Below are 72089 nucleotides of genomic sequence, written 5' to 3' on the forward strand. Positions count from 1 at the left end.
ATCTTCGGTTCCTCTGGCGTTCCAACATTTATTTCTTTTGTTGGTTCTACTACGATAAAATTCGCTTTAGGTTCTCCTAATGGTGTTGGCTATTTTATTTCATGCATTGGTTCGCCTTCTTTTTCTGGAATTTCGCTTGGTATCCCTCTTCCTTCTTGTGCTCTTATCATGTATATTCGTAACTCTTCTTCCTCTTTAATTCTCTTGCTCTTCTTCAGCGATCCTTTCGCTTCTTTGCGCGACCTTCATAATTTTTTACATCTATCTGGCTGCAGATCTTCGCACTTTCAATGTCTCCTTTGATTTCTCCTACTCCACTTGGTATTGGAAACCGGATGCATTTGTGAAGAGTTGATGCTACGGCTTTTATCGCATGTATCCATGGTCGTCCCAAGAGCATATTGTACGGTGATTCCACATCAACCACACACAATGTCACTTGTGTTTCTATTTCTCCCAACATTATTCGCACTGTTATTTCTCCTTTTGGCTTTGTTGTTGCTTTATTAAAACCATGAATATTGTAACTTGAGTGGTACATATATGTATCTTTATATCCCATTCCTTTGAACGTGTGATAGAATAAGATGTCCACCGAACTCCCTGCATCTACTAACGTTCTATCTATCGCCCATTCATCTTGTATTTTCGCTCTTGTACTCTTTTCTTTGCGCTCTACAGCCATTGTAACCACCAAAGGATCTGTTCGTTTTAAATTTTCTTTTGGTATTTCTTCCGCCATGAATGTTATACTCTGTTTTTCCCATTCTTTCAATGGAGAGATTTTTTCTACCGTCATAATTTTCTTTCCTTCAAAATCACACTTGTGTATTTTTCCTGTAATTCCTACATGGAAGTCATCAATAGTAGTTTTGGTTAAGTTGCATTGTAATTTGCTGCTTCCTTCTTTTGCTTCAATGATTCTTATCATTCTTGTTTTCTTGTTTCAATTAAAAGAAGAATTTCTCTGTAAAGAACTAAAAATTTGAAAAATGAAGATGAAATTTCTGATACTATTCTTCTGAACTTTTAGGTTTAAACTTCTAAACTTTCACCACCACGGTATATTACTCCAAGTTGTTTCTAGCGCCAAAATGTAGTTGCAGGAAATCCTACAACCACACCCTCAATGAAATCTCAATAACAATTCAAGTGATCATCACAAAATTCATGTATTCATTCATAAAATCTTCAATATGGTTACAAAACTTATGAGAAACTTTAAACTTGGAGAACAAATAATCTTTTTCTCTCCTAATTTCCAAGTCTAAGCTCTCTAAAAGATCCCCCTCTTACATGGTCGCTCGGTCCCTTATATAGGGATTTTACATAGTGGGTGACAGCTAATAAAGCCCTTATTTTCGGATCTGGCGTGCGTCATTAACGTACGCTTACTTTGACTCTTCTCGCACGTACTCTACAATATCGCACAATCATCACACTTTACTCGTGATTCTTCTGACGTCATCTGATGCGTCATCTTAAATATACTGTACGCGATAACCTTCCTTTGTTCATCGAATCATTACTTTGCACACATAATAGGCGTGTGGTATTTAGTATCTACAATAATCTTGTACGCACTCTGCTAGCTTCCATTATTAATGTTTGGCAGATCTTTTAAATTGAGAAAAATAGCGTTTTGTGAAACACTTTGACAATTGATTGAAAGTTGAGGTCCTCTTATTAATACAGATTTCTAATAAAAACTGCCAGCAATTGTTGTTTCATTATATATTGCGCTTGCCTTTTTTGTTGATTTTGATATTCATGGAATCACCAGCACGGGAGGTTGTGCACTCGTTGTGGTCTTTTGGTATTTATGTTTTGAACTGCATTGTAATTATTTTTTGTACTTAATGCGTAGGTTCTAGAATTTCTTTTGGGGTTCCAATAGAGAGTTTCTTTCACTTGAACACATATAAAGTCCTTTAAATCGAGTAGGCTATTTAAAGGCATACCTGCCCTGCGCTGTTGCGGCGTATAGGAAGGAGTGGAGGACTGTTTGAAACTGAGTAATGAAATGAAGAGGCTTGATAGCCAATGGCCTCGTATAAGACATCATTACAGCGCATTTATAATGTATCGATATTTCACCGTTATAGGAGTTTATTTATCCATATCCATCTTCCATAACGGTATATATCATTAGTATCTACGAGTCTAGCCTATGTACCAATCATTCACATCTTACTGCTGATTTCCATTTGCCTTGCTAATTGCTCACATGCAAGAGTTACACTTTACACAGAGAAGCTGGGATGTCCCTCTATAGACTAAAAAAAGTGGTCATTTTTTATTTTAATTAGTTTACAGACCAAACTATATATTTTTAGAGATGTTTCATACTTTTCATCTTGTGGAAACTCTTTTCCCTTGCGAGCTATGATAAAAGCAAACAAGAATTTTGTCTCTTCATGCATGTTGGCGAAGATAAAAACAACATAACCTGCGCGTAACTTTCTTTTGAGTTTTAAGTTGAGATTACGCCGATCCCTTGATTTGTGAATCCTAGTGTTCTGTCTCTTTTTTGATCTATTTTTCCGTTTCTTGATTCTTTTATATCATGCCGATTAATTCCTTCATGTTTTGATTATATTTTCTACTTCGCTTAATGTTTGTCTTTGAAAGGGCCGGTAATTCTAAGTTTCCGTCAACATGTCTGCAGTCGTAGTCATTTAGTAATTTCTGTCATTAGGATGTAGTTCTTTTCTTGACCTGATCTTTGACACTCACCTAAAAACGTGAAAACCTTCCAAATTTAGGTTATTCAGTCAGACAGATACAGGCATCATATCTTAGTACAACTGCATGCCCACTTTAGTGTAATTTCATTTCCCTGTGAGCTATTATCAAATATTAACAGGTCTTTGATCCGCTCCACTAAATGACTCCACTGTTCTTGACCACTCACTCCTCAACAAGAAAGAAACAAAAGAAAAATAAAGATTAGCAGGTGCCACTATGTACTTGTGTTGGCTACCAAAATATTGATGAGAAGGATGGTTTTGTATTCTCTAGTCTCCATCTGATGGGATGGAAGGGCGGACAAAATTGAGCATGTGAAAGCGTTAGTGAGTGAGGGAACATATGGGATTTTTGAGGTAGAATCTATATTTGATATCCTCCAATATGACTCCTCGAAGAACTAATCTACATTGTGGAGATTAGACCCTACCTGAAAATGATCTCTTTACAGCCAACAAAGTTGGTTTGAAATTAGGAGTGATAATGATATCAAGATCTGTGATATAATTGGTTATTGGTTGAATTATTGAATCATTCTCATGAAGTTTAACTTCACTTGCGAGTGTAACTGTGCAAGCTGGGTCAACAGAAAGTGTCTTCAAGTGATGGGTCATAGAGAATAAGATTATGGTCCGACGAGATCTTGGTGGGACCACCAGAAACTGTTGGCTCAAGAGAAATTTATGTGAAATGCGTGTTGGTTAAACTTCAACATAGAAGTCACTAACAAGCTGGTTAGGACAAGATTAGAAAATTGATGTAATCCTAAGGGAATTAGAAGTCATCTAGTTCTAAGAAAAGGAAAGACATGTAATAAGGTAATAGGACTAGGAAAAGGAATTCATAGTTCTATATATATATGCTCACCAAAGTTGTGGTTGATCATATAAGCAAGATTAGAGCTTGTGTTTAGTTATGAGAGATTTTCTAAACATCAATAAAGAGAGTTGTCTTTATATAAGCTAAGTTTCATCTTGTAGTTGTCATTAATTGGTATCAGAGCGTGTTTCTAAGCCATGGAAAACGAAACCACCATTGTGGGTGCAAAACAGTTCACGCCACCATCAATACAAGTTCCAATCCTCAACGCCACAAACTACACAGTATGGGCCATGAGAATGAAGGTACTGATGAAAATCTACAAAGTTTGGGAAACAATTGATCCTGGTACATTGGACCCAGACAAAAACAATGTTGCCATTGGATTACTCTTTCAAGCAATACCAGAATGTCTTGTTCTACAAGTTGGTGAACAGGAAACTTAAGAAAATTTGGGATGCAATAAAGGCACGTAATATCGGAGCTGATCGAGTTAAAGAAGCCCGTCTGCAAACCTTAATGTCTGAATTTGAAAGAGTGAAGATGAAAGACACTGATACTATTGATAGCTTTGCAGGAAAGCTATCAGAGATAGCCTCAAAAGCTGCGTCACTTGGACAATCCATTGATGAAGATAAACTGGTAAAGAAGTTTCTCAATAGTTTACCAAGATCCAAGTATATTCATATCATAGCTTCTCTCGAACAAGTCTTAGATTTAAAGAAAACTAACTATGAAGATATAATTGGAAGATTGAAAGCATATGAAGAAAGAATCCTTGATGAAGAAAACAATGGAGAAACTCAAGGAAAACTCTTGTACACAAACTCTTACCAACAAAACTCTGCGACAAGAGGAAGAGGTCGTCGAAGAGGTGGTAGAGGAAACAGAGGCCGAGGAAGGGGAGGAAGGTTTAACTCACAAGATAGAACAACAAGTCAGAATGATCAAAATCAAGGGAAAGAAAATAAGGATAGATCAAACATTATTTGTTGCAGATGTGATAAACCAGGACACTTCTCCTCTGTATGCCCTGAAAGAATACAAAAGATGGAAGAAGCAAACAAGAATGAAACAAGGGAAGCAGATACAGCCCTTTTCATGCACAAAGTTGTATTCTTAAACGAAGGGAAACTAATACCAAAGAACTACGAATCAAAGGATGGAGAAGAAGGAATCTGGTATTTAGATAATGGAGCCAGCAATCACATGACTGGTAAGAGACACTACTTTTCTGAACTCAATGAGAAAATCAAAGGACAAGTGAAGTTTGGGGATGGATCTTTTGTAGAAATTGAAGGGAAAGGATCAATTCTATTTCAGAGCAAGACCGGAGAACATAAGCTTGTCACAAACATCTACTTCATCCCAAACTTACAAAGCAACATTCTAAGTTTAGGACAAGCTACAGAAGTTGGATGTGATGTTAGAATGCGACAAGATTATCTAACAGTTCATGACCCAAGTGGAAGACTTTTAGTTAGAGTCTCACGCTCACAGAATAGACTCTACAAGATAAGTCTCATGATTGGAAGGCCATTGTGTCTGAATATGAGACTGGAAGATCAGACATGGAAGTGGCACGCAAGGTTAGGACACATAAGTTTCAGAACCTTAAAGGCAATGTCTCAGAACAAGATGGTTCGAGGACTACCACAGATAAATGATGAAGCAAAAATCTGTGAATCATGTTTAGTTGGGAAACAAACTCGTTAAGGTTTCCCAAAAGCAACAACATTCAGAGCCTCAAAGCCATTAGAGCTTCTTCATGCTGATTTATGTGGTCCTATTACACCACAAACCCTTGCAAATAACAAATACATATTTGTTATTATAGATGACTTCTCAAGATATATGTGGTCTATTCTTATGAAAGAAAAGAGTGAAGCATTTGACAGATTCAAAGCTTTCAGAAATCTGATAGAAAAAGAGTTAAAAGAGGAGGTCAAAATGCTTAGAACTGATAGAGGAGGAGAGTTCACTTCCTTAGAGTTCAACAAGTTCTGTGAGTCAAATGGAATCAAAAGGAAACTCACAGCACCATATACACCACAACAAAACGGAGTGGTGGAGAGGAGAAACAGGACTCTAATGGAGATGACAAGAAGTTCTTTAAAGGCTATGCAGGTACCTAATTATCTATGGGGAGAAGTTGTACGACACTCCACATACCTAATAAACAGGATACCTACGAAAGCTCTGAAAGACATGACTCCATATGAAAGTTTGCGAAAGAGAAAACCAAACATAGATCATTTAAGAGTGTTTGGTTGCAAAGCATACGCAAAAGTTGATTCTGCAACTCTTAAGAAACTGGATGATCGATCTCAGACTCTTGTGCATCTAGGAATTGATCCTGGATCCAAAGCTTACAGATTATTCAATCCAACAACGAAAAGAGTAATAGTGAGTCGAGATGTGGTATTCGATGAAAAAGCAAACTGGAACTGGAAAGAAACTAATGATGGACCAAGTAGGGATCCAGGAATGTTTCACATGAGATGGGGTCAAGTAATTGATGAAGGCGAAGGACCCATAATCATCAATACCAATGGAAACAATGATGTTAATCAAGAAGAAGAAGAGAATAATGAAAACACTGAGAATAACGAAGAAGAAGAAGAAGAAGAAGAGGAAGAAGAAGAGGAGATCGATGAAATAACTCAACCCATTCCACTGCGAAAATCAACAAGACAGATACAAAAGCCACAGTATCTGGAGGATTATGTTCTTCAAGCTGCAGAAGAATGTGAGATTATGCTACTTTCTGTTAATGATGAACCAAGGAATTTTCAGGAAGCAAAGGTCTCTACTAAATGGACACAAGCATGTAGAGAAGAAATTATTCCAATCAACAGAAACAAGACTTGGTTTCTAGTTGATAAGCCAGGTGGGGTAAAAGTGATTGGTCTTAAGTGGATCTTCAAAATAAAACGGAATGCTGATGGTACTGTCAACAAATATAAGGCAAGACTTGTAGCTAAGGGATACGTTCAAGAATCAGGCATAGACTTTGATGAAGTTTTCGCACCAGTTGCTAGAATAGAGACAATTCGTCTCTTAATAGCAGAAGCTGCATCAAACTCATGGTAAATTCACCACTTAGACGTTAAGACAACATTCTTACATGGTGAATTGCGAGAAGATGTGCATGTTGAAAAACCAGAAGGTTTTGAAGTAAAAGGACAAGAGCATAAGGTTTATAAGTTATCAAAAGCTCTATATGGTCTAAGACAAGCTCCTCGAGCCTGGAATACAAAGTTAGATCAAATCTTAAGAGAAATCAGTTTTGTTAAGTGCTCTAAAGAAACATCAATATACAGAAGAGAAGAAAGGGGAACGCTTCTTGTGATTGCAGTTTATGTAGATGATCTATTTTTGCAGTCTATACAGAAGAGAGAAATGTCATCAAAGTTTGAGATGTCAGACCTCGGAAAACTCACTTATTACCTTGGCATAGAAGTCCATCAAGGAGTAGATGGGATTCAGATTAAACAAGAAGCTTATGCAAGGAGAATTCTGAAAGAAGCAGGACTTGAAACTTGTAATCCAACTAAGATACCAATGGAGTTTGGACTTAAAGTTTCAAAGGCACAAGAAGAAGCTGAGATTGATCCAACGAGTTATAGAAGAAATGTTGGATGCCTTAGATACTTGTTACACACAATACTAGACTTGGCTTTCTTTGTGGGAGTATCAAGTCGTTATATGCAGAGTCCACGCAAGTCTCATGGTGATGTAATAAAGCAGATATTGAGATATCTAAGAGGAACAATCATCTGTGGATTGAAGTATGGTCGAGGAGGATCAAAAGGAATTGTTGGGTATAGTGGCAGCAGTCATAATATTGACCAAGATGATGGAAAAGGTACAACTGGTCATATATTTTATCTAGGTGAAGCACCTATTACATGGTATTCACAGAAGCAAGACACTGTAGCCCTCTCATCCTGTGAAGCTGAGTTTATGGCCGCAACAGAAGCAGCTAAACGATCAATATGGCTTTAAGAACTGTTGGGTGAAATCAAAGGTAGAGAACCTGGAAAAGTTCATAATAAGTATGCAATTGCACTCACTAAAAATCCAGTGTTTCATGGGAAGAAGAAACACATTCACAAAAGGTATCATTTCATACGAGAATGTATCGAGAAGGAGATCATCAACGTTGAACACATACCAGGAACTGAGCAGAAAGAAGATATATTGACAAAGGCATTATCTCGGATCAAGTTTGAAGAAATGAGACAATTGATTGGAGTACAAGATATGTCACGGGTAAGGTTGAAGCTTAACGGGGAGAATGTTGGTTAAACTTCAACATAAAAGTCACTAACAAGCTGGTTAGGAAAAGATTAGAAAATTGATATAATCCTAAGGGAATTAGAAGTCATCTAGTTCTAAGAAAAGTAAAGACATGTAGTAAGGTAATAGGACTAGGAAAAGGAATTCATAGTTCTATATATATATGCTCACCAAAGTTGTGGTTGATCATATAAGCAAGATTAGAGCTTGTGTTTAGTTTTGAGAGATTTTCTAAACATCAATAAAGAGAGTTATCTTTATATAAGCTAAGTTTCATCTTGCAGTTGTCATTAATACGAACTCCCACACTCCAAATATGGAAGGCACGTAAGTGCCATATACTGAATTTTAAAAACAATCTACTTGCACCGTTTTTTCCAAACACTCAATCTATACTTGCACCGTTTTTTCCACAGTGGCTAATATACTCCTTCACCTCTCCTCTACTCCATCTAAAAAAGCCATAGCCGTTGCTCTTATCCTAAGTTACCATCATTTAGCACTAGTACTGTTAAGATCGTTTAGAGCGTCCACAATGGACGACTAAACCCAAATATAGTGTCCAGTGGATAGGCGCAGTGGGACGGACCATCGATCAAAATTTGATCAAAGACTAAAATCCAGACCAAATTTGTTCGGGGACCAAGACCAAATCCAAATATAATCGGGCGTTTATATAATGTCAGCCTACCCAACGAGCGTAGGTATAATGTCCGCTAGTAGCCGCGCGTTCGTAAAGTTAACGCCTGATGCAGGGCGTTGGTATACCTTACGCCTGGATGGAACGTTGGTATAATGTCCGCCTGGATGGCGCGTACATAAAGTTAACGCCCCTTAGTTGGGCGTTGATATTCTTTGATCCTCTACCAGGCGTTGATATACTTTGGACCAAAATGATCTAATTTGAGATACATCACATGGGGCGGGCTTTATACCGCCGCCCCATTTTTTTTTCTTTTCTTTTTTTTTTTTTTTTTTGTTTGAATTCCCCCGAGCGTAATCTTTATTAACGCCTGATTTCAGGCGTAATCTTTACAAACGCCCCATTTCAGGCGTTATCTTTACCAACGCCTGATTCCAGGCGTAAACTTTACCAACGCTCGATGTCCAGGCGAACTTTATATCAACGCGCGACCAAATTTACTCTTCTCCCTCTACGCCACACGACGGACTAAACCCAAATTTGATCTTTTTTTTTAGTCTTTGGTCTTTGGTTTTGGTCGCACCACTACAGTTGCTCTTAGTGACTTGTGTTGTACATCTAGTTGTAGTCGACTTGGTAGATAATGACGCGAGTCTTAAGATTCACTTAAAGTTTCTTGTATTATTCAAAGTAAGAAAGAAAAAATAAATAACTTCGCTCATCATTGTTCTTGTGTAATACTCCTATAACATACTAGGGCCCCAACATCTCTAAAATCCGATACTTGAATGTTCTTCTTGGTAAAACGATACACTTACTAGGGCCGTTGTATGATTAAGTGGTTTGCTTCTGTTATTTTCTTTCTCAAATTAAAATGTGGTTATCTGTCTAGTTGGTAGGTCTTGTTATGTCATAACTTTGTTTTAGTATTTTGTCTGAACTGTTTCACCAAACTTCTTTTAAGGGTTTAATTCGCTTTCACCAATTTTTTCCTCAAACTTAGTCGGCTAACATGGTTCCAGTAGTTGCAACCTTAGAGACTTAGACGGTTTGTTTAACACGGCATAGTTTAACAGTTACGAACATGGGATATTTGAACGCTGAGACACACTCATATGTTGGTGATTGGTATATGCTCTCCTCTTGTCCCTCCAGTCCAGCGGCCTAAGTTGATATTTCAGAACTTACTTGTGTTGTTTCTGGGACGTGTCCGGTGTGAAGAAGCAAGATAGCAATTATGACCTAATTACTGGGAAAGAAACATGTATTGGTCAAATGTCGCAGGTAGTTTGACATCTGAAGAAACGAAAAGTTGGACATGTAAGTCTAGGATGATGGTCTGGAACTACAATATCTAGCGACTAGGGTAGTTCAAGGTCAAAAACGAGGTTCACTGTACGTCGATCAAATAGTTCATGTCCTGTTTAAAATGGGGGAAGACGAACACAAAAAATATCTCCTGCAATAATGCAATAATATTATTAATTAGGATTCAAGAAGCCCACTTCTTATGTTTGGTTTTGGAGTTATATGCATAGGTCCCTCCAAAAAAACAAACGTGGTATGATTAAGAAACACATCTAATCAAGAAAAAGAAGAAACCCTTCAAGTGATCACTCACTCTTGTCGTCGTTGGAAACTTTCAAGTGTCTGTATCATTATTTCCAAATCTAGTAATAAATCTCTTGTTTCTTTTTTACTATTTATGTTAAGCTTAATGATTCCTTACACAATTCTGTCTGAGGTAAAAGATGAAGTAACTAAAGAGGGGGATAAGGACAAATATGTACAGACAAGTTGGACCGTTGGAGTCATTGCTGCCTGTTGCTTCTTGCCTCTCCGGTCTTTCCATACTTCACAACTCGTAAGACTGAGAGAAAGAGCCAGTAAAGGTCACTTCTTGATCAGATGGCAGTTTGTACCATAAAAACCCTACTAACTTTAAAAATAATTAAAGAACTTCCTAAAAGATTTACTAGATTCGAATCCTGATTCATGTCGGTGTCATAAACTCCTACTTTTTAACTAACCACCAATTCAATAGGTTATAGCTAGGAAATTAAACCCATTGCATTCATGGAATGGTACATTAAATTTTGAAGTCAGTTTGCGGTCACCCTGAAAAGATAGGTGCAAATATAGGTCTTTATGTGATACCCATCTAAACCCTAATAGGGTGTTTGGATGCACAATTAGAAGTTGCTTTTCGATTTCTGAAAGTCGAAAAATCAGAAGTCAGTTTAGCAATAATTTTTCAGAATGATTTCCTTCCAGAAACAGAAAAATCAGCTTTTTGTGAAGCAACGAGTCATGGACTTACAATATCTATATTATGCAATTGCCTCAACTTTTTCTTCTGCTCATCAAAATTATTGTGGAGATAATCAATATTTTGTTTTCACTTATCAAGGTTACAAACATCTTCAAGATATCTACATTATTTTAGGCACAACAAATTATGAGAATCTTGTCATTTGAGACCCTAATCACTAATAGTAAAGCAAGTGTAACTTGAATTTCTGATTATTTAATATTATGTAGGACAAATATAATCTTTATTTATAATTAATATTATGTTAGTAAAAATGTAATTCTATTTCTAAATAATGAAAACCATTGGGCATTGAAATCAGAATGTCGAATAAATTACAGTTCATCAGAACTACTAAATTTTCGAGTTCAAGGGTGGACGTGGTGAAGTAGACCATTTAACATATCAGGGCTTAAAAAAAATCTCTAATATTTCAAGGATGTGAAAAAAACTTTGTATTCGAAAATCTTGCATTCTCTTTTATGAAATCTTCTCTAATTCATCGTTGCATAACAAAATAAGTTTAAATATCAAAATAAATTCAATATTTGAATTCAAATTTTGAGTTGTTCACCACATCAGCCTTCGTTTCACCACTCTTTATGAAAAGGAAAGGGTATCTAATACACCACCAACTTTTTCATTTATTAACCTATAAGACAATCCTTGGATAATCTTTATTCAAGAGTGTAATCAACAAGGATGACTACATGTTAGAGCACTGCTCGGTCAAACTCGCATGCGTTGCTATCTCAAGCATGTTTGTCAATGTTAGTGATCAAAACTATAAGTCTTGATTTCTAGTCTCTTATAGCTAAGTCTCGGACTAGGATAGTAAGTGTAGTTCAGCTCAAGGACTTCATGGCGATTCATCATACAAGTAGAAGATCTACTCAAGGAACCGGTGGAACTTCTCGACAAAAAGGTATGTGGAGACTTGAACTTATCTGTCACTCAAAAGTCTATGTATTTTATCTCCTACTCTTTGAGACAAAAGTCGTATGCTATATATATATAGACTAGATCATACACATTTGGTATTTCGAGCCGAGTATACCTCGCCTATCTATATCTCGAAATATGTGTTGGTAAGCTTTTCGCTTCGACCAAGTTTATCTGTACCTAGTGACGAAAGTCATGAATGTTTCAATCACTTTGAAAATTGCTTTGACGAGCACTAGTACAAATCTTCACATTGGCCACACTTAATCACCGTGTCCATAGGCTTTTGGTCATGGATTTTTTTCACTCCAAAAATGTGGCATCAGGTGCCGAGACAAAAAGGTATCCCTATGGCTATATAAACTTTGAGTGGATATAAAATATGATTTACCATGGCCATAACTCTAAAACCGTGTCTATATGGTACTCAATATTTTTTTTGTAGTTAAGCATTTTCACTATCACCATGGCCATAGGATCCTTATAGACACACAGTTTAATTATATGTGGCTAAAGTTTACCTTAAAGTCACGTGAATTTTATTATAGCCGTGGCCTTTGTCATCAATTGGACACGCAAAATTCATTTTATCATTGCCAATTCATGAGTTGCAGTCACATTAATTTTTCTCATCCATGGCCATCTCTATCATTTGGACACACAGAAAATAATTTAACATGGCTAATACATGATTTGTAGTCACGCTTAATCTACGGTACCATGTCCATCTATATTTTTGGACACATGATAAACATGTTACACGGCCAATTAATAAGTTATGGCTACTAAACATTTGTACCACCGTGGCTAAATTTTTTCGAAAGACACATCAAGTGTTTTGAATGTAGCTATTGTTCACCTTTTGGACACATCAAGTGTTTTCAATGTAGCTATTGTTCACCTTTTGGACACATCAAGTGTTTTCAATGTGCTATTTTTCACCTTTTGGACACATAGGATACCACAAACCATGGCGATAACCTTTATAAAATGACACAAAACGTATTTAACGTGGCAAATATTAGCTTTTAGTCACTCGAAAAAATTGCAATTTTTATCGCTTAATTTATCTTCAGGGACCTATTGGCCCCCTCTTTTATCATTTGTAGCAAAATTCACCTAAATAACCATCCATAAAAAATTAATCAAGACTACAATTAGAATTGAACCAGTTATCGAATCTTAAGATTTTATATAAACAAGAGTAAACTCTGATAGTAACACCATTATTGGTTCTGCTACATCTATTACAATTGCTTTTAAAAATTCGGTAAACTGCTATACAAAGACCCAAGTTTGTTTATTATCTAAGTTAAGTCTCAACATACATAATTTGCGGCATACCTTTACGCTTTTTCAGCCTCTTTCTCACTCTTTCCAGCTCTCATACGCTTTATTATCTGTAGGAAGTTCATGTCTACAAACTGGGCATGTGTTATGTTTTTCCTGTTGCCATTACATAAAAGTAGATTTTAGATTCTGGTAAACCACCTAAGTAAAAAATTTACAAAAAGTAATAATTCCCTAAAAGTATCAAGTACCTCTCACCTTCCCTGGATATTCGACACCCTGAATCCTCTGATGCAATCGTCTGGAGAGAAATTACAATTTACAAGATGATGTATGTGAATATAGAATAGCAGGCTTATTTTTTATATAGAGGAGGACGTGTTTTAGTTAATTCTCAAGGTCAAACTATTGTTTTAGTTAATCCTCAAGGTCAAATTATACATAAGTATTGTGAGTTTGCATTTCTTATACCAATTAAGAACGAGGAAAAGAATTCTTACTCTTGATTCCAGATTCGTCAGGACTCAGATCAGGTTGCCTCCTTTGCTCTATCCATCTCGGCCTCTTGCACTGCCATTAAAGAATAAATTTTCAGACACCAGTTCCAGATAACAACACATCTAACCCAAGAAGCAAGACTATTCAAAAACATGAACAGCACGCAGACCTTTCCCAGGTGTGGCAACCTCAATAAATTCTCTTGGTAACAATTCAACAGGTTCAGGAACATAGTCAGATTCCTAATATGAAATGAAAAAGAAATAAAAATCAGCACCCGAGGTCATAAGCATAATGATAACTTTTGTGAATCGCGCATACAAGTCAAAATATGACAAGTGGCTCAGAGATTTAGACAAAGATGTAATGGCCGAAGTATGTGTTCAACTGAACACAAAATACAGTAACATACACAATATGTAGGACATTTATACATGGTGAACACCGAATAATAGTTGAAGACGTTACCCTAACACCCAGTTTCGTAAGCCCAGAAAATGCGATACTAAATATAAAATAAAAAAAGCAGCATCAACAGAAAGACATTCTCATTGGGATCACAAACAGGCAAGAGCTCTAACAGCAATTCATCTCATTTTTCAGATACACACAAGCAAGTTGGATTAAGTTATACCTTTTTTACTTAGTGAAATGAACTTCCATGATCACATTCTTGAGCACCAGCAACATCATATATGTGAGTTTAATATGGTGACACTCTATTCAGAACATATTTCCAAGAAAATATATGTTGCAAGCGATTGAACAAAATCAACTCCACTAGGAGTAACAAGTCAGAAACAATGTTCTGATAGTACACCACCTCCTTACAGACCTAGAATAGTCATCTTTCTTCCTACGGGATTTCTAGCAGTGTTAGTGTGAGCAGAAACGACAGACCTTGATGAGTTTTACTTGAAATCATCTGTGAAGCTTTGATTTTTTTTAAGGAAGTGAAGCTTCGATGAACAACCTTACATGGTGATCCACAACCCTATAAGCCATGTCAACATCATCTCTCTAGCGTTTACAGAATACGGTCGACCTCACAAAAAAAAGCATGATCAGAAAATACAATAAATATCGAACATTGACTTAATGTTCACCATAAGACTGGTCTAATTTTGTGACATCATATCGAATAATTGGACACTATAAATCTGCTAGTCAGGTCAACCCTGGAGATAAGGCAGTGCTAGGCTCCAAATCCTTTAGCATGTACTAGAAATATATAGATGGACATCACAAATCTATTAGTCATGGTAACCCTGGAAATAAGGCAGTGCGAGGCTCCAAATTATCTGGTATGTACTAGTCAAGCTGTCAAACATTGAAACAGGACATACACATAAAAAGAATCTGGACATTATGTAGCGAGGGAGACACAAGCAAGATTTCATCCTTACTAAGAATTATAAAATACTGAAGGAGATATAAGTTGAGCCCTATTAAGAGAAAAACAAACCTGCAGGCTGTCCCAATGGTACACTCTCTTGTTGGTACAAGCTGTAGAATTACAAGTTCATCCCTATATTCCCACTTCTCCGTCTAATCAACAGATTTCTCGGCAATAGAAAAACTCATCCCATGGGAAAGTTCTGACCGCAGGTTACGCAGATAATACCATTGTGCTCATCCCCACCTTCCTCGAGACCCTCTTTGTCTCCATTGAAGGCTTTGGCTTGAATTACTTGACCAGAGAATGGAAGGCTAACTCACTGCCGTAGATGCCAAAAGAGAAAAATTGGTGAGTGATAAAAAAAAGGACAAATTATAAGCTTCTTAAGAAACTGCTTACACATACTAAAATAGGGTAGACACTATTCAAAGTACAGCCGAATCAACCTTCCACTGTATGGGAGGTGTGAAGAAGTCCAGCAAAAAGCAAGTTGTAAAATTGACTCACGAAATGCCCAGTCTAGTCTTCATTTAGAAGCGGCTTATACCAAATGTAACTAGAGAAAATAATGCAGCAACATGGTAAAAAGGGGTTCGGCTAGTGATCTGCATAGAGGCATCTAATTTCCATGTTTCTGCATATATTTAACTATTTTCATTGTTCAAAATAAACTTCATGGAACAATGGGCAGAAAGGCAGTAGTTTAGGTTCTAAGCTATTCAGGCATAGATTTCAGCAGTTGACAGGGAATCCTCTAGGTTGGCACAACCATAATATAACATACAATAATCTATTAAGACAACTAACAAAATCTGGCCTCAAAACTCTATCCGAATTTTGAATCCAAGAAACGACTGTTAATTCAAGTAATCAACCCTCCGAGCTTTACTAATGATTATTCTTAAGAAATATCTTATGTGAATTTACAATAATATAAAAAGGAAAAAACAAGAGTGACCAGAAACACAACATGTAGATATAATGAATGTGACATCAGGGACTGACTCAATGTTACCAGACAAGGCTGATGTCAATTAGGGATATATGCAGCAAAAGATATTGAGTGATTACAACAGAGAGAGGAACAAAAAAACCCTAGGAATCAAAAGGAATCCCCAAACATCAATGTCTTCAACAGCGACCAAATTCAAATCAGTGACACAAAATCTCATGTAATAAGAATTCAAACAAACCCCGTTTCTTGATTCTTCCATCAGCAGCAACAGCCTGTTTCATAGCCACCAATTTCATCTCTGAATTTCTGCATCTCCTCACCGGTTTCCCAAATCGGTAATGAAGCCGCCATTAGTTTCAGATGAAGAAAATTAAACATAAATAATGATGAGAGAAATAAATCTCTCTGAATTTTAGGTCTTATGTGGAATCCAAATTTTTAGGTCTTGTGAAAGATCCATTTACTACTTCAGCAAAATTTTTTACAGAGAGAGTGAGAAAGAAGGGGATTCAGAGGTGGTAGTCAGAGAATGAATTAGTGAACGAATGAAGCCGGAGGAACATTTGAGAGTTAGGTTTTCTTTTGTGTGTTAAGAAGGGGGTAAGAGAGAGACATGAAGCTTTAATTTTGTCTAAAAGGTTTTGAACGGTGATAAGTTTGGGTCAAGGTTTGATCATAGGGTTTTCTGTGTTAGAGAGGAAGATAAGAGATGGAAAATGAGCAAAGGGAAATGAGAAAAAAAAACAAAAAAAATTATTTGAAAGAATTTGGATGGTGTAGATTCTCTTTAGGATGTTCATACGGATTGCAGAAATTAAGGGACGGTATAGATTCATTTTAGGATGCTCATACGGATTGAGAAGCTTGTGTGTTTCTGTTTGTGCTAGTTCAAACTCGTGCATTCGATTTTATTATCAATTTTCCATGTGAAAAAAATCCAAAAAATATATCAATAAATTTAAGATATTATTATCGACCTTCAATTATAAAAAAAAAATTCCAAACATATATGGGAAGGAAGCAGAAAAAATAAGAAAGTTTTGTGCTTTTGTGCTTTTTCTTTATGCTTCCGATTTGAATTTCGACTAGTCACATAGGTCTTGAGGAAATTTTGACTAGTCATACAGGTCATGAACTTCAAATGTGGTATAATGATGTATAAAATATAAACCAAGAAGCTTTAGGTGGGTTCTGACTTCAAACTTAGAAGGATACTTCATCCAAGTCGATATGTATGAAGCTCAGTGTCGATTCGAACTTTAAATATGGTTTAACGGCATATAAACTATGAACCAAGAACCTCCGAGAGGGTTCTGACTTCAAACATAGCATGATACACCATCGAAATCGATAAATATGAAGCTCAGTGTCGATTCGAACTCCAAATATGGTATAACGGCATAACAAACTATGAACTTAGAAGCTCCGGGAGGGTTTTGACTTCAAACTTAGTAGGATACATCATCGAAATCGGTAAATATGAAGCTCAGTGCCGATTTGAACTTCAAATATGGTATAGCGACATACAAACTATGAACTAAGAAGCTCCGGGAGGGTTTTGACTTCAAACTTAGCAGATACATCATCGAAATTAAAATGATGAAGCTCAGTGCGATTTGAACTTCAAATATGGTATAACCGGCATACAAACTATGAACCAAGAAGCTTGGGAGGGTTCTGACTTCAAACTTAGCATGATACATCATCAAATCAATAAATATGAAGCTCAGTGTCGATTCGAACTTCAAATTCGATATAACGACACACAAACTATGAACCAAGAAGCTCCAGGAGGGTTCTGACTTCAAACTTAGCAGGATACATCATCGAAATCGGTAAATATGAAGCTCAGTGTCGATTTGAACTTCAAATATGGTATAACGATATACAAACTATGAACCAAGAAGCTCCGGGAGGGTTCTGACTTCAAACTTAACATGATACATCATCGAAATAAATAAATATGAAGCTCAATGTTGATTCGAACTTCATATATGGTATAACGACATACACACTATGAACCAAGAAGCTCTGAGAGGGTTCTGACTTCAAACTTGGCATGATACATTATTGAAATCGATAAATATGAAGCTCAGTGTCGATTCGAACTTCAAATATGGTATACCAGCATACAAACTATGAACCAAGAAGCTCTGGGAGGGTTCTGACTTTAAACCTAGCATGATACATCATCGAAATAAATAAATATGAATCTCAGTCACTTGTAATTCCCAAAACACCCGGCTGCACCCGCTGTATTGTAATTCCCTTGGATGCCACAATCACTTGTAATATGTCCTTCTATATACCAGAGCTTGAGATTTATGTATTGCAGTGAACAAGCATAAACATTATCCCAAGAAAAAACTCAGTAACAACCATGGATAGCTAGTACTTTAAAAGTTAAAACTCAATCTCATATGTCTAATGGATCCAATGCTATGGTCACAATTTGTTTTTCGTATAGCCATATCATAATCCTCCGAAAAAAAAAAGGTGTAACCATATGTCAATCTTTTATCATGTTTGATAAAATGTGTCAATTCGTTAGTACATGCGTGTCTAATAAACGATATATTATGGACACATAAACAAACCAATGTGGCTAAATAAATCCTCTTTCCGCCACGGATTAATAGGTGTGGCCATTGCCATCCTACACTTTCGACACATACATAATTATTTAATGTGGCCATATAGGCATCTATGGCTACATCTGATAGGATTAGACTGAAAACTATGACCAAATGATACCCTATGGCTACAGTTGATGGGTTTAGGATTAAACCCATGAACAAATGGTGAACTATGGCTACATGGTAACACAAAACGTGGCTATAGTTATACTGATGACCAGTAGCCACACAAATAACCCGAAACGTGGCTGGGTTGTAAGCCAAAAAACGTGGCCTATGTGAAGGTTTGTACTAGTGGAGAAATAGTGTAACAACTATATAACGTCCTCTAAGAATGTTTCAATGATTGGAATGAGAGTTTAGATTACATAGCCAATGGATTCCTTGAACCGAAGTTTTCGAACTTTGTTGATCAAGAGAACCGGAAGTATGACAAGTGCCAAGTCCGCGAACTGCCGAAGTTCTCAAACCCGAGAATTTCTGCTGGAGTTGACAAACTACTTGCGTGAGCCAAGTCGGCGAACCCACTCCGCGAACCCAGTCCGCGAACCGGCGTAGTTCTCGAACCCGAGAATTTCTGCTGGAGTTTGTAAACTCTATCTGGTGTCTTAAGTCCGCAAACTTAGTCTACGAACTTGAGAAGGTTATATATCTAAAGATGATTTCTGAACTTAATCTTAAAAGACTAAGGAATGCATTTGCAAACCGTTAAAGTTCATGAACCGATTCGAGTGAATCAAATCATCTTTGCTTCAATTGTGTCTTGTGTAGTTACATAAGATTTCCTTGCAATTGAACAACTCTCTTAACTAGTTCATTTGAGTCAATTGAACTAGTTATGGTGAAGAAGAACATGGTTGGTATGAAACGCTCATATGGTTAACCTCTTTGGGTAGACTATTGTTGAACAAACAATGTACACGTTTGGGTGCGGTTAACAAACCTAGATTCGTACAGTCATATGTGTAACAAGCTAAGTTTTCGATCTAACGGTTGAGAAATATTATCTTGAATCTAAATCAGGTTTCATCTAACGGTGAATATTGATTGCTTTGTAACTAAGTCAAAATCCTGATTTAAAAGGATATACAAATGAGACATCTAGTATTGTGCAAAACTAATTCCCACACGTTACGAGTGATACTAGTTTGCGTGTTAGAGTCGTTTCTCCTTTAACCTTTGGTTTTCTTCTTTTAAAACCAGGTTAACGACTTAAAGACTTCATTGGGATTGTGAAGCCGTACCGATACTACTTTTATCGTAGTTGTGTGATCTGATCTTGCATCTTCTATCGTAACAGTACAATCATATTGATTGGCTTGAGATCGTGAGAGTTCTCCTATAGGAAAGATATAAAAAATAATCACAAACACCTTCGTCTCATCGTTTGTGATTCCACGACATCTTGTTTCGCTACCATACGATTAAGATTGTTGTGAGGTGATTGATTAATCTAGACTGTTCTTCGGGAATATAAGACCGGATTATCAATTGGTTCCTGTTCACCTTGATTATTATCAAAAGACGGAACAAAAACTTTTAGGGTTTTTCTGTGGGAGACAGATTGATCCTTTGATAGACTTGTCTGTGTGAGACATATTTATTTATTGTTAAAGCCTGCGATTTTGGATCGTAGCAACTCTTAGTTGTGGATGAGATCATCTAAGGGAATCAAGTGCGCAGTATCCTGCTGGGATCAGAGGCGTAGGGAGTACAACTGCACCTTGGATCAGTGGGAGACTGATTGGGGTTCAACTATAGTCCAGTCCGAAGTTAGCTTGGAGTAGGCTAGTGTCTGTAGCGGCTTAATACAGTGTGTATTCAATCTGGACTAGGTCCCGGGGTTTTTCTGCATTTGCGGTTTCCTCGTTAACAAAATTTTGGTGTCTGTGTTATTTGTACTTCTGCATTATATTTGTTTATATAATTGAAATAATACAGGTTGTGTGTTTGAATCAATCAATTGGAAATCCGACCTTTGTTTGTTGATTGATATTGATTGATCCTTGGACATTGGTCTTTGGTACCGTCCGAGTTATTCCTTGTGTTTGATTATAGACTCGTTGATTTCTATTAGATTGAGTGAATCAAAACAAGAGAGAGATATTAACTCCTTGAGATACTTTTATCTAGATTGAGTCTGACTGTCTAGTTGATTCTCTAGTAAGTGTTTCGGAGTTAGTCCATACAGATTGCTAATCGAAATATTGGGTGGTGTTGTTAGACCCCCGCTTTTTCACTACATACTTATTTGTTTTCACTTTAATTTTAAAATAAATTATAACACGGAAATAAAGATAAAGCAAACACACCAAGGTTTTGTTAACGAGGAAATTAAAATTATGTAGAAAAATCTCGGGACCTAGTCCAAACTGAACGCACATTGATCTAAGTTGTTAACCTTTTTCCAACTATCATTCTTCGTATCAGATGTAATAGACACATTGTATACCCTCAAAGTTGTGATGCTTCAGTAGTATTTGGGCACTTGTGAGATATATAGATGAATCTCAATTCTCTTTGGAAGTTGTCCTTGTAAATATTCTAGCATAGCGCCAATTATATTTGGAAGATGCTTCAAAGCTCTTCGTGAAGAATAGTGCTACCATGCCTCTAACATGACACATATTTGATTTACTTTAGATATGTTTTAATCAAGGTAATGGAAATTTATTTGCTTTGAGTGATCTTCAAGTGAAAAAGATATCAATCATATCTCAAACAATTAAAGATTAATCCCTCCAAAAATTATATAGATGCCTAATTATAACTACTTCACAAGTTATATCTAAAACAATTTTTGATCGTAATCTTGTGGAACTACAAGGTCGGAGACGAAGAACTCCGTGTAGTTTCTATAAATATTATTCCTCGATCAATAGTTATTATATGGTTGTATAACTGAAGAGACGTAACTTTAGAATAAACAAGAACAACGGTGATTAAGATAAGATTTCGGGTAACAATGATCTATCAGGTAAAAGATAGTATGACTAGGATTTACGTATCCGAAGTGAAGTCTTCAAAGTTGTAACCTAATTAGGCTTCTTAAGGAAACATGGTCTATGGAGGAAGATTCTTACAATAACAAAATGCACAACGTGCCGGGATTGAGAATCTTAGTTGCAGAGGTTCTGCAACCTAACGAATGGAAACCATGTAACATGTGAGAAGTTTGCCTTGTTATACAAAGAATAATGTGCACACAACATTTATCAATAAGAATATTTCACAAGGTCAATCACGTGAAAAGGAGAGGGCACAAAGTACACCATCAACTTTTTCGTTCGACACTATATGGACAAAACCTAATAAAATTTCAAGTAGACCAACTTAATAATCCTTCACATTATGTATGGAGAGTTTATATCTCTATCTCTTCTGAATCAGAAAGTATAGACTATGGAGCCCGTGAACCTGATTGTTAAGAAGAGTACTTGGACGATCTCAAAAACCAATATCAATCTAGTCGTATCCAAATAATTCAATCGGAATTCTGCAGTTAAAAAACTTGTGATCTATCTTTCAAGATACGAATTCTACAAGGAACAAGTATCGTAATAAATCACAATTATACAGATGTATCTACTAAGATTGAATACGCACTACTTGTGTAAATCCAGTTATAAAGATAAACAATATAATGCGGAAAAGGAAAAACACAGGACACCATAAGTTTTTTTAACGAGGAAACCGCAATAGCAGAAAAACCCCGGGACCTCATCCAGATTTGAACACCAAACAATATTAAGCCACTACAGACACTACTATCCTACTATCATACATCGGACTAAAATCTAATTGAGACTGGATCCACCCTCCAAGTGATTCAGTTACAGTCACGCTCCTTACGTCTCTTGAACCTCACAAGGGTTTACGCAAATGATTCCCTCACTTGACATCCTTTACATCCTAAGAGTTGCTTCAACCTAAGTGAAGACTTCTAATATCAATCTACCTATAACAGATAAGCCTATTTGATTCCCTTTAGATCAAAGATCAAGGCTTGAAAATTTGTTTGAAATAGTCAAAGCTAGCAATCCTTACAAATCCGGAACACTTACACTCAGTTAGATGAGAAGCCTGAGTTCTTTATAACCTCTCAAGAACAATCTTCAACTTATAAATTAAGAATAGTTTTCATATATTTATCTTGAGGAACCAAAAATTCTGAGACGAAGAGAACTTTGTGATTACTATCTATCTTGCCTGAAAGAGATTACGAGGACCTCGATAACAGAAAATCAAGATCAGGATACACAAACTATCAAGGAAAATTTGATGTTCACTTAAACACTTAAGAATTTAATCATGATACGTACACACAAGTGTTTTAGTGATCAATGTTGTCTTGGAGGTGTTTCTTAGAGTCATAGCAATATTAAACATATTTAAAAAGTAAGTCTTTAAGCATCTGCTAAACTTTATTGGGACCGTTGGTGAAACGGTTCGTGAACCATATATGCAGTTCATGGGTCAGGGTGCAACGGTTCGTGAACCGAGTTCGCCAACCCTACTCGGCTCGTGAACTCAGATGGACATGGTTCGTGAACTGCTTAGCCTTTTACACCAACATTAAAAGTTCATATCACCATGGTTCGTGAATAGTCCCCTTACAAACTTAAGGTTTGCGAACATGTTTCCCAACCTTCCTGTATTTCAAATACTCAGATATTTATGGTTTGTGAACTGGTTTGCCAACCTACCTTGAGTTGAAATATCAGAAGTTTTGAATCTCTCTCTTTTGACGTTTGAAAGTTTCCCAAATGATAAAATCATTTCTTGGGTTATTTTCAATTTGATCCACAAATTAATTCTTGAACAATAAATTGTTTCTAACTAATATTGTGAAAGATCTTTAAACATCTAATGCTTGGGTCATATTTCTAACGTTTAACAAGACAAGCTTGACTCAAAATTTCTTCTTTGCATTAAATCTACTAGAAGTCATACGATTCATAATATAGAATGGTAAGAGTAAAATAGAATGGTTTAGTCTTCGCATACTTGTTGATGAAGTTTTCCAAATGTATTTAATGTTCTTAAGTCTTCGAGGGTAATGTCTGATACTCAACTACCAAATTCTAACCTAGTCCAAGACTTGACTTAGAAGAATAGAAATAAAGATATAATTTTGTTCAACTGACATTGACTGCAATCTTGAGATTGAAAAACTTGTGGGTTCTACCGAGCATTGATATAACATCACGTATTAACCATATGGTTCGGGTACCATCAAGCAAACATTGGACATCAGTAACACCCAAAGTTCGTGTAGTTCACGAGCCGAAAAAATAAGTTCGCGAACTTTAGATGTTGAAGTTATACATGAACATACACAAAAGTGCACAGTTGGTGAACTAGAAAAATCGCGAACTTTATGCACTTTGTTGTTCAACAACATTAAGTTTTTTGCACAGTTCGTAAACTACCAGATTCAGTTCGCGAACTCTAATGCAACTTAATTTTTTAGGATCTTCTTCACAAATATAGTTTATTGGACAATAAAATTGTTCTCAACCTCAAATTCGATAAATCATATGATCATCCAATGCTTAAGTTTGTGTTTACATATTAATCAAGTTGCTAGAAGCTTGAACTCCAAACTTCTTCTTTAATAACTCATCATATACTAAAGCCATACGCAATTGTCTCAGAAGATAGAATGGTATATATAATGAGTAAATAAGATAGCCAGTATTCACATACCTTTGTTGATAAAGTTCTCGTTGATGTCTTCGTGTTCTTCAGTCTTCAATAGGGCTGCACAAGACCCGCCCACGATACACAAACCCACCCGTACCCGCTAAGTCCGTGGGTTTTTAATTCATACCCTCCCGTTGTGGGTGCAGGGTTGGTTATGAAAAAAAAAAAAAAACGATGTCTGTGGGTGCGAGGTTGGTTTAAGCTAATACCCGCCCATACCCGCCCAAAAAACCCGCAGATTATATACCATTAGATAAAACTAATGCTAGTCGTCCATTATGAAACCCTAATACTAGTAGATAGGATAACTGATAACCCTCATTCACTTTCTACACTCTTCTCTCTGTTCGGCCTCTCCTCTTCTTCCTCCTCAGTTCTTCTTCTTCACCTACGAACGACAATTACCAGAAATCTTCACCAGAAATCGACAACAACAACTTCGAATCTTCACCAGAAATCGACAACAATCGAAAAATCAACAGATTCAACACTTAATCTTCATCTGTGAACTTCCTAGATATGAATATTTTGGGGGTTTTGGTTTTTTTTCTCACTTAATCAAGGAGAATAGAAGTTACTCTAAATACTTGAATATAAAGCGGGTTTAAACCCGTTTAAACCCATACCCGCCCAATCCGTAGCGGGCGGGTAACAAAACCCGCCCGCTGTTTGTGGGTGCGGGGTTGGTTATGAAAAAAAAAAACCCCGCAATATGTGGGTGCGAGGTTGATTTTAGCTTATACCCGCCCATGTGCAGCCCTAGTCTTCAATGGTATTTGGTGATTTCTGATACTCAATTATTTAGTCCTAGTTCAAGACTGATTTTAGTAGACATTAAATCAAGAAATAGTTTTGGTCATCTAACATTGAAAACAAGCTTGATATACCAACACTTGCGGGTTCAACCGAGCATGGTATAACACTTTCTGCATCGATAACCTTCACAGATTAAAGCAACATTAAAGGTCAGTTCTACGCTTATTTGGGTATAACGTTTATTCAAACTCCAAGAAGCAAAATTATTGGTGTTTTCGTTATCTGCACAAAAAATTTCATCAATGTTCATCCAAAAATTCAATGGACACCCTGCAGTGCATTTAATGATGCAAAATTTTATGAATGAAAGCGTCTTCTTCTCCCTTATACTTTAGGGGGCGAACTTTTGGTCTAAATGATCGAGCTTAAGATGGTGAAACCATATTTCAGGATAAGATTGTTAAAATAAGAGGAGAGAGTAGCAGAGACTTATTTGAGATGGGAGATGTAAAGAAGGTGTGAGTTGAATTGTGGGTGAGAGTGGATATATATAGGAATTATATCGCGAGGCAATGAAACTACCACGAGATACATCCTATGTTGAGTAGTTGTCCATATCATAGTTGTGGAAAATTGACAGATATCTCGTACGATTTTCCCTTACATCAAGAAACTTATAAAAATATTTTTTTTATTTTGTTTGCTTTTCTATCACACTTCTAACTATTTTGATATTATTTAAAAAGCGTACACCAAGGTCATAAAATGCATACACAGAAGTCATTCGTAAGATTTTGGGTTACAGAGGTATACAATATGAATTTTGGATCATAACATATACTAAGTCACGATTCAAATTTCAACTAGTAAATTTTTGTCACTCACATAGTAGATTCCCAGACACATTAACAAATTTCTAATCACAATGAATAGTTTGCGTCGCAAGACACAACTTGGATCACACGCCAATTTTAGGCCTTAGGAAAAATTTTGTTGTTAATAACATATTTTGAGTCATATATATAATTAGTAGCGTTAAGCCGAATCTTTTAACTCCACAATACCCTAACCCTCCCTTTTTTTCGATTATGGTTCATAATAATATTTACGTGGTTGAATTATCATCGTTGGGATTAAGCCGTTTAGATTACAATATAGTGAACGATTGATAGGTTTAATTAGTAAATGAATTTAGGAATTTAGATCTGCCAAACCCTTCTGCATTAGCCCAATAGGTAATTTTATTGTCTCCTCTAATCACATGGTATATTTTTGGTTGTTTGGGTGAGTTTAAGACCATGGTGCATCATATTCGTCACCGGGAGTTGAGGCGAGTTTTGGAATACAAACGAAGATATTAGCTAACAGTGTGGATTTTAAATCATGGTCAGCTTTCAGGTTGAAGTATGGATTTTGAGTCAGAAGGTAATTTTTCTTTCTAACGAGATAGATTTTGGGCCATTAATCGAATTTGGATCATATGGAAAATTTTGTGTCAAGATTTTGGATTTTGGACAGTGGAAAGTACCAAGTCATTATAAAATGTATATCACCAGAACAATTTTGTTCTCATTGCAAATTTATTAGGTCATGAGTTCTGATCTCACTGATTAAGCGTTATTTTTTTTATTACGGCAAAGATGAGTTTGGGATGCGGGGAAAAATATGAGTTATCCATGCAATGATTTGGGATTCCTTGCAAATATTGTCTCACTTAATAAAGGTCATGTGGCAAATTTTAGGTAAGAGGCAAGTTTTGGATTTGGTTAGCAAGTGCACTACAAAGGTAGATCTAAGCTATGATAGATGCTGAGTTAGGCTGCTAATTTAGTGACAAGCACTAGTTAACATTGGTAAATTTGTGGTCGCTCTGGATATAATGTGTTCTGGTTCATATTTTAGGTTATGGATCAAATTTTGGAATATGATGTAGATTTTTAGTTAGTATATTGAATTTGAGTAAAGTCCTAAAATATTATTTTCAACGTTAATTTTTAAAGTGGTAGATCGTGAAGTTAAATATTTGAAAACACTAGTTTTAGTAAGAATATAGTACCAAAAAATTAGCTTCAAATTTATTATTGTTTGGATTTTATAAGTAAACTTCACCGATAATGAAAATTCTCAAATATGTGAGGATAACTATGTCGATGGATCTACTCCTTTACAATTTCTATTTTTTATGCTACAAATTTTCCTGGCGAGATTGGGTACACTCAGATTAATTAGGGTATACCCATATTAATTGGGGTATACCTAATAAGACAAAACTCGGATCGTTATGAAGTAAAACACAACACCCCTTAACCATTTATTTTCAAAATGCCTAATCTACCCTTGCTTAATTAACACTAATAATGTATTTAGGTTAACTGAATTTAGTTAGTTAATTAGTTGAATTAAAATTCTCAAATTAGGTATTGTTTGGATTGAACTCATGGATCATGTGTTATGATTTTTGAGATTTTTTTTTTTGAGATTTTTTTTTGTAACGGAAATGAAACCACACTAGCCAAACACTTCTACAAAGGGGATTGCAAAGCTGCTGAGTGATTTCATACTCAAAATCACAGAAGGAATCAACACTTTCAATTCTGAAAATATGAAAAGTCGGCAAGGTCGACAAAAAATACCCTACCGACTATAGGATTTTTGACATACATAGAAAGGTGTTACAAATACATGATTAGTCGGCAAGGTATTAATTTTATAACCTGCCGACTAAACTATAGTCGTCAAGGTATAAGGATGAATACCGTGACGACCCTGTAAATGCTATTTTCAGAGATGAAAAGTCGTCACAATATTCAATCTAGGAAGATATCGACTAATACCAGTCGGCAAGGTCGACAAAAAAATACCTTGTCGATTGTTGATAAAAATGTGGATTCATATGGGTTTTGAGATTGAGTATGATTTTGTATCCAATCTCAAACTGAGTATGTAAATACATACTCAGTTTGAGATTGGATACAAAATCATACTCAATCTCAAAACCCGTACAACCAAAATTCAGTTTCGTATTGATTTTTTTGTTTTAATTTGATTTTTTTTTCTTTCCTTTTTTGATTTCATCACATAAATTTTGAGTTTGGAAAGATTTTGAAGTTGATGGATTTTAGTCGGCATGGTTTTTTTTCCTGTAATTCATGTATTAACAATCTGGGCAAATTGGTCTTTTGACACCTTTTAGACACCTCTTAATACACTATGTTGGATGGGTTTAAATTTAGTATACCCCAATTAATTTGGGTATACCCCAACCTCGCCTGGCAAATTTTGGGTTACTTCCAACACTCATATAAGCGAAACAAACTAGGTGGTCCCACCACCACTAACTCTTCCCTTTATTTGAAGGTTATTATTAGGGCGTCACACTCGAATAGAGGGGCTTCACTTGGATTCTTAATGTCCAAAAAAGTGGTTGTGGGATATCCTAACACATATACAAAATGTCTAGATTACCCTTTAACTAGAAGTGATTTTACGTTCAGGCTTGGATTAATTCCAACCGTAGAATTTTATTTGCATGTAATTTTACGTCCAGGTTTGGATTAGTTCCAACCGTAGAAGCTCATTTTACGTCCAGGTTTCTTTTAATTCCAACCGTAGAATCCGATTTTACGTCCAGTTTTCTTTTAGTTCCAACCGTAGAAGTGATTTTGCGTCCAGGTTTGGATTATTTCCAACCGTAGAAGTGATTTTACGTCTAGGTTTGGATTAATTCAAACCATAGAATTTTATATGTATGTAGTTTTACGTCCAGGTTTGAATTAGTTTCAACCTTAAAAGCTCATTTTACGTCCAGGTTCCTTTTAATTCCAACCGTATAAGTGATTTTACGTCTAGGTTTGGAATATTTCCAACCGTAGAAGTGATTTTACGTCTAAATTTGGATTATTTCCAACCGTAGAAGTTTATTTTACGGCCAATTTTTCTTCCCACAAAAACTTTGCCCCAGAATTCACCAAGTACACAATAAAATTTATTAATTTAATTTTTATCTAATTAAATTAAGTTAAAATTAACTAAATAAGGGTTGTTTAGTCATTACAAAATTATTTAAGATAAGGGGTTTTTGATATTACTTATGAGTGACCCGTTTTTATCCTATTAGATGACGCCCTTCTAATGAAATGTGACGCCCCAATAATAGCCTTCCTTTATTTAGTAGTTCAACTTCAGTTGTTACTTGTTCAACCCCACCACTCTCTCTTGTTATTTATTCCCTTCGATCTAGTCATTTTTAAAAGCATAGGGAACCCAATCCATCAATATCCCCTTCTCTTTAGTTTCTTCCTCAGCTTAATTCTCATTATATCACATCTGAATTTATGGAGAATATACAAAGGGTCCAAATGATCTCCCAGGGAGAAGCAGTTACACAAAAACATGCTGAAAGTTATCCAACTGGAGAAATTCAAGTGAGCAATCAAGACAACAATGGTCCGATCAGAACCAACAACAACAGCAACAAGAGAGAATGGTTAGAATTAAGCCTTGGTAGAACATCTAGCAGCAGGGAATCTAAAGAGTATCATCAAACAAAACCCACATTCCACAAGATCTTTACATGCAACTTCTGCATGAGGAAGTTCTATAGCTCACAAGCATTGGGTGGTCATCAGAATGCTCACAAGAGAGAAAGAGGAGTGGCTAGAAGGTATCATTCCCATAAGCTAATGATGATGAGTTTACCTTACATTCATACTACTCCAAGAACTCTTGGTGTTAGTGCTCACTCAATGGTCGTGCAAAACCCAAACATACCAGAAGGAAACACTGTTGGCCATTTTGTCGATGTGGAAGCCTCGTGTAGTGCGATTACACAGCCGGCAAAGCAGCACTCGACAACAACAACAACACATAGTGATATGATATGGCCTGGAAGTTTTCATGTTGATAATCATCATCCACACCAAGTAGCGTTCTCAAATGGTCAATCATCATCATCATCAACCGATGATAATCCACTTAATTTGAATCTCTGTCTTTGATAACTTGCACGATGTCATGTGCAACATCGTCAAAAAGTCGCTTGTTTCAGTTAAATGATGGTTGGCCCTTGATAGTTTCCAAGCGTCAAACCTATGTGTTGTGTTGATTGAAGTTAAATATTAAATTGTGTTAATGTCTATATCTATATCTATATATTTCAATGCTTACAAGTACGTACAGAACTCAAATGTCGAGTTAGGTTCATGTAATGCTTTTTTTATGCATCTTAATATATCAAATATTTAAATGAGGGACTCTGTGGTGCAGGCCATGGGTCTATTGTTCTTTGTTCAGTTCTTAAATGCCTGCTGTTGGTGGTGAAACTTGGTTCTACTTCCGGATATACAGTTCTAAAGACTAAAGTAGTTCAAATGAGCAGTTTGTTAAGAATGATTCTATGAATATCTTCTCAACTGTTGATTAGATCAAGAGCTCGTGGACTAAGATTAAACAGACCAACATCAACAACCTAATACTGTTTTCTATTTTGTTTTTTCCTAGAATAATATAGTATTATGTAGAAAGAAAAGTGATTATGGTTGTCACTCAGATGAGTCAAATCTGTGTTCAGTGTTTTCGTTTCATTTGTTTGCTAGCCAGCAAAACAAATCAGATTATGGATTCTATGATATACTTTTACAAGCAAACATGGACCCTTAACAATTTAAAGCTAGCAGCCCGGCTTTACAGGAACTTTTTGTATATGGAGTGTGAACGTGCATGAGAATAAAAGACGATCAGAATGACTACTACAGTAAACAGAGTTGAAACACATCACTCAACGGTACAATAAGGCGACCAAGACATGGGAGTTCACTAACGGTACAAGAGATTAAAATTTTTAAATGCATATCAATATTGACTTGTACGCATTCAAAACCTGTAAAAATGTCTCCACGGGATTCTAGGCTGCTAACAAATAGCAGGATCCCATGAGAAATAAGATGGGATGGATGAATCTACTCTGCAACTACTAGTGCAAGAGGCCAAAAACTGCCAACCAAAAATTACATGGAATTCAACATTGGATATCTTTCCTACACCTATTTCACCCAATTGATCTTCTACTTCTAGTCCTAACCTGCGTTTGAGTCACCTCCTGCTTTGTGTTTCGACTACTTCTTCTTGTAGGTGTTTGTGATTTACTGGAACCTGTTGGCTTGTTAGGTTTTGCTGGTGTTTGAACCTCCTGCGTCTGAGTCGCGTCCTGCTTTGTGTTTCTTTGGCTACTTCTTCTTGGAGGTGTTGGTGATTTGCTGGGACCTGCTGGTCTACTAGGTTTTACTGGTGTTTGAACCTCCTGCTTCTGAGTAGCCTCCTGCTTTGTGTTTCTTTGGCTACTTCTTCTTGGAGGTGTTTCTTTGGCTACTTCTTCTTGGAGGTGTTTGTGATTTGCTGGTGTTTGAACCTCCTGTGTGCGAGTCGCCTCCTGCTTTGTGTTTCTTTGGCTACTTCTTCCTGGTGTTTGCATCTCCGTCAATGTTTTATCTTCCACGTCACTTTTTCTTCTTTTGTTTCTTCTCAGCTTTGAGCTGAGTGAATTTTCAGTTGCAACGGCCTTGTTATTAATTGGGGAACCTGGGTCTTGTTCCTGCGTAGCTTTCGAAACAGCAACTCTGCCAGGAATTTTCTTTTCTTTTGCCTTAGCACCGTTTCCATTTGTTTGAGCAAGCTTGTTCTTGCTTGGAGAAGCTTTATTATCTCTTTTAGCAGCTTTGCCATTAACTGCAGAACCCAGTTCTCTTTCCTGCTTAACATTTGACACAGCATTACTACCGAGAACGTTCTTTTGTTTACCCTTGCCAGTTTTTCTATTTGTTTGGGCAAGCTTGTTTTTGCTTGGAGAAGCTTTATCTCTTTTACCAGCATTATCAATAGCTGCTGAACCTGGTTCTTGATCTGGCATAACATTCGTAATAGCATCACTATTGGGCAGGTTGCTTTGTTCAGTGTCAGAGTTTTTTCCATTTGCTTGGACGAGCTTGATTTTGCTTGGAGAAGCTTTATCTTTTTTACCACTTGCATGGCGCAAGCTCCAACGAGTGTTATTAAACCATTTATTGACCTATATCCATAAAATAAAAAGAGTCAGCATGAACAATGTGATGGTGTGATGCAGGGTTTTGGATGTGGATTACAAGATTTCATGGTGTTCATAATTATAGATTGGTTGCATTGAAGAATTCAAAAGAAGGAATTGCTTGCATGTAGCCAACAAACACACCAACGAATTCAAGTTTCCTAAAATTCTTAGTTATAGATTCGTAAAATCCCCGGGGAAATATGAAAGTTCCATACAAATATTGTATCTCTAATTGGAAGGGAACATTAGAGAAAGAGGAGACCTGTCGGACAGTGAGTCCTAATTCTTCTGCCAATTTTTCCTTTGCTTCCGGCGTTGGATACTCATTTTCCTTCAATGCTTCAAAGAGCCTCTGCATACACAATTGCCACCGCATATTTCAGGAAACATTTAAAGGGAAGGAAGTGCTAACAAATTGGTAGAACTCCAAAATGTTACTAATGCACTTAACATTATAAGCATAAGCACGACACTTGAGATTATTAACAGGCATCAGTTGTGGCTACTGGCTAGGGAGCCAGAAATTTTTTCATACTATTTTCCCCAAGTAAGTGAAGGATGACAACTCGTCACTGTAACATGGTCAATCATGTTTGGTTCGCCACTATTAGGAATCATAGGACATATTGCCCAAGGGTTAGGCTTACCAGAATCTGACAAGTATACAGCCAACAAACAAATCCTTATTGTACAGGTAAATTTTGTTAACTAATTACCTGGACTTCAGATTTATATATTAAAGGAAAATAATGTCCACTAACTCCAAGTTTTTACGTCTACTTTAATGTCTGTTGTTTTTCTTTTTGCGAAAAAATGATGAATATACCAAGGAATCAAACAGTATATGCATACATCGAAACTGGATATAGGAATTCTAAAAGGTGATTAACTAACTGAATTCTGAGAAAAAACATCAAAGCTAAGAACCTAAATTTTGCAGTGACAGTGTAGAACCTGAATGTTGAAATAATTTGATCAGGTAAAAAGCAGATGTAAAGGTAAAAACGGATGATATTTCTAAAGCTATGTATCAGATATTACCTGAGCAACAGCTTTTCCAAGTTTTGTAGCAGCTGATGCCCTTTTCTCAATACTATCAGCTTCCAAACTTTGATTTCCTGAACCAAATGCTGTATTCTTTGCACCTCCAAATTTCAGTTTCTTTGCGGATATTTTCTCCTTGTAATCTGACTTTCTTTTTAAAGTACTAGCGTTTTTGGTTTTCTCTCCACTTCCTGGAGTTTTAAAATTCTCATTTGAAGATAAGACTGATTCTTTTCCATGGACATCCTTTTTATTCCACATCCCATCTGCATCCACCAAGTCTTCATGTTCACGTGAATCAGACGATACGTGGGTCTCCTGTATAATCATGGCATGATGAAAATAGATAAGTAAAAGATGCCTAAGGAAGAAAAACATAACTTACATAGATTTGACAATTGCGAGAAGGATAACATTAGAAGTTGCTACATGCACTTGCTGCCGGTGCCGTCCTTTCAGGTCTCGCTTGATATAAGTTGCAAAATTGAAAAATATTAAATACCTGAGCCACAGCTTTTCCACGTCTTTTAGATGCTGGCGCTCTTTTCTTACTAAGATCGGGCTCCTTCCCCTCTTTAAGTGAAACAGATACTATATTCTTTGCATTTTCAAAATCCAGTTTCTGGTGGGTTCTTTCTTGATCATTTTCTTTCTTTTTTGAACTATTTTTTGTGGTTTTGGAATTTGATCCACTTCTCGAAGTTCTAGAGTTTTCTTTAGGAGATAAAACAGATTCATTTCCACCACCACTATTCTTCCCTTCACCCACTCCGTCTGCATTCACCCAGTCTTCATCATCACTTGAATCAGAAGAAACATTTCCATAGGTCTCCTGCATGAAAAGGAAGGGGAAAAAAAGATCAGCAAGAGGTTGCCAAGGTAAAAACTGTTAAGTAGCATAAAATATACATCATGTAATCATGCTTGGGTTTGCCAGTTTGTTGACCACAAGGAGTTGAAGGGCTGAGAGGGAAAACATTAGCAGTATAAATTTTAAACCACATAATCAATGGTCAGCCATGCTTTCAAGTAGCTAAGAGAAAGTTATCCGCCATTTTAATTATTTTTTGTTCTCATCTCTTAATCAGTTAATTTAACTTGTTCAGTGTGCTAACCAGTAGGAGTTCACCAAAATTGTTATAAGAATAACACGATCAAAAGCATGAATAGCTGCATATGTGAACGACCTTTTCCTAATCAAAGCGAGACATAAACTGCTGAATATGATAAACACTGCAAAAGCATCAAACAGATGCAAGACTGAGAAGAATCTTACATCGTGCAACTTTTTATAGTCAAACTGTTTGCGGTTCCGTTTTCCTGATACAGGTGAAGCATCTCCTTGCTCAAGTATGGATCTCAACTCAGGATGTATTGTCTCTTTCTTTCCTTTAATCTTTTTAGGACCTTGGTGATCAGAGCCATGGAGAGGATTGGGACCGTCTACTGAAGAAGGCATCCGAACTTCATCTCCGCCTAAAGACCCTTTACCATCATCACTTAATGGAGCAGAGTCTCCAGAGTCGGATGAAAAACCTGAGGAAGAACTTTCATCTTTATTAACTTGTTCATCAACATCCATAGCATCAGGATTATAATCATCATCATCCGAATCATCAGAGGGAAGCCCTAAGTATGGATCTTTCTGGGGTAAATCCTCCGCGTCATCAGATGCAGAAGAACAATCAGATTCATCAGAACTTGAGCCTTCCTCGTCTTTTTGCTCATCTAAGTCTAGCCTATCAGGGTCATAATCATCATCCTCAGAGTCATCTGATGGTAAGCCGAGGTAGTCCTCCAATTTATTTCCAGCTGTTGTCGTAGCTGCTTCAGGAAAAACCTTCTGCATACGGAAAAAGAGTAATACAGGGGTGGGCTTGATCAATAGGGCAGTTGGTCAGAGAAAACAAACAGATAAAACACTAAATGCTTCGTAGCTCACCTCCCAGTTATCCTCAATCGATAGATCGGTTCCTAGGTTGTCATTAAGCAAATCGATACAATCCGCTTTACAATCACATGCTGGGCAGAGCCAACCCTCATCTCCAGGAGGAACTGCAAGACAAAATTAAAGAGATGGTATAGATCTGCACTCGTACAAAAATATCAAACTGAACATAGCACTTGTATCACAAACGTGGTTTGAGTTTTACTTTCTTCATTCAACAAGGGGGGATCCAAACACTTCTGATGAAAACCACGGGTGCAAAATCCATCACAGAGTATAATGTCATTATCAGTAGACAACTCCTTTGACCCGCATTTAGCACAAAAGATCTGCCAAATTGGAACAAGTAAGACGTCAGTTATAGAATAGAGTGAATAAAGCTATTGAGATAAAGACAGTTTGCATACATCCTCACTGTCAATCTCCCCATCAGAGTCAAACAGCGATTCTTGAAATTTTCCTTCGTCACATAAAGATTCAATATGTTGAAACATATCACGGATTTTCAGTTTACACCGTAAAATTTCAGCAGTGGCACGTTGAAGCTCTTTCTCTGGTCTTACTTTTTCAGCGCTGCAAATATATGAAACGAGTTAGGTTCGCAAAATATAAATAACCTTCTCTTCAATCATAAGTAAGTTCCTAATGGTAATGCATAGGGTAAAGAGTAGTGAGAGATCTAGAGAAGCTCGGATAAAAATTACTATAGATCAAGCTCCCTCCTTACTAACAAAAAGCAATGGAGAAACAATAGGAAACAATCTTCCTTCATCAGTATCGAGCAAACTATAAAACAAACCAGTCAGGGGTACACATACCAAGAATAACTAAGATAATTTTATGAGTCACACATACTCCAGGATCATGACCTACCAATATTAAGTTATCTTATGTAAAACTTATAAAAGGGATACTGAAACTATAAACCATAAGACAGAACGAAAAGACCTGTCAAGAAATCAAAAAATCAATGGAACAAAACGTAACATGTTTCCACTCACATCAACATATGGAACCAACATGTTCAATTGTTATATGTGGATCAACAGTTAAAGAATATTAGTTGAGCACGTATGAATCAGAAAATTATAATTAGTTGTGTGACAAAGGGCAACGAATGCTTTTCACGTTAATTTGTCACTTCTTCAAACATAAATGGTGTCTAATGCGTCTCAGCACTAATTCTGCGGAAACTTCCACATCTTCTGAATTTTCTAAATCTCTAATGAGGTCCGAAAACAGCACACTTACTCACCTCTATGTTATGGTCATCCACAAGATTTTCCAATTTCTTTTATGTTAACCTTAATGAGAAGAAATGATTCTATGTCTAAAACCACGTGCAACACATGTAACACCTGGTAGTTTTCAGAAATTTGGGACTTCAAAGAAACAGTTGCAAAATTTGCAATACAGCTGTCACCAAAACTGTTTGTGAATTTTCAATATGAAAAGAAACTACTATTGAGTTGACATCATGGTTAGAAATTAAAAAGGAGAACTGCAATACATAATAACAAAGTCAAAAACAGATAAAACCTGCAGTGAGAAAACTCATAAGATAAGTGGAAAGAAACTCTAGATGACTCTGCAGTACAAAATAATGCATCAATATAAGCGTACCAAATACGAACCTTAATCCTTTCCAGCCATCACCAGAATAAGCTTCAATCAGGCTATGCTCATAGTTTGTTTTATTCAGCAAGTATCTTACGCGCTTCTTAGTTTTTTCAAATACGTTGTCCAACGTTTTATTTGTTCTTTTCCTCTTTTTTCTTGTTTTAGCTACTTCAGTATTGATATTTTCAGAGACAACAACTGGATCAGGTGCCTTAGATGTGTCACGTAACCTAGACCGAAGAACTCTAGGGCTACTAAGAGCAGATCTTACTGCATGTTTTTTCTTTTTCGAGTTTGGGGAACCCCCGTGTCTCTTAGGCTCAGACACTTCAACATTCTTGCTCAAATTAGGAGTCTCCAAGAGTTCATTCTCACCAATACCATGTCCTGCAAATTTGGAGGGCGGAGTTTCACTTTGTCCATCTCCATTGTCAGGTTCTAGTTTTTGTTCCACCAAGTTCTGATCAGGACTTGGATTCTTAATTCTAAGACTATCTTCCAGAATTGGAGAAGCTATGTCGATCGCTTCATGTTGCACCGCTTCAAAACCAGATTCCTGTTTTTGTTCCAGAATGTTCTGTTCATGGCCTGAACTCTTAACCAGAGAACTATTTTCTTGTGTTGGTAAAGTGACATCACTCATAATCTTTACATCTTCAGCAGTAGATTCTTGCTTTTGATCCAAAATGCTCTGTTTAATGCTTGAACATTGCAGAGTACCATTTTCCCGCGCTGGCAAAGTTAAATCAATAGCTGCAGTTTGTTCATTTCCCACACCAGTTTCATCTTTTTGATCCAGAATGCTCTGCTCAAGACTTGAGTTTGTTGTTACAAGGCCATTTTCTTTGGTCCGAGAAGAATTTGTATCACATTGTACATCTCCAGTGACATTTTCTTTGGTGTTAATTGTAAGACTATTTTCCTGAGTCGGGCAAGCTACATCTATCGCTTCACTTTGCACAACTTGAAAATCAGATTCCTGCTTTTGTTCCAGAATGTTCTGCTGAGAGCTTGAACTCTTAATTGGAGGAATAGTGACATCAACGACAGTAACCTGTGAATCTTCAATGGTAGATTTTTCTTTCTTATCCAGAACAATCTGTTCAAGGCTTGAACTCTGCTTAGTAAAAGTGAACTCAATAGCTGCAGTTTGTTCCTCTCCCACTCTGGATTCAATTTTTTGATTCAGAATGCTCTGTTCAAGAATTGTGCTTGTAATTTTGAGGCCATTTTCTTTTGTCTGAGAAGAATTTGTGTCGTGATGTACATCTTCAGAGCCACAATCATGTTTCTGTTCCAAAATATTGAGTGAGCTTAAGTTATCCATTCTGAGACCATTTTCCTTTGTCGAAGAAGAAGAGTCCACAGCTTCAGTTTGTCCATTCCCAAAGCTGAATTCATGTGTTTGATCCCCAACTTCTTGCTTAGTGCCCGGACGCTTTTCTATGAGACAATTTTCCTGAATTGGGGAAGTAACATCCATAACTCAGCCTAAAATATATCTGGATATCTAAACAGCTTACAACTTAGATCTGTAATACAAATAAAAACTTCAAGTCAGTGAGCAATATAGAGCTCCGTCCTGATTATCAGCAATAGCAGATCAAAAAACATGGTCACCTTTTTAAGAGAGGAAACAGTCCTAGTTTGAAGGTGTTCAGGTGTATCTTGACATTCCTGCGAGAGACATGACAAAGAGGATTAGTAATAGATGGTAGGTAGTTCACAAGAGAGAGCGGTAACAAACATTAATGACTTATCAATACCAAAACAAGAAGTGGGCATACGACACCAAGAAAATGACTAAGGAGGTACATACACTTGCACATTCTAAAACAAAAAATTTCGGGGTTCACTTACTACGGTTGAGCTTTGTAAATTGTATCATGAGCCAAACATAAACTCTGACGGGATGAACGTTAGGTTCTGATTGAAGTTTGAATTGAGCTTTTAACAAAGGAGGCAAAAAGCTGTGAAATTTCACAATACTTTCACAACCCATGTGTCTCCATATATAGATCTAAACTTCAAATAAAATTAAAAATTCAATCTGCATAAAACTGACTACTCAGGCATTTTTCAGACTTCCAAAATTTGAATATCCACCAGATAGTGCTGAGAGTTCTCACACCAAAATTCAAATTTGCATAAGCTTGGGCCACAATTGTTTAGGTGCAATCCATAGAACAATCAGCAAAGTACTACGATAAAAGGTGTGCAGATTCTTAGGCGTATAAAAACCCCTTACATTTCAGAGTTTACACAGTACCACGGTAGAAACTAGAAATAGAGTATGATAAGTGGTGATATGACAATAACATATCAAGTGCAGGTGATCAAGTCATGGATTCTACGAGCTGTAACTCAGTGCACTGTGTCACAGAGTTCACCAACCATTGAAAAACTTCCAAGTTCCACATTCTAAAGAGACTATAACAAGATGCTAACAACAAAAACAAGAATCAAGTCATCAACTAAGTCGCAGATCCACTCTCCACCATTTCGAGAGAAACTACAGCCATCACCATAAAACAACCAACTACTTATAAGACAATGGAACAACGAGAACAGCTCCAAACCGCCTTACCGTAAAATTATTAAGAATTCTCCAGAAATCCAGCGGAAGTATTACCATATTCCGTGCATTTGAAGTGCAATAAAGATTGATTAATCTCCACTTATGCATAATATAACCACATTGTCACATAGATCAAAACCCTAACTTCACTACATCGGGCTATACAATTAAATCTAAAAACATCAAATGTACTAAATTTCCAGGTTCTAAGTTTCTATCAACAAAACAACAACAACAAAAAAGACGAACTTGAGCTTAAAAAAACTCCCTCAAGACAACCAAAATGGACAAAAAGAACATATACAGAGAGACGGAGTAACTAACCTCAGAATACCATCGAATCTTGTGCAGCAACCACCACCACCACCAAGTAAGAAAAAGTGAAGATGAAAAAGAAAAAGCAAGGATAATTAATAGATTATCTGCTTTACTCTTCTACCCTGAAATGTGGTTTTAGAATAATTAATAGATTATTTAAGACATGAGAGTTTGTATTTTCTGTTGGATTTTTTCTTTGGGTTAGTTTCAAGAGAAGATTTAGAAGCTCTTGTTGGCTGTTTTGGTTATACTAAACGATGTTCAGATTTCTCAGATTATCGATCTACCTTCTTCTTCTTGCTTCTTCTTCTTCTTTCTGCTGTAAGCCCGCCCGAGATCTCTTGTTATTATTAGCCGTCTGGAGGAACTCCTCTTCTACAGAAAAGAAAAGGAAAGGGAATGTGATAAAACGGATCGGGTTTTAATAAACCCAGCGTTTCGATCGATGCTTAAAAAATAAGGGATGTAGTGGCCCACGTGGCACGCTAACGAAAATACGACCTTCGGCAGGTCAGGAATCCGGATTACTTTCTTCCTTTCTTTCTAGGCAACTCCGCTTTGACCCTTTTTTGTGTACATAATTATTTCTCAGCAGTTTTGTGGTCGACCATGTAAATTCCATAATACTTGAATTTCATAAAAAAAAAAAACTCATCGCATGTTGTATCATTCATCAAGTAAATAAATAAAACTGAAACTTTCTGCTTTGCAGAATTCATGAAGAAGGAGAACAAAAATTCTGGCAACAACTGCCTTCAGACCTAGAGTTTTCTATCCATGAGGAGGGTCATACATGACAGAAAAAATCGAAAGGACACAAAAATTTGAGGATCCCTAAGAGATGTCGGAAGCTACATGGAGATGGAATGGCTACTCCATGTCAATCTTCTCATTTCTTGATCTTTCTCTTGATAGAATGAACCATGGATGAAAGTCCGTTATCCTCATTGTTGTTACTCGATATACCATGCGGTTTGGATTCTGAGTTTTTTCTAGAACGTTTATCAGAGGAAGACGGAATTTGAGCTTGTTGAGACTTCCTCTTAAGAGATCGGACCAAGGATGAAAGCTCGAGCTTCTCTTTCTTTGAAGAACTTGGCATTTCCTCAGATTTCAAGTCATCCTCCACCTTTTTGCCGGGCACAGAGTTGTCTGAGGACAATTGAACTTGTGGTGTCAATTCTTCCCCGTTGCCTAAATCTCCATGGACACCATTTTGCTTCTGTGCTCCCACTTGACGAGCATAAGCTGCACTTCTGCAATATCCATCCAAATTCTTGTCCATTAGAAATATTTCAGAAAACCAAACTGATATAAATACAGTTCAACGAGAAGAAGACTAGCTTGGCTACACGACATGGTCCCATGTTGTATATAGTAAACGACACACATAGAACAGTGGGACAAGTGCATGCTATGCACCTCTGGGGCATATACTTATGCAGAGTTCTACTCTATCTGATGATCACAACCCAGTAAGGGTTACAGCCCTTCCAATGCTCAAGAATGACTTGTCATCAAAAGGAACAGCTTAATTCGTCTAGTTAGGAATATATTGAACAGGATTTGATTCAGCATTCAAATGTGTATATATATTGAATATATCTGGTACTGGAGAACTTATTAGTGGGTGTGTAAAGCAAGCTACATACCTTTTGTACTGTGGATCTGTAGGATCCAACGCAAAAAGAGGAGATTTATACAGATTTTGAAATCGAGGATCAGTGTAATCAGCCGCGGGTATTTTGTCTTCGGATGGATCTTCCTTGTTCCCCTTTTTCCCTTTAGCTTTGTTACGTTTAATATTATATCCCTTTAAACCGTTGTTTGCCTCCTGGTCATCAGCAAGAAGTAATTCCAGTTCCGCTTTGCTGGCTTCATGTTCCTTTTCTGTATCTTCAAGCTGCTTTTCCTTGCGATTATTTTTACCCCTCTTACTGAATTTAACTGAAGATTCGTCAATGAAAAAGTCATCCTGTTCAGCTTCATCTCGACCACTGCCACTACTCTCATCCTCCGATGAGTGCTTAGAAAAGTTCTTTCTTGCCTTCTTTTTCTCACTCTTCTTTCTAAGATATTGATTCCACACTGTTTCGGACTCCTTGTCCTTTTTCTTCTCAAGAATGCGCTTACTTAAGTCTTCTAATCCAGTATTGAAAGTAACCTCCATATCCTTGTTCCCATCCTCATCATCATCTCCTCCATCTGAACCCTCATCACCCTTCTCAAAGAGAACCCGATACTTCTCTGCTTTGGTAAGCTTTTCTTTGGATTGGTCATCCTGAGCGTCGATCTCATCTTCATCATCATCATCATCGCTTACATCAGAAGCTAAATACGCATTCATCTCCGATTCAGCAAGCTATAGAAGTGACATCACTTGTCAGTGTAGCATTAGGAATAAGTATATAGCTAATGCTAGGGAAAATTTAAATGGGACTTTAATTAAGCATCTCATTCTCGTCCCGCGCAGAATTTAAATACTCAGATTATCATGAAATGACTAGTCCCTACATAATTATACATGGACTAGAAACCCACAAGGCGACTTTAATCATTAAATTACACAAACTAGTTTAATACCTCGAATGTCTTGTAAAATTCAAAGTTACTAAACCAAACCAAATCACTTCAGCAATAGGATCGTAACAATAATCACCAACCTGGTCAGCATTGAAAGTTCGTTTCAGGGCCTTAATACGTTGTGGCTCATCTTCGTCCCACGTAAGTTCAAGGTTGCTATGCTGCAGTGCACGAGTTTGAAAATCTATACCTTCATAGTTCGTAGGTCCCTGAAGTGAAAAAACAACAACTGAGCATTAATATTCTACCAGTGAAACAACTAACACATCAACTGAAAAGTTATCTAGTCTTAGAAGTGAAACACCGTAATAACAGAATATTTCAGAAGCATGTATATATGTAACACTGTTCCGCTTCATAAGTTGGTTCAAAAACAAAAAAAAAAAGTCAAAGAATAGTACCTCTGTAGCGATGTCCCTCGGGGGATGCTTAAATTCCATAGAATCGGGTATAAACCGCAGATCCAACACATTTGATGTTCTTTCGAATTCAATACCATCACAATTTTTGTACAGGTAATCTGCCGTATCGCTCGAATCACACTCCACAACCGCATAATAATACCTGAAATTAAACATACACAATAACTTAACCAATGATATATCGAACTTGTTCAAATGATTGTAGATAGCATATAAAGATATCCAGAAATACAATGTAGTAAGGCCAAAGAAAGCTCGTTAAGAAGCTGGAAGCATTATGATGTGCCTACTAGTAGAAGTAGTATCAACACCACGAATGCGGAACGGAAACTAATTGGCATTTCCAAATTAAGAAACAGCTATGATTATAATATTAACTCCAGGATATATAACACACACAAAAAAAAAATATAAAAAAAATAAAAAATAAATAATTGGAAGTAAGAACATGGAAATAGGCGCCTTTTGCAGTTATGTGATTACCTTAGGCGACTTTTCTCATAAGCACGCAACTTTTCTTCGTCAATTTCATCATCACCATCATCGTCGTCGTCGTCACTCTTCTCTTTGCCATCATCAAATAAACCAACTGGACCCTTCACTGCTTCCTCTTCCATACGCTTAAGCCCAAACTCAGATGGATACACAGCAATAGACACAATTTTCCCACTTTTAGGAAGAAAGGAACTCATCACTACAAATAGATCAGCAGCCTATACAACATCACAACATTCAGATATGGAACTAAACTGTATTAAAAATCATGCGACAAGAAACACAACATATCTCAGTAATGAAAACTAACAAATAACTCTCTTGCACAAGAAATAGTATTAATAAAGAATTGTATGGATCAGTCTATAATCTACATGAACAATATATTGAGCATATTTTAATACTCCAAAGTCAAAACTATACGTTCCAAACAATTTCTCATCATCCAACAAGAATTTGAAACTCACTTTCTTTACACTAAGTAAACATAAATAACCTCAGAGATCTACAAAATTTCCCGTGAACAGTAAGATCATCCAAACTACATTATCAAAATTTTAGGGAACTGATACTAGAAGTTCCTAGAAATCAAGTGCATGCGTGTGTATCTGCTGCAAAGTCTTGGATGGAATTATTTAAGTCATAACTTTCTTTGGTTGTTTCCATATTGGCAGAGCCGCAGAGGCATAGATACTAATTAAGGACAATTTGTAGATTTGGATAGAATTGCTTAAAATATGCAGGGCAATAACACTACTAAGTCGTGCGTTTATATATATATGAGAGACAGGGAGAGGTGTAGAGACAGAGTTACGCACCCGAACTTGACTCCAGTCCATGTTAACAATCGCCAGTCTACGAGTCTCTTGCTCAATCACAGGTATGTTTTCTTCCTGCTTCAAAAGAAAAAGGATTACATGAAGAGAAAAGCATGCATAATTGGGTGTAATTAAGCTTTCAACAGTGAGTAGTTTGGTCATAATTGTCCGTACATAAAACTCAAAAATGAAACCTAAACTCACCGGCTCCTCAGGTACATCTTCCAAATAACCTGCATCATCCTCATCAGTATCAGAACCAGTCGAAGACGATGTATCATCGCTCAACTCGTCTGCTGATTCGGTCTCCTCGGATTCACTATCAGAGTCAGACTTCAATATCTTACGATCATGTTTTTGCACTTTGGCTTTCTCATTCTTTCCACTCTTCTCGTTTTCATCATCGTCGTCACTTTCCTGGTCGTTCTTCTTATTCTCTTCTTCGTCCTGGCGATAGTAATGGCGTAGAGGGTTTTCGGAGTTCATGTTTTTCGTCTTACCTCTCTTGTCAACACGAGCAGAAGAGGATGAGAATCCCTTTGACAACACATCCTTAAATCGCTTATCAATAGTAACCTTCGACAGTTGATTTGGAACTGCCTGGAATCTTGGGTCAGAATGCATTGAAACAAAACGATCATCATTTATGACTTTCACTTCGTTCTTGTTTCGTGAGCCAGTAGCGGCGATGCTATCCCGTGCACTAACTTTAACTTCTTCCTTCTCATTGTCTCCTTGTTTCTTTTTCATCTTAGCCTTATCTTTCCTCCCCATTTTAAGTTCGAACACAACGCAATCTAACGAGGAGTACACGAGACAATTGCATTAAAAAACAATCAAATTCTACTTTAAAAAATCCAGAAATAATTATATCCAGTAAAACAGTTTGTTGCTCAAATATTATCAATAATTTAATTTCACAGTAGAAATTTACAATCGAAACACATCCAAATAAAGATTAATAAACAAAGATGTAGAGGTGATTGTGCAGTGTAGAACCAATAACAGAATTCTTAGAACTAAGATTACTGGGACATTCATCACTTCTCATGTAAAACTCTGCCCTAAAAAGTTTCAACACAAAACACTAACTACTCACTTTAATCATCACAGAGAATTAAGATCAAGGATAGCTTGTTACCTGCTTAAGGTCGAAAGGAAAGGAAGGGATTGCAGGACGATATCAGGAGAGCTGTAGCAGTAGCTGCGTCAATGGCAGCGAAAAGAGAGGGGAAACGAAATGGTAGGATTTTAGGGGAATTCAGGGTTTAGAAGAAAAAGTGGTTATGATATTAAAACGGGTCGGGGAATATCCGTCAAAACCGACTAGCTACTAGCTGGACCGGCCAATGCCAAGTGCCGACCATCCCCCAAGGATTCAGAGCCCACTCGTTTGTTGTAAAGGAAATTTTTTTTTTTTTGTTATAAACGTGTTATTATGTTAAGAATATCTAGGATGAATCTCGTTTATTATTGGGATGTTTTTGTGTCTTGCCCTATAAATAGAGGCTCTAATGTTTATCTAATACTGATAATGAATAGAATTTCTCCCCTCTTCTTCTCTCTACTTTGTGTCTCCTTCTCTATACTTTTCTAGTTTACAAGACGTTATCAGCACGATGAATTTTTATTCAAAATGTTGATGTTGTTCTCTTTTTCCTTCGTCCAGATATTTTTTTCCCATTGGGTTTTTATTGGAAAGGTTTTAGTGACGCAATTTAATTCAACATGGTTGTCATCCGAGGGGGAGTTGTATTAATTTTGGTTATTTGGTGGATTCCCACCATTAACTAAGTCATTTTGTTAGACCACATCAACATAACTATCTCCTATGAATTTGCATATCATTTTGATCCATATAAAGTATAACACTATGACTACAAATTTTGTACACTTGTGGTACTGTAAATGCATATTGGCACCTTGTTGAAGAAACTACATCAACTATTTCTGCAAATCATCCTCGAGAATCTAGCAATCCAAGAAGCAAGTCCTCAATGTATTTGAAGAAGCATGAAGACTCGAGAACACTACTATTAGAAGACTAACACAAACGAAGACTTCATCAACTGGCAGATTTCTCACCAAAGCATTGATATCTCCAGCATTCAAGAAATTCGTTTATCGAAATTCGGAAGTGTCGACTCGAAGACTTGTAAGCCAAGATTTAACTGAAGTACTTATCAGGGGGAGCATCATAGTAAAAGGTATTTTACTGGACTATCAAGTTGTACTCTTTTTCCTTCGTCAAGGTTTTGTCCCACTGGGTTTTTCCTTGTCAAAGTTTTAATGAGGCAACATATGCACGTCCAGCTCCGTTCTAAGTTTACTCACAATTGTACTCTTTTCCCTTCGTTCAGGTTTTGTCCCTTTGGGGTTTCCTGACAAGGTTTTAGCGAGGCAATTAACTTAAACACAATGTCATCAGGAGGAGTGTTATAAACGTGTAATTATGTTAAGAATATTTAGGGTGAATCTCGTTTATTATTGGGATACCCTTGTGTCTTGCCCTATAAATAGAGGCTCTAATGTTTATCTAATACTGATAATGAATAGAATTTCTCCCCTCTTCTTCTCTCTACTTTGTGTCTCCTTCTTTATACTTTTCTAGTTTACAAGATTTTTTATTTTTTTTTAAAATCTTTTTTCCTTTTTCTTTTTTTTTTTTTGAAAAAAGGGGATGCCGCGAAGGCTTTTATTAATCATAATCGAAATTAGGTATAATATCGGTGGAGGATAGGGTTGGGAGCCTAGCAAAAAATTGTGCCCCAATAACTTTTTGAATAGCTACTCCGATCTTTTGGAAAAGAAAACTGCCTATCTTTTTATTATTATTATTATTATAGAGAGAAAACTTTATTTACAAAGAACAAGCAAAACAAAGTATTTACAAGAAGCTGGTTGGGAGTCTCGCAACAAGCTGAGCTACAACGCCTTTTTGAATAACAATACTTAACCTGTGAAAAAGAGACCTCCCTACCTTGTCGTTTATATCATGGTTCGACAAACAATTCCTAAGTCTCTTCATAAAAACCACCGCCTCATCACTAAGTTCACCTAAAGTGGTAAAAGAAAACAGAAAAAATTCATAACCAAGTGACGTGCATCTATCCAAGTATTTCTTACGTTTACGAGTAATTTCTCTAGAGATGGCTTGGCCTGGTGTAAAATTATGTGCGCCATCACCTGAGAACGGCGAGATCCCTGTAACGCCAAAGCACGTGTCTCGACCATTCTCCCAATTATATACTAGCATATCTGTCGGCCTCAAATTAGAGTCATTGGTTGGATGGAACCCCAAGGACACTTCTTTACGAGCTGCTACTCCTGATTTGAAACAAATATCAGCCATTACGTCTCGAATTGACTCATGCCTGAACTTAATACCAACATCACTTGCACAATGCAATGCATGATCTCCAAAAGCATCCATCAAAGTGTCGCAGCTGGGACAAGGATTATTTTCTTCGAAAAGCGGTATACCCAGCCTGTAACATAAAACAGATCCAAATTGTATCGGCCCCATACATTGATTTAGTCCACTAATAGGTATAGCCAACAAATAATCCTGAGCATGAGCAGTTTTATTACATTGCCATAGTATTGAATCTCTCTCAGTCATCACAAACTTCTCGGGTATCTCTTTTACCACAGCATCAAAGTATGGTACTGTCAGGGTCTTCATAGAATGCGGGGAAGTTTCATTAATGTTTTGGTTAAAAGAGGGTAAGCTACATACCTGCAAGTAGTCATGTAGAACTTGTTGTGATATTAAGCTTGTTTCAGGGACAGTTGTGCTGATGAGGATAATTTTCTGCAGATTGAAAGTCTGAAGTTGTGATGTCAGGTAACAATAATGGATAGTGTCAGACATGGAGTAGACACCTAGACCACCTTGTTTGATCGGCAAAGTAGCAATATGTTGTTGTAAAAGACCAACTCCAGCACCATCTCCCGTAATTAGTTGTCTTAAATACTGCAGTAAGTGAGTATCATATCTGACTTTAGCCTGTTGCAGAGCTTGTGGGTGTACGGCGCGCATTGTGAAGTACATCATGGAGACTCCGGTACAGCTGCGTAACAATAAAATCTCACTTTGAGGGTCCTAAAGTTTCCCAATGGTATCCATTAAACTGATTGTTTTCTCAACCCTGCATTGCACCATATCATCATAAAATTGTAAATCCAAGCTCACGGGACTTCCTAGTAATTTAACCCCCAATGATGGTCTGCTGATGTTGTTGGGGAAAACACCTTCCACCATAACTTCTAGGATCAGATGTAGGCCATAACAATTCCGTTTAGCTGATATTCAGATACAAACCCCTACAAATACCCTCACATTGTATAATTTTCATGGATTTAAAGACTTCGACTGCATCACCTACCAAAGTACCATCATCTAGGTACCATGCGGTAGATCAAGGGTGCATTGGGACGCAATTTTCTTAACCAATGGATTCAGAGCCAAAGCAAAGAGTAAAGGTCCAAGGGGGTCTCCCTGTTGTACACCTTGAGATGATGACAATGTGAAATTGTTATAATACAATTTTGCAGGTCTGGTGTAACAGAATTCCACCCACTTAGAGATAGATGGACACTGAATTCTCACCTCTTTGATGATAGTTGATTTGTCGACAAGGTTGAAATCATTAGAGAAGTATATTAGCAACATAGACATGTCTGCAAGGTGTCCTTTGTGCTCCAAGAGTCTGTTAACTGAATGCAAGATGCTTTCACCGCCACAAGGAATTCCAACACCAAATTGGTGGTCACCCAAGTAAACAACCATCTCTTTTCAAACTGAAGATGCAACAAGCTTAGAAACTAATCGACTCCATATTGTACCCACTGCGATGGGCCTAATACCGCCTCAAGGTTTCAATAATGGAGTTAAAGGAGCACTTTCAATGAATTCTCCCAAAGCAGTAGGACATTGACCATCAAGCAACAAGTTAACAACTCTGGTAATGGAAATTAAAAGATCTTCTACGACTGCTGCTGCAGGACCACTTATTGCATCCAAAAGATGTTGTGCACGTAAACCGTCCCTGCCACTAGAAAAACTTTTTATAGCATTTAAGACAGCATTAGTGTTAACAGAAAATGAAGTAGTAGAAATAGGATATGGGGGCAATGTAGGTGGTAGTGCATAAGGATGTTTTTGTTGTAAATCAGCTAAAGTAGCATCATTGGAAGGCACAATACCACTCGAGGAGAGGACACGTATAGCTGCACTGAAATGTCCATAACTCAACTTCATACGACAAGCCTGCAAATTGACAGCATCCTACAATTTCTTCTTTTGTGGCTTACCTACAGGCTTTGATTTAGATAGCTCCAACAACTTTTGAGTGAAAAGGAGGAAACCATCTGGTTCACTCCACTTTGAGAGAGCTTGATTGATTGAGGGAACTTGTAGCCTCTTTCTATTACTAGAGCGTTCCTCCACAGAACTTGTAGGTGTATACAATTTAAGGGTGCAAGTTGGCAACACAATTAAACGCAACCAAGTAGACTTTTCAAGCGTAGCCTTCAGCGCTCGTAAAAAATTCAATTTGCAATGATGGGGTATGCAAGCTACAGTTGGGACTTGTTTGATGAAAATTTGATCAAGTAAGTCCAAAGAGAGTCTAAGGGATGTAGCCTCAACAACTTCTGCAATGTTTGACTCAGCGGTATTGGGTCGAGGTCTTAATACTGTAAATGAGGAAATTAGCACATGTCCCATTGAATGGGCCTGCTATGACATTACTTGTATGCAAACGACAGGGTCTCTTCCATGAATGTAAGTGAATACGTTTGAAACATAACCACATTTGAATATGATTCAAAACCCCCTCCCAAGCGTCAAAAACTTCAACAATGGTGCGTATCCTTTCTCTACATAGTGCTTTGGAATCCTCTGTTGCATAATGCTTATCTTTTAAGTGTGTGTAGAAAGAAGGAATGGCATACCCTCGACCACCTACACCATCAGTACACCCATCATAACCCTTTAAGGGGCAATGGTATTTATCACCCTGAGAAACTGAAGTTGAACAGGTATGTGACGATGAAGGAGAACTGGAAGGAAGAAGTTGTATGTTAGCATCCTTACCTGTTGCAGGATTATGTCTATGAATTGTAGAAGATGAAGAACGTGTTCTAGGCATGTTAATTAGAATTTAAAGAATGGTAATTCAAGATTTCAAATTGAATGAATCCTCAAAAATCCATAGTACAAAATTTAAAGCACAAAATTTATATTAAATTACCAAAGATCTATTATACGAGGGTATATAATACCCCGATTCATCAAATACAATTAGATTGGTACGCCATGAATCCACGATAACATAGTATTGGAGCAGAATAACAATCTTCGATTCAGAGTTGCACCGAGGGTGAATATTTGTTTCGAAGGTTGAAAGGCCTTCGGTCAATACTATTCACAAGAAAAACTATATTTTTATGGACATTGTAATGTCCATAGGAACTCAGATGGAGGTACAGGTGTCTGATGCAGTTGATCGAGTTTTTGTAAAACTAATTAAGAAGGAACATTACAAGGTTTGAGTTACATAACTTGTCTAATCATATAGCCTTTCTTTGTATATCCCAGTCTCTAAAATCACATACCATTTAATTTATTTATATTTAGATATTTAGCTATTTTTTCTCTTATATTATATAAGACCTCTGAATATACCCCAAAGAAGAACTAGCAAAGTTATTATATTCCAAGGGGAAATATTCGATGACATGGTTATATTGACATTATCATGACATGGTAAGACCATTTTTCTACAAAACCTAAGCGACAATGAATTTGAAGCTAATTTTTTTGGTGACATGTTCATCTTATAAAGCTCTATGCTCCTACCAAAAATGAGAAAATTCTAAGGCGTATAAGATTACCATCTACCATTTTTAATATCAACCGTTGAAGACTAACATTTGAAATTAAAATTTGTGGATGGTGAAGTTTCGTATTTCTAAATATTGTCATTTTTGTAGGAAGGTAGAGCTTTATAATAGGAACATGTCACCAAAAAAATAGCTTCAAATTCATTGTCGTTTGCGTTTTATAGAAAAAATGGCCTCACCATGTTATGATAATGTCAATATAACTATGTCATCAGATCCTACCCCATATTTCAAAGCTTATGTCAAAATAGCTTTGCATCTCCAGATTGTAGAAAAAATGTTTGGTGAAAAGTTTGCAAACTGGTACGCAAACCTAAAAAGTTATGTGAACTCTGGAACTCGGTTTTGGTTTAAAGTTTCCAAACCGGTTTGCGAACTGTGGCTGAACCTACTCACGAACTACTATGTATTTGTACTCGTACATATACTAATCATGTCGATTATACTTTCAAGTGTGTTTAAATTATTTCTTCGAGATAATTAACATTTGATTAATTCTTTATAAATACTAGACTTAATTAATCACATGTTTGTGACTCAGAGTTAATGCCTTATCTGTTGATGAAAATGAAGATTAAGCTTTTAAGTTCAAACCGGCTAGTTTCGGCTAACCATGTCAAACATAGTCTTTGTAAACGGTACGATTACAGTTTTACCTGACCAGAGTGTATCTTGTTTATGTGAATCATATTCAAAGATTCATATAACGGTGGATATTGTTTGCTGGGTTCCAACGTTATCTTGCTTAAACCTAAATCAACCTATATTTTGAATGTCTATAAAAGGGGAACTCCAAGCAACTGGGATCTTTGAATCCATACACTACTTTGTGGTGTGTCCTAGTTGTATCTAGAGTCGTCTTCTCTAGACTTCATTTGGATTCATGAAGCCAGGTCCAGTTATTTTTCTTAATAACTCGAGTATCCTGATCTTGATTGTTTGTAGACCTTGCTCCAATGATCAATATAGATAGTGATCATCAAAGTTCTCTTCATCTCAGACTTTGTTGATTCCACAAGTTCTATACTTGTGAGGTGCATAATAATCTAGGGTGCACTTCGGGTTACATAAGTCCGAATTTTGAGGATAGTTAGACTTTTGCCAAATTGTTATCGATTTCCATCACCTTGATCATACGTTTGATTTTTATCATACGTTTCGATCATAATCATGAAATCAATTATATAGGCTTAATCTGTGGGAGGCAGATTTGGTTTAAAGTCTTTAATTGAGTTGAATCAACTCTAAGTTGGTGAGACGTCATCTAAGGGAATCAATTACGCGGAGTCCTGTTGGGATTCAAGAGGTGTAAGGAGCGCGATTGTACCTTAATCGGTGGGATACCTTTTAGGGCTCAACTACATTCCAGCCTGAAGTTAATTGGTAGTTGGATAGTGTCTGTAGCGGCTTAATACATTTTGGTATTCAATCTGGACTAGGTCCCATGGTTTTTCTGCATTTACGGTTTCCTCGTTAACAAAACTTCTGGTGTCTGTATTATTTCTTTTTCGGAATTATATTGTTTATCTTCATAATTTAGATATCATAGGTTGTACGTTGATCAATCATAGTAGAGACATCTAACCTAGTTTGTTGGATACGACTTGATTGATTCTTGGACATTGGTCGTTGGTACCGCCCAAGTAATGTCTTTGTGATTAGGTTCACGGACTTGTTTCTTTAAACGTTCTAATCGCAAGACATAAATATATAACTCTAAGATATTATTCCTTGATTGAGTTTAACTCTCGGAGTTGTATTGAGTTTGTCGATACAGATTTCCTAAGAAAAAAGTGGTGGTGTATTTTGGTACCCCCGCGTTTTCGACTTGCTCTAGTTACTCAAGAAGAACTTGAATATGTATCTGCAGCTACAAAGGCATCATCCTTCTGTTTCGAGGTTAGTAATTACATACTTGACTTGTTCAATTTCTATCATTTATTCTTTCAAGTTAGTGTTCATTGAAACAGAATATACGAAGTAAAGTTTGCTTATAATGAATGGTGTTGGGACTTGGTCATTATACAATGATGTTAAAGCACTGATCGGTCGAACTCGCAAGCGTTGCTATCTCAAGCTTGTTTGTCAATGTTAGTGATCAAAACTATAAGTCTTGATTTCTAGTCTACTTATAGTGATGTCTCAGACTAGCATAGATTGTGTAGTTGAGCATTAGACTTCACGACGTTCATCAATTAAAGACGAAGAACTACTAAGGAGAGCTTGTGGAACTTCATCAACAAAAAGTATGTCGAGACTAAAACTCATCTATCACTTGGAAAGTCTATTTCTACTTTATCTCCTATATTGAGACAAAAGTCATATTACTATATAGTTTTTGATTATGCACATTTGAGATTTCGAGCTGAGTTTAACTCGCTTATATATTTCTCGAAATATGTGTTTGTAAGCTTTCGCTTCAATCAAGTTCATCTTATATTCTTGACGAAAGTCAAAAGATGATCATGTGAAATTCGTCGAGTAACATCTTACATGGTTTGTGTGATACAATCATTTGGTGTAGACTTGGAATGTTTCGTTATTATTATTTCAATAACTTGAAAATTGCTTTGATGTTAATAGTTCGTGTAAACAGCTATTGTCATCCTCTAAGAATGTTTCAATGATTGAAATAGAGTTTAGAACACTTAACCATCATTGGATTATGAACATAGTATGCGTGCTTGCATATATGTGATCCATGACCGGAACTATGTATGCATACCCGTATGCGTACCTGTTAGTTGTGAAATTCCGAGTACCTAAGTACACATACCCGTACGCGTACTGGCGAAGGGTTCGTGTCCGGGAATTTCTGCTGTGTTTGGAAGTATGCGTACCTGTATGCATACTGGCGAACCCAAACTCAGACCGGCTACTCTAAGTATGTGTACCCGTATGCATACTTGAGTTGTTAAAGTTCTAAAATCGGTTCGTTCATGAACTAATACATTTATATAATAAGGAATGCATTATCTGCAACCTGTCGCTATAATGCTCATGAATTTATTTGAGTGAATCAAACCGACTTTGCTTCAATTGTGTTCTTGTATACTTCTATGAGAATATAGCAATTGAACAACTCTATAACTAGTTTCATTTGAGTCATTTGAACTAGTTGTGGTTAAGATGAATAAGGTTGATATGAGAGTGTTCATATAGATAACCTCGGTTAACTACTGTTGAGCCAACCTAGTGTACACGTTTAGGTACGGTTACTCAAACCTAAATGAAGGTACATTTCATTTGTGTATAACAAGCTAAGTTCGATCTAACGGTTGAAAGATATTAGCTTGAGTCTAATCAGGTTTTCATCTAACGGTGAATATTGAATGCTTTGTTACCAAGGTAACTTGGATTGCAAACCTTGATTTGAAAACTATATAAGGGAAAACTCTAGCAACTGGGAAACCTAATCTCCACACCTTCTGTGTGATACTAGTTGCGACTAGAGTCGATTCTCCTTTAACCTTAGGTTTTTCACGAAACCTTATAGGTTAATGACTTAAAAACTTCATTGGGATTGTGAATCCATACCCAACTATTTTCTCTGTAGTTGCGTGTTCTTATCTTACTTCTACTATCGTGATTGAGTATTGTCTTCGCTAAGATTTGCTTGAGATTTATCTGTGATAAGTAAGATTAAAAGAAGTCACAAACATCTTTGTCTCATCGTTTGTGATTCCAAAATATCTTGTTTCGCTTCCATACAATTAAGATTATTGTGAGGTGATTGATAATACTAGGTTGTTCTTCAGGAATATAAGTCATGTTTATCAATTGGTTCATGTGCACCTTGATTTATCAAAAGACGGAATAAAACTCGTAGGTATTTCTGTGGGAGGCAGATTTGTTTATCAAGTCTTCAAATTTGGGTCGTAGCAACTCTTGGTTGTGGGTGAGATCATCTAATGGAATCAAGTGCGTAGATACCTGTTGGGGTTCGGAGACGTAAGGAGCGCAACTGTACCTTGATCAATGTGAGATTGATTAGGGATCAACTACATTCCGGTCCAAAGTTATTAGTAGTAGGCTAGTGTCTGTAGCGGTTTAATACAGTGTGGTGTTCAAATCTGGACTAGGTCCCGGGGTTTTTCTGCATTTGCGGTTTTCTTTGTTAACAAAATTTCTGGTGTCTGTGTTATTTCTTTTCCGCATTATATTTTGTTATATAATAGAAATATCACAGGCTGTGCGTTAAGTTCAATCAGTTCTTGAATCCGACCTTTGAATTGTTGATGAATTGATTGACAGTTGGATATTGGTTTGTGATACCGTCCAAGTTATTTCTCTTATTCAATCGGGGTCGCAAATTCCTATTTGCTGATTGCAGATTGAATTGAGGAATTGAGATGTAAACTCTTTGATACAGTTTTCTATAGATTGAGTCTGACTGTCTAGTTGATTCTCTTGAAAGTATATTGGAGTTTGTCTATTCAGATTGCCGAACGAAATATTGGGTGTGGTTGTTAGACCCCCGCCTTTTCAATTGGTATCAGAGCAGGAAAACACATTTAAAACCTTATAAGTCTGTGTTTGTTACGATCTGAATATGGACAGAAGTGCTATCTCTATAAACGTACCACCAGTCTTCGATGGCTCAAATTACTTATGGTGGAAAATTGTTATGTGTGCCTTTCTTCAAGCACGTGATTTTCAATCATGGGTTAGGGTTGTTAATGGCTATGATCCTCCCTTAGTTACAGTGAATGGTGTAACTACTCCAAAGGATATTGGTGAGTATGATCCTTTAGAAGTTCTTGATGCAAAGCAAAATTCTGAAGGGTTAAATGCTATCAATCATGCCATTACCCCAGATCTCCAGCATATGTGACTACTTGCACGAAGTCTAAAGATGCTTGGGATATCTTAGAAATAGTATTTGAAGGGATTACTTGTGAAAAAGAAGCTAGGCTTCAAAACCTAAATTCTGATTGGGAAAACCTTCGTATGGCAGATGAAGATTCATTTGATGAGTTTAATCACAAAGTGTCTGAAATTGTTAATACATCTTTTGCATTGGGTAAGACTATTCCTGAAAAGGACATTGTGATGAAAATTCTCAGATCGCTGCCATCTAGATACGATTCTAAGAAGCATGTCATCGTTGAGGGAAATAACCTTGATACTCTTTACAGAAATTCTCTTGTTGGAAAGTTAAAATTACTTGATCATGATCAGAATACAGTCAGAACGTCTGCTTTTAATGTTGTGACCATTACAAGTGGAGCTTCTAACTTGTTATGGGGTGATGAATGTTGTTCTAATCAATCTGATCCGAACAGATCACTGATTACACAAAAGATCAAGAATATTGTGAATAAAAACAAGGGATCCGAGAGATTTCCCTCTCTCTCTAATGATATACATACTCCCGTAGCATGTTCAGAATTTCCAGCCTTCTCGGCAGAAGTTTCCATTAACTCAAATTCTGATTCAGGATGCGAGTCTGACACTGAGATTTTAGAATTCTTGGATAAAGGTGAAGAACTTCACAAAGAAAATCTTCAACTGAAGAGTTTATTAGAGAAACTTGAATCATCACTTCAGGTGAAAACTCTTGAGATCAATTGTCTTAATGATGAATTCATCAGAATCCTATCTCTGAAAGAAAAAGAGATTAATTCTCTCAAGTGTGACCTGCAAAGGTTGTCAGAAAGCTCCGAAAAGATTCCAGCAATGTTATTTGGTCAAAAGGCTTTTGGGAACACAAAAAGTTTAGGTTTCAAAAATAAGACTGTGAGCACAATCAACTTGTTTGTTCCGTCCGGTTCTGGAACATCTAGTCTCGAAGGTTGTGATAAACAGGAGTCATCCCTACAAAGCAAACACTCTTCTCTGTTGTGATCGTTTGGTCGAAGTGCAAGTCATGTTCAAAGTAAGTGTTGTAAATTCAAGAAGAATAACAAAAGAATTTCCAAACTTCAAAATGACATGCAAAGGATGAATCTGACTCTGGAAAAACAGCAAACGCATGAGTACAAAAAGAAGATGTATAAAAGAATCAGAGTCAGACGAGGTAAGTCTATTTATTCAACAAACCTTGATATGTCACCTGTGACATAATAAGAAGATGTATAAAAGAAGATGTATATAAGAATCAGAGTACAATAAGAAGATGTATACAATAAGAGGATGAATCTGACTCTGGAAAAACAACAAACGCATTAGTACAAAAAGAAGATGTATAAAAGAATCAGAGTCAGACGAGGTAAGTCTGTTTATTCAACAAACCTTGATATGTCACATGTGACACAATAAGTGAACATCTTGTTCACTCTATTGCTATCTAGTAATAGTAGTATAATGTATCCTTATTTTTGACTTGAGAATAAGGATCGCATCAAGGTTTCTCAAATACTGTAAATTATGGTGGTTATTTCTCATTAGTCTATTTATAACTAAAATTTATTTTGAGCAAGTAAATATTTTATTGTTAAGATAGATAATGGATCATGAACCGTGGAGACTTTTCCAAAGTTTCATTAGGGTTAGTTATCCTATAAGTCTATTTATGTTTATCTGTAATCAAAATTGTACTTCACTTTTTTCTCTTTGAAAGATACAGTCTCATGGCACCTATAACTAGAGGTATCACAAAAATGGATGCAATAGAAGCTGTCAATGTGTATATATTTGTAGGAATCCAGTCCTCAAGGATGACAAAGGTGAAGGCCACGATTAATTATTCAGGTTCTTCCTCTAACTGCCTATTGTATGTCTGTCATTGTGATAATAACTTCAGGGCTATGGTGAAAGATTTCATCAGAAAAAGAAATGATTTAAAATCTCAAATCGTTTCATCTTTAGAAGAAATATCTCAGTACGAACAAATGTTGTCTCTTACAAAGAACACTTTGAGTGGAATGAAAAGAGAACTTAATGAGTTAACTGATATTTCTGAAAATTTGGAGGAACTAAATGATCCCATTATCAATGGGTTTTTCAATAATGAGAAGGAATTCTTTGTAGATGCCCTGAGAAAGCTCTACAATGTCTAGGAAACTTCTTATGGGAATTTATTCTTGTGTTTTTAAGAAGAATAATTAGGGTTTGGAATAGCCATTATTGTGAGTACACATAGATATTGCCAACGTTTTCATCTTGCAATGTTTTTAGATTTATTTATTTAAATTCTAAGTTATTTGGAAGATGATTTTTGTAGTATTAATCTTTATGGTTTTATATATTGCAAATAATTATGGGATATGTTATTTATGTCCGTGAACCTTGATTGTCCAATATTTGCTCAAAAGTTAACTCTATTACATGTCGGTATGAAAATATTGATAAAAGATAGAATGAACTTTTGACTAAAAAAGTTAAGACTATTATGTCATTATGCAAATATTTATGGAAGATAGGATGAACTTTTGTTTACAAAGATTAAGTCTATTATATGTCATTGTGCAAATAGTGATGAAAAATAGAGTGAATCTTTGTTTATTCCGCAGTATTGGTCTTTCCCTGATCCACATCTTTGTATATGTACTGTGCGGCTGTGGAATATTGTGGGAGTTTTCTTGTATCTTTATAAACTCCTTGATGAATACGCTAAGTTTCGACTATGTGAAATCATCGAAACAAGTTGGTATGTGTTGATGGTGGATTTTCGACAAGGGCTAAAATCGTAAAATCATGATACTGCATGTCTCTGACTCGGCTTCGGGAACGCATGTGACGATTCATATTTTACAATCCGTGAATCGTTTCATGATCTCTGACCGAGCGACCATTACTCTCAGAGATATGATGAATATGTTTCTCGAAAATCTTCCCTGGCTGAGCGTTCGATGCTTCACATATTTCATCATCACCTCTACATAGAATCAAAATGATTGGGCGGTTCCCTAGACATAATATTTGTTAGGGAGCTTAACGCCTTCAAGATTGTGGATGGGGAAAAACGATTTGCTGGTTTTTACGGAATTGAGGAGACGACCGTACGGAGGAGACTCCTTGAACCGAGCGAAATGTTCAACCTCACACAGATGCACTGCAAGAAGGGAGTGCTTTGAATTCGAGAGATCAATCTGTAGTACTCCGGCCTAAACCAAGACAATGGTCGTTCCAGAGTAAATTCGGTCACAAGAGAGGATGGGTCGATCTGTAGGACGGAAGCTGAGAAATGTGTGGAATCAATGGTAATCAAAGATTGTAGGTGTGTTGTGAATTCTAAATTAGATAAGTTCTGAATGATTGAAGTTACTCAGTTGAGAGTAATTGCTCAATTAATGAGGTGTTGATCTCGTGTTGTCTGTGAGACGTGAGATTATTCGTTGTTCTCCAATCATGATTCAGAAACTTATTTATATTGCTGGAATTGTAGACACCATGATCCCATGAAGTGTGACAGTTGATGGAATCAAAGAGTGGGAGAATGGAAATCATGTTTGAAACCAGTTGATCATCGTGCGGAGACTTGGTCGATTTTCCATCCACTACTTTGTTAACTCCTTCAACTGATTGCACGACTTGCTCACATTCCCATCGTGTGTATGAACACACATGTCGTAGACCGCCAGACCAAAACCCTAGTTGATATCCCCCATGTGACGCGATTGACGTCTCGTGGTTAATTAGTCAGTTGTTGACTTCATAACTTTATGGGACGATGAGTCCATGTATTTGCTGAGTTGAACATGATTTTGCAAAATGTTCTGAAGCTCATGAATTGAACGTGTCTGCTGAGACAGAGGTATAATTCTCACGTTGATAGTTGAGGTGAGCAAGTATTGCTCATTCGATGAATTATTGAATATTTATGGTTGAATCAATATTCCTTGGTTTGAGCAAATATTGCTCATCTGAGCAAGTGTTGCTCGTCTGATGAATTATTGGTAGCGTGACCAAAATAAAACATTAATTAGAATACTAGTAGGTAGTTGAACCGAGCATAATTAATAAGAATACTGATCATGAGATCGTCGTAAAGTTATTAGTGTTCGAATCTGGAATTATGATCCTTGGACTCAGAAACCCTAATTTGATCAATTAATGACCAATTGATGATTTATTTCAAAATCAACCATGGGACGAAGGAGGGATCGGCTACATGGGATCATGGATCGACCATGTAGTGCCCATATGCTCGTGTGAGCAAATACCAAGGTCTCTTAAAGAGTTGGTGATTCGTCGATGAAAGAATGATTAAATGATGGTTTAATCATTTATTCGAAAAATGCTCGTCTGAGCCTTAGGTGATAAAACCTAATTAATTATGAATAGGTGAGGGACCGACCAAGGGGTCATGAAACCAACCCGCAATGGTCGTGGGATCAAATGACGATCACTCCATGAAATTCCAAAAAATATTTGGAAGAGTTTTTGACCTAATATGTGCGATTGCGCAAATTAGGTCAAATCATGAAAATATGCGGGACTGGCTCATTACGAGCCAAAGAGCCAACCTTGGTTGGTCAAGGTAACATTCTCGCGTCGTCAACACATCCGTTTCTTAGTCCTGAGAATTTTGATATTTTCTGGCGTGCGTTTGAGCAACCATTTGAGAAAATATGACAAAATCAGGGTTTTGCTGAAACTGAGGAAACTTCATGAGATGAAGGAAAATAATTATAAAATGAAGGAATGATGAAGCTTGGGACTGCTGAGGCCAAGGTATGGCCGGCCGGCCAGTGACCACGGTCCCGTGGTGCTTTTCCTAATTTTATATTATTTTTCATGAATTTATGAAAATATCATGAAATAAAGGAATTTGTTGAAATTAAGGAGTTTCCTTGAAGTGAAGGAGTTTCCATGGGATCAAGGAAGCAAATAATATTAAAATAATAAAAACAAGGGCGTGTGGGACCGGCTAGGGCATGGTCGGCCGTCTTGGACCCGGTCCCACGAGTTTCCCTGATTTTTATGTATTTTCTGTGTATTTTTCCATGATTTGAAGGAATTTTCCTAATTTTAGAGAAAAACCATGAAATCAAGGAGTTTCATGGAATGAAGGAAACTTTAAAATAATAATAATAAAATAAAGGAGCGTGTGGGACCGGCTAGGGCATGGCCGGCCGGATGGGGCCCGGTCCCACGAGTTTCCCTAATTTTATATTATTTTTCATGGATTTGTGAAAATACCATGAGATGAAGGAGTTTTCATGAGATTAGGGAAATAATAATAAAATAATGAGGAACCATGAGGTGTGGGGCCGGCCGGGATCAAGGCATGTCCTGTTGGCCAACAGTCACAGCCTCATAATATTTTTCCCAATTTTATATTATTTCCTTCATGCGAAGGAAACACCATGAAACTGAGGAGTTTCCTCAAAACGAAGGATATTTGTTCAAATGAAAGGATTTTCATAATATCAAGGAAAATAACAAAAAATATGATAAAATATAAAATTGGCGTGGGATTGGCCACGGCACGGCTGGCCGGTCGATGATCCCATTCCCCTGGCGCCTTAGTCAATATTTTAATTATTTATTATTTTCTTTCCTATTTTGCATAGGTTCATCGTTTCGTCGTATTTTGAAATACTCGTTCGTGCGGTGATTGTTAGTGTATCATCGTTGAGTACACTTGCACCTTTCGAGCCGGGGCTTACTCAGAGGTAGCTCAGATGCCCGTGCGTTGAATATTTATTACTAACCCATGGAATTCTGCTGGGAAGAACCATAGATTGAAGTAACGAAATACTGCGAAAATATTTGAATAATTTTCGGAAATTCAGTGGATGAATCCAAGAATTTAGGAATAATTAACTTATGGCTCTATACTAGCAGAGCAAGTTGTCTAGGAGCATTAATTATTCTGACATGAGCTTGCTGGAGCTTCATATCCTTTATATAATCAGGGAAAACTTGTTGTTTGTATCCTGAAGACGTTATCGCTCTATACTAGCAGAGCAAGCTGTCTAGGAGCCGTCAATCTCATGATTCTATATAGAAATAATTACTAAAGTGTTCAGTATTCATTGAGATATGTTGTTGTCCAGCCGAGAGACTACATATCCGCATATACTCTGAGAGAAAGTATTCTCAGTCAGAGATTCGATGAAAGACTCGTGTCTCAATACTTGCGTCTGATTGCTGTATCAGAAGTTCGTATAATTATGGGTTTACGATTTTAGCCTTTGTCGAAAATCCACCATCTACAAAGATGTCACGCCGCTCGTTGTTCCCTGACTACGTAGAGAGACCGTGTATAGAATCTCTTAATGATTGGGTGGTTCCTAGACATATGTTTGTTAGAGAGCTTAACGCCTTCGGGACGTCACGCCCTTCGTTGTTCCCTGACTATACACCCCCAAAACGAGTATGATGTTTCTATCTCATATCTCAATTCTGAAAATAGATTAATTCTAGAGTATCATTCATCCACCAAATTCCTAGAAAATAATATATTCTATCTCATTACTCCATTTCATGACTTATTCCCGACTGAGTTCCATGAATTAGCAATAGATAATTAACCTATTTTATTACTTCGTTTCATCGATTGTTCCCGACTGAATTCCATGAATTAGTAATAAATATTCACTGTCCGGGCGTCTGGACCATCACCGAGTAAGCCCCGAGAAAATGGTGCAAGTGTACTTGACAATAATGCACGAACGGGCACCCGGACGCACGAACGAACGTTCGAAAACATGGACAAACGAGGAACTTATGAAGAAAATAATATTAAATAAAATAAACAAGAGGCCTGGGACAGGGCCCACCGACCGACCGTCATGCCGTCGTGGCCGGTCCCCCTCTTACATTATTTAATTTTTTTCCCTCATCTCATGGAAACTCCTTCATTTGAGCAAACTCCCTCGTTTGAGCGAAACTCTTAGTTTTTCCATACTTTCATCGAACAAAAATAGGGAAAGCTATCACGGGACCAGGCTACCTAGACGGCCGACCATGCCGTAGCCGTGGCCGGTCCCATACCTCACAATCCCTTATTTTCTCATATTATTATTTCCATCATCTCATGGAACTCCAGTTTGAGCGAAAATCCTAGTTTTTCAATATTTCCTCAAACATTGCTCAAACCCTGGAAAAGCCAAATGATCACTTGACCAACTAGGCTACTAGAAAGACACATTTTTGTGTCTAATATGATCTCAATAGCATTTTATGTGTCTAATATGTATTGTTAGTGCTCGATTTTATATTTATTTTGGTTTTTTATGTCTTTGTAGGTGTTTTTGGAGAAATAAGCTTTTGCTGAGGAATTGGCTCGAAAAGTGGCATTTGCAACACCTGGAGGAATTACTGAAGGCACCCAGAAGTTTTCACTATTTACAGCCCAAAGAATTACTCTTCGTACCCCACAGATTGCTATTCGCACCCCAAGGATTGCTAATTGTACCCTTAATTGCTAAAGGGACATCGGAACAGGATAGGGGGCGACCTTTTCTTCCTCAGATTCAAACAGAAAAAGGGCGAGAAAAATTGGTTTTCATGGCAGAAATTAGGGTTGAGATTTTGATCGAGTTCTATGGAGACTAAAAGGTTGACATTGATTGGGTTTACTTCTTAGGCCTACACATGCCTGGTATAGTCGTTTGATTTAACCCAAATTGGCTAGAACTAGAGCTGGAGCAAAACAGCAGCGGAAGAAGTTCATGGGTCCTTGTTTGATTAATTTTGGAAATTTTCAGAGATTCAAGGTAAGAAACAGATTTCCTAAGAAACTTATATGCCTAATAAAGAGTTTGGAAAGAATTGGAGAGGCCAGAAACGCATAAAGAAGACTTGGAGAGGAAATTTCGTACCTTGGCACCAAAGAAAAAATGAGAGATTTAATCGGGTTTTAGAGGATTTGGAGGTGTATAAAAGGTGTGCTCGAGTCCCGGAGAGGGGTATTGAAGTTTAGAAGAAGTTAGAGGAAGTTTAGAACACCACAGAGATCAACAGGAGGAGTTACAGGAAGTCGAGTTCTGCTGGTGTAGAAGGAAGAACACGAAGAACATTAGACCCTTTATAAAAGTCTTTTATTCTACAACATATCTCTTTTATCGTTTCCTGTACCAGCTCATATTCTCTGGAACAGTCAGTTTGTAACGCCTATAAAACGTTGCAAAAAGTCTGCTTTATTAGTTTTCTCTTGTTATTCACCCTTTTGGGCTATGAACACCTATTTTGAGCACGTGAATAATATGAGGAGCTAAACCCCTTAGCTGAGGCGACAGAGGAAGCCATTGTTCCATGAAAAGTGGTATATTTTTATTTTAATTATTTCTTGTGGTTTGTTTAATAATTATTTGCATGGAACTAATATTGGAAAATTGATTTTTATTGAATGATTGTGATTCGTTTTGATGGAGCATGCTTAGTTTAAGACTTTGATGTTTCATGCTTGATGTTTACAATTGTTACTTCGAAAATCTACTATAGGCAATAAATTAAAATCACTTTAAACGCAAAGAATTGCATGAATATTGATTAGATTGAATCAGTTAATTGGTCAATGGTGGAATCTTGAGTCTCGGTGCTTTTTATAATCTTGATAACAACATCAATTGAATTTTCTATTTTATTTTGAATCTAAAAATCATCCTTTACAAGTCTGAGTGAACGACATCTTTCTTAGCACTTTGCAACAACTTTCAAAATCACATCAATTTTTGGCGCCGCCGACGCGGACTTGTCTTTAGGTTTAGGTTTAGGTTTTAGATTTTTTTTGTTTTTAGTTTTTATTTAGTTTAATTAGAATTTTATTTTATTTTTATTATTTTCTTAGATTTTACTTTGGGTATTTTTTCTTTTGTTGTGCAGGTTTTGCTTGAAACGAAAGGTGAAAAGTTGGACTTGCCATAAAAGGAGAAAGCCGAAGATTTTATTTTTTAAGGACTTTTATTTTTGGTAGTTTTTATTTATTTTTGGACTTTTAATTTTCTTTTATTTGTTTCTGTTTATTTTTAGTATTTTATTTATAAAAAAAAACACACACACATACACTTGCACACACCAATTGCATTTTCGTCCGACACCGATTTTAGGAAAACAAGTGGTTTAGTACGGTGAACCCTCTAGGCGTTATCATCTGAAACACCATAAACCTCAGCCTCGTAACTTTGGGTATATTTTGCTGTGGTAACCCAAGCCTACCTAAATTAGTTAGCCCAGCATTTGCATGTGCACAGTTTTTGGTTGAATTCTTGTATGCCAGAACGTAATAGAGACGCTCTAGGACAGTTTATGCGTGAAAAACCTAGAAGAGATATTTTAGGAAACAAGAGTCTTGATTACCTTAATCCAGAGAGTCCTATTTTTGAACGTCCTGATTTTACTGAGGAGAGAATCCCTATTACTCAGATAGAGCCAGAAATGGCAACTTTGAAAGCCTTGTTAAATCCTACTAGGACTACTCGTCCCTCGTGTATCAGGTTAGCTGAAACAGAAGCAATTTATGAACTTAAACCGGGGACCCTACGGATGCTCCCAATCTTTTTAGAGAAAGAAAATGAAAACTCTTATTTCCATGTTAGGGATTTTGAGGAAATTTGTGGTACCCTAAAAATTAGAAACCTTGATGATGATGCTTTGAAACTTAGGTTATTCCCCTTTTCCCTGAAAGATAAAGCCAAATCGTGGCTATATAGTTTAGCTTCCGGGTCAATCAAAACATATGAACAACTTACATCTGCCTTTTTGAACAAGTTTTTCCCTAGGCACAAAACATCGTCTATTAGGACGCAAATCTGCAGGTTTTCTCAACAGGAGGGAGAATCTTTGTATAGGTATTTGGAAAGGTTCAATGATTTGTTGACACAATGTCCTCATCATGGTTTAGAAAAGGTTAGGCTATTTCAGATCCTTTATGAGGGTTTAGATTATTCGACTACAACCATGGTTGAGTCTCTATGCACTGGTGGGTTTAAAAACCAAACTGTCGATGCGGCGATGAAATTTTTGAACGAAATCTCCGAAAAGACCCACCAATGGGAAAATATTAGGGAACCCAAGAAAACAATTATTTTAGGCAGAGGGAACGTTAATAAGGTAAAAGGAGGCTTTGAACCAGATGCCAAAATTACAGCAATATTTAAAAGGTTAGAAGCTATAGAATTGGGTCACACTAGTGGTAGAGTAGAGCCTTTTTGGGAAGGCCAGACAATTGAAGAGCAAGCCAATGCTCTTTATAATAATAACACTAGATTTGATAACCGTCAGAAATTTGACCCATATTCAGAAACCTATAATCCTGGTTGGAGAAACCATCCGAACCTGTGATGGTCTAAGAACCAGAATCAAGGTCAGTTTAGTAATTCGAATGCTCCCCCAGGTTTTGGCTATACTAAGAATCCTTTAGGACCAACTCAGTTTCAGAATCAGTCTGATAAGAAAATTTGAAGTATGGAGGAATCTCTTGCCGTTTTAACCCAACAAACCACATCATTTCATCGATCGATGATACAAGGTTTATAAGAAAATAAAAGCTGGTCCATGCTAACTCTCAGGCTATTTCCGAGTTAAAAACCCAGATTAGTTTGATAAATGAGTCTTTGAGAGAAAAAGGTAGGTTTCCTAGTCAAACACAACCCAACCCTAGAGGAGTTCAAGAAGTAGGTGCAAAACCATCACATCAGTTAAATGCTATTAGAACCCTTAGGAATGGTAAAGTTATAGACAATAAGGTAACCATGCCCGATAGTGAGCATACTGTAGTTCACCCCTCAGGACCATCCATAGATGAGGAGACTGATAAAGTTTCTGATGATGCCAATTCGGCTCCTGAGAGGCCCTATTTTATGCCTAGAGCCCCATTTCCACAGCTACTAGTACCAACAAAGAGTGAATCCAACTTTAATGACATAATGGAGGTTTTTAAGAAAGTTACCATAAACCTTATGTTACTAGAAGCAATTAGGCAACTGCCGGCTTATGCCAAGTTCCTTAAAGATATGTGTATGCGAAAGCGCAAGCTTAGTGTCCCTAAAAAATCCTTTTTAGCTAGTCATGTAAGTTCGATCATTCAGAATACCATAATTCCTAAGTATAAAGACCCAGGTGCTCCTACGATTATTTGCACAATAGGAAAACACAGGGTAGAGAAAGCTTTACTTTACTTAGAAGCAAGTGTGAACTTACTACCGTACCATGTATACTTACATCTAGGGCTCGGTGAATTGAAACCTACCAAGATAACACTGCATGTAGCTGATAGGTCTGTTAAAATTCCTCGTGGTGTGATAGAGGATGTTCTTATTGAGGTCGACAAGTTTATTTATCCTGTGGATTTCGTGGTCTTAGATACCCAACCTGTCCCCGACCCAGAAAACCAGATACCTGTGATTTTAGGTCGCCCATTTTTAGCCACATCTACTGCAATCATTAACTGTCGAAATGGTATCATGAATTTATCCTTTGGTAATATGACTATTGAACTGAATATTTTTAATGTCAATAAGCTACCTTCTGAGCTAGATGACACGTGAATTGAAGAGGTGAACATGATAGGAACCTTTCAAGAGTCATTACCAAACATCATATCGGAAGATCCATTAGAAAGTTGTCTAGCCCATTTTAGCATGAATTTCGACGATGATAGCAACATTGAAAAAGTAAATGCTCTGTTGGATTATATTCCTATGTTAGACATTGATAGATGGAAAGATAGGTTCAAACCATTACTAGATTGCGAATCTACCTTAATCCCTTATTTGGTAGAGCCTGAAGAGCATTTAGGATCACCTGAGATTTTTCCTATGAATATAGCTTCCGATCAGGAAAGTAGGCCAGAAATGGTGCTTCAAGACAATAAGGAAACATTAGGGTTAATCATAGAGGATGTGACACATATAAGTCCTATAGTTTGTATGCCTCGAATGCATTTAGAGGATGAACCACCTGATTATAGTTTAGAGAAAGCAATTGACCTTTTTCAGGAACCTGATGGTCTAGAAATTAGGAATATTGTGAAAAGTCTATCTAGAGACACCCAAAATTCTAATTTTGGGGGTAGTAATGCTCAAGTATCCCTATTAGAAGTCCCTAACTTGGGACTCGAGCCAAGTGTGCCTTAGGTATTACCTGAGTCTCTTCCGACTCCACAACCTGATCCTCTTGATACTGTCCAGGAGGAAATTCATTCATTGGAGACTCGTTGTTCGGATGAATATATTTTTCAAGACACACTTGTATGAAGCCCAAGTGGGAGCCACAGAAAAACGTAGTTGTCTTGCAAGCAGTTTTTGATCAGGTTGTGCTATGTCTGTTCATTTTTCTAATCCAGTGCAGTTGTCTCATAATTGTGGCAGTTTTATTTGGTTTTGTTGACCCACAGTTGTTTCGACTATTGATATATGATTTGAAAGGTAATTAGCCATTTTGTGGTATATGAAGTCTGGCTGAAGACGTTAAACTTAGCACTTCTTGGGAGGTAACCCATGCTCATGCAACACGGTAATATCTTTCCTTAACTCTTTTGCTTCAAATGGTAACAGTTTCTCCTTGTTCATGTTTTTAATTTTATCTTTAGAACATTGAGGACAATGTTAGATTTAAGTTTGGGGGTATGGGAGAAACTTTTTAGTTGCATTAATAAACTCGAGAGCCTAGAAATTTATGCTTATTAAGGATGACACTAACCAATTTAAGTGGATGGAAGCATCTTGGTTGTAGGAGTTGAGGAACCAATCTGATTAGATGGAAAAATCTAAAGAGTCTATTCATAAAAGCACTGAGCTCAGGTGTTAGAAATAACATGGTAGTTTCGCCATATCTCGTTGAGTCCCATTAACTTATATTTTATTTTGTTTTCTTTAAAATATTTTTCTCTAAGTGATTTGGTGGGTCTCACGATTCAAGTTGTTACCGCTGCTAGGGTGAAATAGAGTGATTGAGATACCAAAAAAAAAGAAATGAAAAAAAAAAAAACAAGAAAAAAAAAAGAGAAAAAGAAAAAGAAATTGATACTAGACCATCAGACCAAACAGAATAAAGTGTTCAATAAAATCGACCGTTGGTTCCCTTGTATATGCCAGACGAGTTGATCTAGAATTAGGATTATCGACCACTGGTTCCCTTGTATATGCCAGTTGTGTTGATATTAGTCAGACCAGTATCTCAGTCCATTATGATAGGTTTATTTTGGCAGTGGCCTTTAAACAGATATGAGAAACACCGTTCACCTTAGTCAACATCAAAACCATCTACGTTTTATCTATTTCAATCTTCTTAATCTATCCATGTGATATGTTGACTCCGGATATTGATGTCCATAGTGCGACTATCTGAGTAAAGCTCTGTCACTTATATATGAAATTTAGTATGCTTGAGTGCAAACTTGTGTACAACAATTGGAATTTCGCATCAGGGTACTTCCTCCTGTAGTCAATAAGTATGCCAACCAAGGAGATTCTTTAGTGCCTTCTAAGGTTCTGCGTAGATATCTAGGGTCTGGAGTAAAGGTTTTGTGAGTATATCTCCGGTAAGCCCTCCCGAGACTATAACTCGGCCACTAGGGCCACCTAGGGGTTTAAAGGCTTGCTGCATACGCTAAATGCAATCGCGATGCTTGCGACAGTGAGTTAGGATTTTTATTTATTTCAGTTTTGCTCGAGGACTAGCAAATAATAAGTTTGGGGGTATTTGATAGACACATTTTTGTGTCTAATATGATCTCAATAGCATGTATTGTTAGTGCTCGATTTTATATTTATTTTGGCTTTTTATGTCTTTGTAGGTGTTTTTGGAGAAATAAGCTTTTGCTGAGGAATTGGCTCGAAAAGTGGCATTTGCAACACCCGGAGGAATTACTGAAGGCACCCAGAAGTTTTTACTATTTACAGCTCAAAGAATTACTCTTCGTACCCCATAGATTGTTATTCGCACCCCAAGGATTGCTAATTGTACCCCTAATTGACCCCTAATTGCTAAAGGGACATCAGAACAGGATAGGGGGCGACCTTTTCTTCCTCAAATTCAAACAGAAAAAGGGCGGGAAAAATTGGTTTTCACGGCAGAAATTAGGGTTGAGATTTTGATCGAGTTCCATGGAGACTAAAAGGCTGAAATTGATTGGGTTTACTTCTTAGGCCTAAACATGCCTGGTATAGTCGTTTGATTTAACCCAAATTGGCTAGAACTCGAGATGGAGAAAAACAGCAGCGGAAGAAGTTCACGGGTCCCTGTTTGATTAATTTTGGAAATTTTTAGAGATTCAAGGTAAGAAACAGATTTCCTAAGAAACTTATATGCCTAATTAAGAGTTTGGAAATAATTGGAGAGGCCAGAAACGCGTAAAGAACACTTGGAGAGGAAATTTCGTACCTTGGCACCAAAGAAAAAATGAGAGATTTAATCGGGTTTTAGAGGTTTTGGAGGTGTATAAAAGGTGTGCTCGAGTCCCGGAGAGGGGTATTGAAGTTTAGAAGAAGTTAGGGGAAGTTTAGAACACCACAGAGATAAACAGGAGGAGTTGCAGGAAGTCGAGTTCTGCTGGTGTAGAAGGAAGAACACGAAGAACATTAGACCCTTTAGAACAGTCTTTTATTCTACAACATATCTCTTCTATCATTTCCTGTAACAACTGATATTGCAACAATTCTCTGTAACGGTCAGTTTGTAACGCCTATAAAACGTTGCAAACAATCTGCTTTATTAGCTTTCTCTTGTTTTTCACCTTTTTCAGCTATGAATACCTATTTTGAGCACGTGGATAATATGAGGATCTAAACCCCTTAGCTGAGGCGACGGAGGAAGCCATTGTTCCATGAAAAGTGGTATATTTCTATTTTAATTATTTCTTGCAATTTGTTTAATGATTATTTTCATGGAACTAATATTGGAAAATTGATTTTTATTGAATGATTGTTATTCGTTTTGATGGAGCATGCTTAGTTTAAGACTTTGATGTTTCATGCTTGATGTTTACAATTGTTACTTCGAAAATCTACTAGAGGCAATAAATTAGAATCACTTTAAACGCAAAGAATTGCATGAATATTGATTATATTGAATCACTTAATTGGTCAATGGTGGAATCCTGAGTCTCGGTTCTTTTTATAATCTTGATAACAACATCAATTGAATTTTCTATTTTATTTTGAATCTAAAAATCATCCTTTACAAGTCTGAGTGAACGACATCTTTCTTACCACTTTACAACAACTTTCAAAATCACATCAATAATAATATGAAGAAAATAATATTAAATAAAATAAACAAGAGGCCTGAGACAGGGCCCACCGACCGACCGTCATGCCGTCGTGGCCGGTCCTCCTCTTCCATTATTTTATTTTTTATTTTTATTTAATTTTTTTCCCTCATCTCATGGAAACTCCTTCATTTGAGCAAACTCCCTCGTTTGAGCGAAACTCTTAGTTTTTCCATACTTTCATCGAACAAAAATAGGGAAAGCTATCACGGGACCAGGCTACCTTGACGGCCGTCCATGCCATAGCCGTGGCCGGTCCCATACCTCACAATCCCTTATTTTCTCATATTATTATTTCCATCATCTCATGGAACTCCAGTTTGAGCGAAAATCCTAGTTTTTCAATATTTCCTCAAATATTGCTCAAACCCTGGAAAAGCCAAATGGTCACTTGACCAACTAGGCTACTTGATAGACACATTTTTGTGTCTAATATGATCTCAATAGCATGTATTGTTAGTGCTCGATTTTATATTTATTTTGGTTTTTTATGTCTTTGTAGGTGTTTTTGGAGAAATAAGCTTTTGCTGAGGAATTGGCTCGAAAAGTGGCATTTGCAACACCCAGAGGAATTAGTGAAGGAACCCAGAAGTTTTCACTATTTACATCCCAAAGAATTACTCTTCGTACCCCACAGATTGCTATTCGCACCCCAAGGATTACTAATTGTACCCTTAATTGCTAAAGGGACATCGGAACAGGATAGGGGGCGACCTTTTCTTCCTCACATTCAAACAGAAAAAGGGCGGGAAAAATTGGTTTTCACGGCAGAAATTAGGGTTGAGATTTTGATCGAGTTCTATGGAGACTAAAAGGATGACATTGATTGGGTTTACTTCTTAGGACTAAACATGCCTGGTATAGTCATTTGATTTAACCCAAATTGGCTAGAACTCGAGCTGGAGCAAAACAGCAGCGGAAGAAGTTCACGGGTCCCTGTTTGATTAATTTTGGAAATTTTTAGAGATTCAAGGTAAGAAACAGATTTCCTAAGAAACTTATATGCCTAATAAAGAGTTTGGAAAGAATTAGAGAGGCCAGAAACGCGTAAAGAAGACTTGGAGAGGAAATTTCGTACCTTGGCAGCAAAGAAAAAATGAGAGATTTAATCGGGTTTTAGAGGATTTGGAGGTGTATTAAAGGTGTGCTCGAGTCCCGGAGAGG

General features: G+C 36.9%; 3 protein-coding genes, 1 long non-coding RNA gene and 1 pseudogene across 4 annotated transcripts; 1 reads left to right on the forward strand and 4 right to left on the reverse strand.

Annotated features, from left to right (window-relative positions):
- Positions 1 to 13305: 13305 nt before the first annotated feature.
- LOC113330931 lies at positions 13306 to 15104 on the reverse strand. Its single transcript, XR_003350579.1, has 4 exons — positions 15019 to 15104; positions 13723 to 13795; positions 13556 to 13625; positions 13306 to 13356 (listed from the first exon to the last, which is right to left on the reverse strand). It is a non-coding gene; the product is annotated as an uncharacterized LOC113330931 (long non-coding RNA).
- Positions 15105 to 29339: 14235 nt separating this feature from the next.
- LOC113347026 (zinc finger protein KNUCKLES-like) lies at positions 29340 to 30002 on the forward strand. The gene has a single exon (XM_026590602.1). The coding sequence runs from the start codon at positions 29340 to 29342 to the stop codon at positions 30000 to 30002; it is 663 nt and encodes a 220-aa protein (XP_026446387.1).
- A 718-nt stretch (positions 30003 to 30720) lies between these two features.
- LOC113293261 (remodeling and spacing factor 1-like) lies at positions 30721 to 39993 on the reverse strand. The gene is made up of 12 exons (XM_026541961.1): positions 39882 to 39993; positions 39601 to 39716; positions 38319 to 38375; positions 36713 to 38230; positions 35486 to 35651; positions 35284 to 35407; positions 35073 to 35185; positions 34407 to 34973; positions 33633 to 33962; positions 33128 to 33448; positions 32349 to 32438; positions 30721 to 32068 (listed from the first exon to the last, which is right to left on the reverse strand). Exons 4-12 carry the CDS (start codon positions 38179 to 38181, stop codon positions 31052 to 31054), a joined length of 4197 nt encoding a protein of 1398 aa, XP_026397746.1. The 5' UTR covers positions 38182 to 38230; positions 38319 to 38375; positions 39601 to 39716; positions 39882 to 39993; the 3' UTR covers positions 30721 to 31051.
- Positions 39994 to 40242: 249 nt separating this feature from the next.
- LOC113293270 (pre-rRNA-processing protein esf1-like) lies at positions 40243 to 45152 on the reverse strand. The gene is made up of 8 exons (XM_026541967.1): positions 45054 to 45152; positions 44117 to 44709; positions 43913 to 43987; positions 43083 to 43312; positions 42579 to 42741; positions 42258 to 42386; positions 41247 to 41956; positions 40243 to 40850 (listed from the first exon to the last, which is right to left on the reverse strand). The coding sequence occupies exons 2-8, from the start codon at positions 44684 to 44686 to the stop codon at positions 40484 to 40486; spliced, it is 2244 nt and encodes a 747-aa protein (XP_026397752.1). The 5' UTR covers positions 44687 to 44709; positions 45054 to 45152; the 3' UTR covers positions 40243 to 40483.
- Positions 45153 to 65456: 20304 nt separating this feature from the next.
- Positions 65457 to 65556, reverse strand: LOC113341418 (annotated as a pseudogene).
- Between the last annotated feature and the right edge of the window lie 6533 nt (positions 65557 to 72089).

The sequence above is a fragment of the Papaver somniferum genome, chromosome 1 (assembly GCF_003573695.1).
Source record: "Papaver somniferum cultivar HN1 chromosome 1, ASM357369v1, whole genome shotgun sequence".
NCBI lineage: Eukaryota > Viridiplantae > Streptophyta > Magnoliopsida > Ranunculales > Papaveraceae > Papaver > Papaver somniferum.

Bases quoted from the DNA above. Each gene is read 5' to 3' on its own strand.
- LOC113293270 (XM_026541967.1), bottom strand. From the start codon at position 44,686: ATGGGGAGGAAAGATAAGGCTAAGATGAAAAAGAAACAAGGAGACAAT. The intron at 42,742-43,082 runs GTAATCACATAA...GTTTAATTTCAG, and splicing joins TATGAGAAAAGTCGCCTAAG to GTATTATTATGCGGTTGTGG. The intron at 42,387-42,578 runs GTACTATTCTTT...TTTTCACTTCAG, and splicing joins CGAGGGACATCGCTACAGAG to GGACCTACGAACTATGAAGG.
- LOC113347026 (XM_026590602.1), top strand. From the start codon at position 29,340: ATGGAGAATATACAAAGGGTCCAAATGATCTCCCAGGGAGAAGCAGTT.
- LOC113293261 (XM_026541961.1), bottom strand. From the start codon at position 38,181: ATGGATGTTACTTCCCCAATTCAGGAAAATTGTCTCATAGAAAAGCGT. The intron at 35,186-35,283 runs GTAAAACTCAAA...TTTGTCTTGCAG, and splicing joins CCCCTTGTTGAATGAAGAAA to TTCCTCCTGGAGATGAGGGT. The intron at 32,439-33,127 runs GTAATATCTGAT...TTGTGTATGCAG, and splicing joins TTGGAAAAGCTGTTGCTCAG to AGGCTCTTTGAAGCATTGAA.